The sequence below is a fragment of the Gossypium arboreum genome, chromosome 13 (assembly GCF_025698485.1).
Source record: "Gossypium arboreum isolate Shixiya-1 chromosome 13, ASM2569848v2, whole genome shotgun sequence".
Lineage (NCBI taxonomy): Eukaryota > Viridiplantae > Streptophyta > Magnoliopsida > Malvales > Malvaceae > Gossypium > Gossypium arboreum.
In genome coordinates this window covers 27,745,308-27,817,396 of record NC_069082.1, presented here as the reverse complement: position 1 = coordinate 27,817,396, position 72,089 = coordinate 27,745,308, and the positions used below count along the sequence as shown (strand labels likewise).

At 35.9% G+C, this 72,089-nt stretch overlaps 1 non-coding gene across 1 annotated transcript; it reads right to left on the bottom strand.

Annotated features, from left to right (window-relative positions):
• Window positions 1-33,437: 33,437 nt before the first annotated feature.
• LOC128287377 (small nucleolar RNA R71) lies at window positions 33,438-33,544 on the bottom strand. Its single transcript, XR_008278077.1, has one exon. It is a non-coding gene; the product is annotated as a small nucleolar RNA R71 (small nucleolar RNA).
• Window positions 33,545-72,089: the final 38,545 nt, after the last annotated feature.

The following is a 72,089-nucleotide window of genomic DNA, read 5'->3' as shown; positions in this document are numbered from 1 at the left end:
AAGCAATGCACTAACAACCATTAATAACATTATCGCAAGAGGAAACAAAATGGAACGAGGCTAATTACTCCATTCAAACCGTACTATACCATAGTTCCTTAGACCTTTCGATTCAATCATACATCTACATGACCTTTCACTCATTCCGCGATAATTCTTATGTACGTGACTTCAATTTACATTGTCACATAGGTTCAAACTTACCAAGCTCAACTCCAAATATAAACATAGCGCCTATTAGCCATGAACTCAAGGTACTTACCCGACCCACTGTTCGTGGTCAACTCAATAATGTCGCACACTCAGTGTCAATAGTGATTCAAAAGCATATAGTGAGTCCGCACACTCAGTGCTATATAATCAACTCGCACACTTAGTGCTATATGATCAAACTCGCACACTTAGTGCTGTACAAATTTTAAACCCGCACACTTAGTGCCATTCTCATGATCACAAATGTTTATACCCGCACACTTAGTGCCGAAATCAACAACTCAATACTTCTCACCTCTTTTCTTTTCATTCAATACTTTCATCACCACATACATACATGTATATAAATTTATCATTCCTTTCGGCATAATTACATAGACATTATGTCTATTTAAATCAATACAAAATATATGCTTAGTGACCTACCTTGTGTTGGGTAAAACAGTCCAAGTCGGCTACTCGATGACCTTCGTCTTTCCCTTGCTTGATTCTCCTTCTTTAACTCCTTGAGCTTAATCAATAAATCAACTAGTTTAACCATCTTGCTAAACATTCATAATTCAATTACACATGCATATGTATGTTTGTATATTCGGCAACCATCCTCACTTATTACCCATTTAGTCAATTATCTAAGCCAAGATAAGGCTTCAATACGGTTGCCTCTAACCGAATACATGCACACCAATCTACTTCATTTGGCTGAATATGCATGTCTATGTTGAGGCCAATTTTACACTTAATACCACACAAAAAAACAGCATACATTTTACTAACTAACGCATTACATATTGTAGCTCAATACACATCTCTTGTAACACCCCAAAACCCGAGACCATCGCCGGTGTCGGACCCGAGGGTTAACAAACCAAGTTCACATGTTTTTGCCCACCAATTTGACATTTCCAGTCAGGCTGGAAAACTGCGTCACTGTCGCCTTAAAAATCATATCTCGAGTTTCAAAACTCGGAATCTGGTTTCGTAAATTTTCCCTGAATTTAGACTCATATATCCATCCATGGATTTATTTCTAGGATTTTTGGTCGGGCCAATTGGTACAGTTTATTAGTTAAAGTTACCCCTGTTACAGGGATCGACTGCTCCGACCTTCGCGCGGTATAACTTGAATATCTCTCTGTACAGGGCTTTAATTCTGGTGTCGTTTGTTTCTAATGAAACTAGACTCAAAATGGAATCTGTACATATAAGATATATCTCCTAATTCTTTTTTGATAATTTATAGTGAATTTTTAAAGTTGCGACAGGGAACCCAGAAACCATTCTGGCCCTGTCTCACAATAGCTTTAATATCTCTTAACCTGTAACTCCTATGACCCTTTCATTTCTTCCATATGAAAATAGACTCATCAAGGTTCATTTACATAGCTTATTCACTATCTAATTCCATTCCTATGAATTTTGGTGATTTTTCACATTCACGCCACTGCAGCTGGCAGCATCTGTTTTAAGATAGGACTCACCTATTTGGTGGTCTCCATGATTCAACTAGCCTTACCATACATAGGTTCATATATGATCATTTTAACCGTGCCAATGGCTGATCATATGACCAACATTCTCATTTCCAAGCCATAGCCACATCATGACACAAAATATATACATACAACCCACAATTAGTCTAAGTTCATACTTCCCTTTTCGAGCCATTTTCGCACGGCCGTACATACTTACATTACAACATATTTAACAAACAAGGGGTAGTCCTATACATGCCATCTCAAGTTCAAACAAAAATTTATACCAAAATGGAGGCTTGATAGTGTGGATGACTTCGACTTCAACGATCCCAAATCCGATTGCCTCGAGCGAAATCTAGAAAACTAAGAGCCAAAGCAACGGGGTAAGCATTTTTATGCTTAGTAAGTCTCAAGGAATATAATGAACTATAATTTACAGCAATACATTCACATAGCCAAATGCATCATTTCATTAATACACATTCTTACTTCATACTTCATCATTATATAAGTTCGCAAAGCATCAATCAATTCAATAAGTACGAAATATAACACTTAATTATTCTTGTGACTCGGTTTCGTGGTCCCGAAACCACTCTCCGACTAGGGTCACATTCGGGGTGTCACAACTACCCTTGTTCATCTAGATTTAGTATGAACAACAACTATCACCATTATTAGTCACCATAGCCGAAAACCTCACCCTCATGGCCGAATGTACCAAACATTTCCTAACTAAACTTTCACAAATTTTTAACCTCATATCGATCTCAACTTGTTCAATACAACATGAAACAATCCCTTCTCCTAACCTCTTGATACACGGCTTGATGTTCAAACCCCCATGAAAGTTTGATTTTCATGACATTACCAAAATGCATTATGACAATTAGCTCAACAAACTCAAGAAGTTAAAGCCAACATCTCAAAGCTTACCTCCAACTAGAAGAAGGGTTGCCGAATTTGCTTAATGAAAAGCTCTCCAATTCTTTCCTTTGGTTCACGGCAAGAAGAACAAAGCATAACCAAATTCCTCTTTTTTTTCTTTCTTTGGTTAGTCACGGTAATGGGGCATCCACACACTTTTTTTTTTCTTTCTTTTTTTTTTTCAACATTTTCTTTAATGCTAGCACATTATTTTATTGCTTCATACATCACTCACTAACCAAACATGTTGGGAGCATGTTTCCTTTGCCCATCAACACCCACCTTGGTCGGCCACTATAGCAATAATTGGGCAATTTGACATGCAAGGACAACATTTCCTAGTATGCATCAATAGGCCACTTCAACATTTGCCTATCACATTTCTAAGTTTTCTCACACAAGTCCTATTTAGCAAAATTCACTTAAAATTTTCAAAATTCAAACACGAAATTTCCACACATGCCTATATACACATATAATAAACACAGAATCCAATATTTAATTGTTTTTATGACTCGGTTTGTGGTCCCGAAACCACTTCCCGACTAGGGTCAATTTGGGGCTGTCACAGTATCTACTTTTGACTGTGTATCTAAATCTATATGCTTGTATGCTTGATTCTGTGGGTTACACATGGAGTTTAGATAAACTCACATCTGTTGTCTATTTTGTTCAGGTAATCCACAGACCTAGGCGGATCGATGCGGTGGAGACTCAGCGGTGACAACACGACTGTAATCTAGTTAAAGTATTAATTTATGGTTTAATTATGATTTTGGTTTTATTCTAAAAGTTGTAATAATTCTGGGACTCTCTGGACTTTTTGGATTTTATAACTACTGGATTCGGTTTTATATGTTGTTAAACTGCATGCTTAAACAAAACATTTTCCTTTAAAGATGACAATCTATACACAAACAAAGGTTTTTTCTAATTATAATTATTTAAGACTTCCGCTATAATAAGTTTTAGCAAATGGGCTATTTAAACAGTGTTTTCAATTAAAATATGAATGCTCAGACGAGACAACTCCATTTTCAAAACCCTACCTTGTGACACTTTCAGATTCGGTCAAAACCCCTACTTATTTGTGTTTTTATAAAAGAATCATGATTAAAGTTTGTTATGATTATTATTGAATCTCCTGAAGAGGTCAAAATATATTTTCCCCAAATTTCCCACACTCATGACTTTTAAAAGAATGGTAATAAAAGTCCTTAGCAAATACATTCAAATAGTCATTTGAAAAACTAGTATTCAAGATTAAATACGTAGAATATGAGAAAATATGTGATGTTTTCATGAGGGGGAGTAAATACGTATTGCACTCTTTTTCCTTTAATCGAGGTTTTGTCCCATTGGGTTTTCCTAGTAAGGTTTTTAATGAGGCAACACACTATGCGTATTATAGACTATGTACTCTTTTCCTTCATTAAGTTTTTATCCCACAAGATTTTTCCTATTAAGGTTTTAACAAGGCACAATATCTATCAATGGACATCCAAGGGGGAGTCTTATGAATATCTTATTAAGTGGATGTCCATCATGATTAAGATAAAGTTTTAATACACTTTAAATTCTAATAGTTACTAGAATTAGATCTCTACTTCTTTTATACTTCTTATGTCTATAAATAGAGACTCTAATGAAACATTGTAATCACCCATTTTGATCAATAAAGTACATTCTCTATTACTTTCGTATTTTCTTTATTTTTATTCTCTCCATCTCTCTTTATTTTATAACATCTTTCAATTTTAAGCAATTTGTTTGATCTATATTAAATCAAATTTGAAAAAAATTATTTTAAATCAGATTAATTATATATAAAACATATATTTATTATAATTTAATTATAAATTATATAAAATATTAATAAAAATAATTTTTAAATAATGAATAAACTCTGAATTGATTAAAATTAAAATAATAGGAAGATAGGGATGGAGATGGAGATGGGGTTTAATGATACTAATTTTATTTTTCTTTTTAGGCTTTAATTTTGAATCAATTTAGAGTTTATATCGTTATTTAAAAATTATTTTATACTAATATTTTATAATTAAATTTACATAAAATATTTTGATATAAATTTAATGTAAAAACTTGTTCAAATTGATTTAATATAAACTGAACATTTTATATCTTTCATATTTAAAAATTATTTATTATTTATTAATTTTAAAGATTTGTTAAAATTTCACAAATTTTATTTTTATTGAAAATATGGAAAAAAAGTTTTGAATTTTAACACATTTTTTGTAATTGTTTATGTACTTTTAAAATAAGAACCAAATTGACAAGAAAATGTAAATGTTGAGGACTAAAAGAGTTATTTTACCTTTTCTATAACAACGACATAACCTATTATAAAGGCAAAATGTAGGTAGGGACTAAAATTTTTAAATAAAAAAGTATAAAAACTTGATGTCTCAATATTAATGTATGGACATTAAAGTTTAAATCTTGGAAGAGTATAAGGACCTTTATAATATTTAAACCAAGAAAAAGAAAAGTAAGGAAAATTCAAAAGAAATGGAAGCTATGTCTCAGTCTCTAACACTCTTAACGTATTCAAATTTTAACACCCTATTACCTGACCCGATCGTTGGGTCCGAGCTACGAGGTGTCACACTCGTTGTTGGAGCAACTACAATCATTTACAATAGAATTATACTGCTAGATAATTAAATTCAACAAAAATATGCATTCAAATCAATATACAATCATTTTCAAGTCTTACAAGAGCTTACGAAAGTTTAAAGCTAACCCGAGATAGAAATATGACCAATTTGTAAAAAATTCAAAATACTGGGATTAATGTCATGACATCAATCCTTTCACATCGTGAGGACGCCAAACAATTTTTCACATCACGTCTTGACGTCGCGACGTCACTCACTATTTTGACCTCGTTGAGGCCACGGGGTTCCTCGTCTGTTCGTGAAATTATATGTCATTTCTCGTCGCGACGTCATTTGAATGTCATATTATAATTCTGCAATTTCAAGTGTTCACCAACCTGCAACTTTACCATTCATTTACTAAACAATTCAGCCAACATGAAAGCTATCACATACAAGATTTAAGCAACAATTCATTATACGATTACACCATGTACAACCATTTACTAATGTCATAACACCTATAAGTTAATTAGCTAATATAATTCACCTAAGTTCTAAACATGCATACCCAATTTACCATATCATTTACATTACAACACCTAACTACATGTCAACCATTTATTTAATTCATACTACATTACATCCAATGGACAATTCCACATTTCAAAAATTCATGTCATAAGTTCACATAAGTATAGTATTAAGTAAACTGGGTACATGTCACGCTATCAACAAAACAACAATATATGATCTCTACTAAGTTAGGGATTGTTTCTGGATGCTAAATCTACTGCTCGAACTCTTGGAAATCACATATACTTACGCATGGAGAAAACATACCATACACTGAGCAAATATGCTTAGTGGTAAATCTATGATTCAAAACAATTATAATAAGCTTATGCAAATGTACCCAATCAATAGTTAACTTAATCTCATATCATTTTATACCAAATGCTTTCCATTTCATATATTCATATTTATGCCAATCTTACAAACTACTATACTATACTACCACTTCTACTTCACTTGTTTAATTCATCATTTAAGTACCTCAATATTTCCATTTATGCTAATAAGGTTACCATTTCTCATTAAACAGTATACATATGATAACATAATATCAATATAGATTTAAGAATAAACTACACTCATGGTCACTCTGAAATAGGATTTTTCCTATTTTGGCTTTTTATATAAATAATATAAAAAATTAATTAATTACTAAAATAGGTTGGGAGACAAATTATTAATGAAAATGGATTGTTTGCTACAATGCCCATCAGTGTCGCTTGACACATTGGTGGCACCACCCTCCCTTGTCAGTCAATCATTGTGTAATTATGTGAAAATAAGGGTATACATGATGAAAAAATAAATAAATAATTTTTAATGGTGTTGCCAGTCTGTTAGGCGGCATGAATAATTTTTTTTAAAAAATCGGTGTAAAAAAACGTTGAAAAAGAAAAAAAACTTAAAAAAGTAAATAGGGTGGTCACGAGCTCCCCCCCCTTTATTTTCATATTCAGTTTTCTTTTTTTTTTTTCCTTCCCCTTATAAAACCCATTCCCCCCCTCCCTCGGCTGAGGTTGAAAGAAAAAAATGTTGTTTTATTTTTATAGTGTTGGTGTTATAAGAGAATGGTGATTTGTGTTGGTGTTTTAGGGGAGAAAATTTGATAGTTTTAAGGTATGTTTTATTGTTTTTATAATAATTTGTATATTATGTTAATGCTTAAAATTTTAATTATTGTTAATACTTAGATTTAATATTTAAGATTATATTTTTATTTGTAAAGATTATATTTGTGTTTAAGGTGTAGGGATGGATTAATATAGTTTTAATGTTTTTTTCTAGTTTGTACTAATACTTTTTAGATTTAATGTTTAAGATAATAAAAATAACATAAAAATTAAATTATTACGAAAATGGGATGGGAGAAAATTGAATTACGAGAATGGGTTGTCTGCTACAGTTTGTATGGGTTGTTTGTTATAGTTCGTTGTGTCTATATTTATATATATTTTAATAAAGATATTTAAATTTAAGTTGAAAAAGTACGGGTTAAGGCAAATTATTTAAATTTTTTTTTGTTTAGTCAATGATTAAAATTTTTATTGTTTATGCAGATATAGAAATGAATTCTTTTATCAGAGAAACCGATCACATAACAATGATGATTAATGTTTCAATAAAAAAAATTGTTATTTGTTATTCACAGATATATTTATAAAGTTGCACGCCATTTCTTATTTAATTGTCATATTTAACTCATGCTATAATTTAATATGGACAGGGTGAGTATCCAGTGTTGAGAGGTGTCAATGGTCCGAGCTATCGGCTAGACGGACATATTTTGCCATACTTGGATGCCATCAGATTTGGAGAAGCATCATTGATTCGGTTATTTGAGTTGAGGGTCGACTTAATATCTGCCTTGGTTGAGCAGTGGCACTCGAAGAAGCATTTAACGCTCAGGTTTGTGTAAGTGTACACAGTCGTTATCAAGTAATAAGTAAGTATGGAGTTATCGTTTCTATAGGAATTTTATTTGTGGTAAGTCACTTAATTTGTAAAATTATATTAACAATTTGATAAATAAAAACAATATAATTAAGAAGTGATGAAAAATTAAGTGCATGACACAAAATGTAATGATCCCTAATGCAAATTATCCTAAGTATGCAACTATATGAATGAAATAGATTTTAGCAGAATTAACACAATAAACAACAATTATAACATAAATAAGTTGGGACAATTACTTTAATTAAACTCAAATTATTATCAACATGCTTATCAATATTTGGAAAAACATTCCAAGGCAGTTTGATCTTCCATGAATTTGGAAACCATATTAGGTCCTTTTGAAATCCTTTACTTAGTAAATACACATTTTTCTGATCCTTATTTACCAAGGGTTTCTTAGTATTCATATGAGATAACAGGGACGTGTTAGGTTTGAAACAGTTTAATCACACAAATCTAAAAACTATGCAGATAACAGAGCCTAGTTAGGATTGTTATGTAACCTGCAACTCAATCGGGTTAAGATCTAAATTGAGCGTGCACATTTCAATTATGTGTCCATTGGCCATCGTCTGGTTAGGATCGCTCAATTAATTCAGGTGCATTTCAATCACGTATGAATGAAATACAGACTTGATTTTAATTGAAAAACATGATATATTGAGGCACAAATATTATAAGCATGAATCAAATAGTTATTATTTAATCAAAGAAATCATCCTAGATTAAATAAAATTAAGCTATCATTATTGTGAATAAGAACAAAGGACACATAGCAAACATCTTTAAATTAAATTAAAGAAAAGAAAGATTAAACCCAATACATAGTGGCTGTCACCCAAGACTCTGACTGACGAAGCTCCTTCGTTCCTTTGCTGATGGCTCTCCAACGTGGCCGACCAAGGGCTCTTTAAGAGTCTAATTTGCTAAAAATCCTTATGCAAATATGATGATAGGCGTGAGGGGAAAAAAAGCTAAGAGAGTTGAGAGAGGAGAGAATGATGAATGAGTGAGGGATGATTGGAAAATTGAGAAATGGGTTCTTATTTATAGGTGAGGCAAGGGAGCTAGTTCGCTAAAAATAGGAGTGTCCATCATTTGAAAATTCATCCAAGGGTGGCCAACCATGATTTGTGGAAGTGTGGCTGATTTTTGCTTGATTTAAGTGCCACAACATCATCAGGATCAGGACTCGGTCAATTGCAACTCTCTAGGTAGATCTTCGATTTCTTCAACTCTTCAAGGACCTTGTGTAATTAAACCAAAATTTGATTTATGAACATCCACATGCAACCGAATTTTGGGTTGACTTGGTCCTCTATTTAGATGGTTTTGTAATCAAAATAAAGCTCTCAGAGCTGTCCAAAAATAGTAGATAATTTAGAGGACCAAAGAATATAATTTAACCACTTTAATTAATCAATTTACTTAATTAATTAAAACCCAATTTATTAATGAAATATATTAAAAATTATTAAATATAACTTTATATTTTATTATTTAATTTAATCATGCATAGCCCACTTTATAGTTTGAAAATATAATAAGCTCAAATTAATATAAAAGAAGTCATTTTACGCATGACAACTATATAATAAAACATAAAATCATATTTTAATAATTTCTATGTCCCAATTTCATATTTTCATATATTTCATTAACTTATTAAACAATTACTTGGTTTTAACAACAAATTTAAGTAAAAAGGAGATGAATTACATAGGAAAAATCCTATATGTTTTTCATTTTACAATGCACACATTTCATTTTCCATGTGGGGAGTGTATTATCGCTCTGGAAAATGTTGCATTGCAACTCTGTAACACCCCAAACCCGGCCTAGACGTTATGGCCAAATTCGGGAGTGCTACAAAGAAGGGTTTTGAAACTATTTTTATTTTGACAAAAACCTTATAAAGTTACTTGTTATAAAGTGTCCAAATTTTAAAAAACATATTCATTTACTTGTTTATTACAGAAACTGTCGTGATTTTATTCATTCGCCAAAACATAATTTGCAGCGAAAATCTTAAAAGTCATTATATTTTAGAAACCCAATTCATGTTTCCATAAAAACCTTTGTTTGCAAAAAAAAACGTTGTTTTCGTAAATTGTTTCAACAACAATGCAAGATAGAAAAAAATTAAACTATAACCAATAGTTAAAACCATACATTCTATAAAGTCCCAAAAATTACAAACTCTCAAATAAATCCATGATTTTAAAAATATTGAAAACTCAAAGGTAGTTTTATCTACTGGTCACCGCTGAGCCTCCGTCGCACTGACCTTCCTAAGCCCCAGGGTACCTGTATAGAATAGACAAACAGATGTAAGTTCTCATAAACTCAGTGTGTAACCCAACAGAGATAGACATACAAATGCACACAGTATTCTTACATGCAAGATAGATACAAATACAGACCTAAGTCCTTAGCAGATACAAATATCAGAATCAGATAACCCAGATAGATATACAGAATCCTACCTCCATCCTCTACACACCATCTCCATCTATCCCATCACACCATGTGGGGTTAAAAACGCCCATCTATCTTTACACATCATATAATGCCGATGGGACATAAAACAGATAATATGCAATCAAGCTGCCAGAATATAGGTGAAAGGTCGCCATACAGACCATTTGCTCTACATACACAAATCCCACCCGAAACATAGATACAGAATACAGATATAGAAATAAAAGATTTAGCATGCTTAACCTGCTCGTATACGGATAAAATACATACTTAAACAGTGCAGTCAGACATACCTATTAGTTTCTTAGTCAGATTAGACTATCAAATCACATGAAAAAGGGTTTAATTAGCCCTTACCAACCTTACGGTAGGCCCACAGAGGCTCAAAACAACCTGTGCGATCCAAGGGAAAATTTTAGAATTTTAGGCCAACATGCCCGTGTGGCTTACCCGTGTAGGCCTACACGCCCGTGTGGCTCACATGCCCAAATTGGCCTCGCCCGTGTGGCTTACATGGCCTCGCCCAAAATTCAAATGCCCATGTGGTATGCCCGTGTGCGCCCACACCCCCAATCTAGCCTAGTTCGCGTGGCCCACACAGCCACACAATCACCGTCACACGGCCATGTCTCGCACACGGCCAACCACACGGCCGACTACACACTCGTGTGGTGTCTAAAGACCCAATTATTGGCTTTCGTTGAACCTTGTACACACTGGTTTAGATTTCATGTGAACCCACTCCCAAGACCACCAGAACCTAAAAACAACATTCCAACTACTGATTAACGGACAATTTGTGAAATCCACAACGAAAAATTGAATCATACAAACGAACTTACCGACAATAAGAACCACTACTCTCACGATTTAGGCCGTTGAAGAGCTAATCACAGGTTCTCTGACAACCCCTATGCAAAACGTTCTCAAAGAATTACTTTCCTGCTACTTTACCCCATTATTGAAATTGCAACAAAAAGAATAATCCCAATTAGTTTACAAAAATTGAAACCTACAATCAAACAAAACCCCACTTACTAGAATCGTACGATTAACATTGAAATTTTGAAATACAAAGATACGACAATAGATTATAGATAGAATTGCAGGAAAAAGAAAAAAAGAAGAATGTGGCAGAGAAAAGAGAAAACTAACGTCAAACTTTTGGGAAGAGAGAAAAATTTAAGAATAAATTAAAATAAAATAAAAAATAATCAATTTGATTTTGATTAACATCTCCACTCCCCACTAACAACCACATCCCATAATATCCTCCCCACTAACCACATCCAACTACTTCAAACTCCCAACTCTACCAAACCTCTAACAGATATTTGGAACAAAAATTAACACACACACTTGCATAGGGATTCGAACACATGACCTCTAACAAGGTAACTCCTTACCACTCGAACCAATAGGCTCATTCTGATATGAGTTTACAAATAATATAACATAAGCCTACTCAGCAAGGATAAGGCTGGGATAAAAAATAACAGAATTTGCCAAAAGTGGGGCTTGAACCCAACACCTCTCACACACACCTAGAACACTTAACCACTGAAGTAGATACACATTTATGTCAGGATTTACAGAAACAAAAATAAATTATTCAGGGCATTACAACTCTACCCCCTAAAATAAATTTTGGCCTTGAAATTTACCTGATCTGAACAAATGAGTATACTGTTGACACATCGAGTCCTCAGCTTTCCATGTAGCCTCCTCAGTGCCATGATTCTGCCCCAAAACCTTTACTAATGGTATGCACTTTCTCCTTAAAACCTTAATATCTCGATCTAAAATCTGAATTGACTCTTCCTCTAAAGTCAAGTCTGGTCTAACCTCGATCTCCTCAACAGAGACAACGTGAGATCGATCAAAGTGATACTACCTTAACATCGAGATGTGAAACACATCATGGATACTGTCTAACTCTAGAGGTAGCTCTAACTGGTAAGCAACCAGTCCCACACGCTTCAGAATCTGATATGACCCAATGGACCTAGGACTCAACTTGCCCTTATGACCGAACCTCAGAACTTTCTTTCATGGAAATACCTTAAGAAATATGAAGTCACCCACAGAGGACTCGATATCCCTACTTTTCAGATCCGCATAAGACTTCTATCTACCAGAAGCTACCTTAAAATGATCTTGTATCAATCTGACTTTATCTTTAGTCTCGGAAACCAACTTAGGACCCAAAACCCATCCTTCACCAAGCTCAATCCAACATAGCAGAATACAACACTTACGACTATACAAAGCCTTGTAAGGTGCCATCTGGATGCTAAACTGGAAACTATTATTGTAGGCAAACTAAACTAATGGCAAAAATTCTCCCAACTACCTCAGAAATCAATCACACAGCTCTGAAGCATATCCTCCAGTATCTGAATCACCCTCTCATATTTACCATTGGTCTGAGGATGAAACACAGTACTGAAGTCCAATCTCGAACCCAAAGCTTCATGCAATTTCTTTCATAACTGAGAAGTGAAGCAAGGATCCCTATTAGAGATTATCAAAACCAAAACCCTGTACAATCTTACAATCTTAGAAATGTAGAGTTTTTCTAACTTTTGCAGTGAATAGTTCGTCCGAACTGGAACAAAATTGGTGGACTTGGTCAATCAATCCACGATGACCGATACAGAAACCCACTAACAAAGTCCATCATCACACAGTCCCATAAGGGAATTTTAACGGGTTGAAGAAAACCCGAATGTACCTGGTGCTCAGCCTTAACTTGCTGGCATATTAGACAACGAGAAACAAAATTAGTTACCTCACGTTTTAAACCCAACCACAAGTGCAGTTCACGGAGATCCCGATACATCTTATTACCATTGGGATGCACAGCATAAGGGCTACTATGCGCTTCATTTAAAATCAACTGAATCAAAATCATTCGGTACACAAACCTATCCTCGAAAACACAGAACTCCATCCTTATTTAGTCCAAAATCAGAAGTACTGTCACTTTCAACCTAATAAAACTACAGAACCAAAGACTCATCCCCGAACTACTTTTATCGAATCTGCCAATCCAAGTCGATTTAACGTGCAACTCGGCTAACAAACCCCTATCATCAAACAAACTGAGACGATCGAACATCACCTTCAAATCAGTTATCTCTCTACAACTGGGAGCATCAGCCACCACATTGGCCTTACCGGGATGATATTCTATCGTACAGTCATAATCTTTGAGCAGCTCAATCCATCGACGCTGCCTAAGATTCAACTTCTTTTAAGTAAGGGGGTACTTGAGGCTCCTGTGATCAGCGTAAATGATACACCTCTCACCATATAGATAGTGCCTCTAGATCTTTAACATAAACACCACGATAGGTAACTCGAGATCATGCGTTAGATAACTCCTCTCGTGCGACTTAAGCTATTGGGACGCATAAGCCACAACCTTACCATCTTGCATCAATACACATCCCAAATCAACATGTGACGCATCACTATACACCACAAACTCCTTACCAGATTCAGGCTATATTAGAACAAGAGCCTGAGTCAGAACAAACTTGAGCTTCTCAAAGTTCAATTTGTTACGCATCGGTCCAAACGCAGGGAACATTCTTGCGTAAAAGCTTAGTTAGAGGAGCTGCAATTAGTGAGTACCCCTGGAAACACAAAAATTTACACACTTTTTCATACCCTTTTTAACTTAAATTCATACGAATTTGATTAAATTCTTGTCGAAAAATAATCAACTTTTATAAAATAATTAAAGTGCACTTAAAGAACATGTTGAATTTTGGTTAATTTCATAATTATTTTTGATAAATTTTGGTTATTTTCGACAGATTTGCACAAAAGGTGAAAAATGGCTCAGCAGACACTACTAGCAGTTTGAAGTATCAAGGCGAACTAAATTTCAGCCTAAGACGGTCCAAAATTATATGTATTTATACATAATATAATTAATTTTAAATTATATCCATTTAATTTGGGTTAATAAATTATGATAAATGAATTATGAAAAAGTGGTCTGATTGAACCGAATCGAGTAAATCGAACCGGTTAAGAAAAGAACAGTCCAAAACCGTCAAAGTGCTGACCTAATCCAGCTCATTAGCTGATTATTTAAGATACAAAGAAGCCCTTGAATACTTGTTCAAATTGCAATTAGACCCCTCCATAATTAGTGGCTTTGTAGATTTGCCCCAAGCCATATTTAGCAAAGTTAAATCCATCAAGTTTTCCACATAAGAGGCTGGCGAAGGGGTGGCTCTTTGGCTGCTATTTTTAGAAAATTTCAGCTACTATATTTGTAATAGCCCAAAATTGGGTCTAGTTGGAACAAAGGTTTCAAGACCACAAAATCCGAGATAGAAATAATTATTTTGTAACATCCTGATTTTCGAGTTTTCCGCGATTCTTGATATTTTAAGTAAATTTCTAAAATTTGGTAGGTGATGATGGAATTCATAATTTGGGTGTGTAAATGGGCTTATGGAAGGCCCATGAGTTGGCCAAAACCGGTGGAATTTTTAAATTTTGGACTTAGGAGTTAGGGTTACGGCTAGGTGCCCTTATATTAAGTTGTGGGTAAAGTGTATCACAAAAGATCCTCGGCAAAGTGGCTAAGTGACGCCACTAGGGAGCTTTAAAGGTGGCGTGTAAGTGTTGGGGAAGACACAGGATCAATTCCTGTGTTGATAAATAGGAGTATTTATTTTTGTGCGGGAAGGGTAAGTGTTGGAACTGAGTGGATTACGTAAGGGAGAGTTGGATCAAGTCAAATGCATAAATTAAGGAGGGATAAGGAAGAGATTTTAGGGATGTGATATGGAGATAGAGTTGGCGAATAAGGGAGTTTGGAGAGGGATTTTCGGCAGAGGGTATTAGGTTAGTAATTTCGGCATTAGGGTCTTAGTTGTACCGATTTTGTTCTTTGGTGTGTAGCATTTTCTCTCTTTCTTTTCAGCCGAATCTACCTCCCTTCTACTCAATTTTCTTCCTTTTCTTTCTTTCAAATCGGCCCACTATTTCCTTTCATTCACCATTGTTTTCCCTTATCTCTATTTTTGCCGAAGTGCCGCAAAAAGCCGAATCAGTGAAGATAGGGGGTGCCGATTCTTTGTGACCAGCAACCATTTTCTTCCTTCTCAATAGTTGGCGTTCGATTCCCTTACCTTTTAGGCATTCGGATTTAAGAGGAGAAAGACTGTGGTAAGTGTTCAAACTCTAAACGATTCCTAGTGTAGCTTTGGCCAAAAGCCGAAACTCCAAGTTTTGGGAAATGGCCGAATATGCACATAGACTCTATGGGGTCTTCTTTTAATATTTTTGGTTTATTTATTGAAGGAGCAGCAAGGTGTAGTGTCGATTTGGAGTAGCTTGGATTGCCGGAGTAGCTAGGCCTAGTCATCAATCGCGACAAAGGTAAGGTGCCTAAGGCCATTATGGATGGTGGTAGAATGTGTAAGTGTTAATATTGGAAAGTTCTTAATTTGGTTCAATTATTGCGAGCTGATCTATTTAACAATTGATTATAGGAGAAATCGTGTAGGAGATCTCGTCAAGGAATATCGCAAATCGGTGTGTAACAAACCCTTTTCATAGCTTAAAGCGATAAAATGAAAAGCGAAATGTCAAATCACGGCATTTCGAGGACTTCATGAGCAAGCGAACGCTCACTAGTTAGTTAGAATCAATGAGGCGGTGATCGAGAACGATGGAAGCGGTAAGAATGTGATTTTGGCGTTCTTGGTAAGTTGGGCCTCGAGGGGAAGTGGGGCCCATTGGGCTTTCGGGCCCATTTGGGTAAAATTGGTAGAAAATGGAAATCTATTATATGGCATGATAAGCTGTTAAAACCGTTATGGAATATAGGCTAAATGGGCCTAGATGACGAAATTGGCTAAGTAGGGCCCATTAGGGTTTTAGGCCCAATAACTCGATTTCGCTAAAAATGGGCCGAATCACTGTTGCACCCATGGATTGTTAGTAATCGTTAATGAACATGGAAACCCTAATTTTGGTAAAATTATGAGATTACCCTTATACCATGAAAATGACCGTTTTGCCCCTAGGTAAAATGACCATTATACCCCTAGGGTTTATGTATGATTTTAATACATGGGATTTTGATAAATATGGTATGTATGATATGCACATGAAATGTATGATATGCATATGATATGTATGATATGCACATGAGGTAATCATAAATGCATTGGGTTGGGTTTTATATGGATGGAGGAAGTGAAAAGGGCTTATGCCCCGATTATCAAAAGGGCTTATGCCCTGAGTTATCAAAAGGGCTTATGCCCCATTATAAAAGGGCTTATGCCCCGATTATTGAAAGGGCTTTTGCCCGATTATTAAAAGAGGCTAGGCCTCGGTTATATGATAAAGCAATATCTTTGCCGGTGGAGAGTTTGGCGGGGTGGGTCGAGTTAATCCCACATGGTGTGTTGGTTGGTATGGGTGGAGAGTAGCGGATGGTGGGTTGAGTAGTCTCCCAAATGGGTTGCATTCTTTCATTGAAATTATATGTGACATTGAAATGGGCCTAAGGGCCATACTGATTTCTGATAAAGGCTTGACCCATTAGTAGGAAACTTGAAAAGGCTTCGACCCGATAATATGAAATATGAAAAGGCTTGACCCGATGATATGAAATATGAAATATGAAAAGGGCTACTGACCCGATGCATGATTGAGATTGGATTTGGGCTTAGACCCAACAGTAGTTATTGTTTTGGGCTCGAAAGGGCTTGTTGCACACGAGTTTCCAAACTCACCCCTTTCCTTAACCTTGCGTGAGCCTTGATTTGGGGACTTGGGCGGAGGGATTGAGTGGCCACGGTGATCGTCTTGGGCTTTAAATAAAGTGTTGGTTTCGTTTAATTTCCTTTAACTATTATTTATTTTTGGGTTGTAATAAGGCCAATTTTAACTTTTCTTTTATTTCTTTTCGGATTATTTTAATTTTAATAACTTTAAAATTGGTTAATTATTATTCAAATGGGCTAGACTTAGGGCGTGTTTTCAAAATGATACTTGTTTTCAAATTATCTCAACACCACGATTCATCGGTTAATCAAAGACGTCCACTTAAACAAATTTAAACTCGATATAACAAAGTGTGGCTATGGTTGTGGGCATGTCTAGGATTGGATCCAATTAAAGAGCTTGGTACTTAGCGGCCTTCATGGCTCACCTCCTCTGTCTCGGATACCTACACGGTGCCCGACTTCCATACACTTTGTTAACTCAATAAAATGTATGGTTTTAAAACACTAAAACGGGCGTGGGTTTTCAACTCCAATGTGTACGTCGATTCGGCCATAACGTCTGGGCGGGTTTGGGGTGTTACATTTAGTGGTATCGAGCCTAGGTTGCAACAACTCGGTACGTGGATCGGGTCCAAAAATGTTTTCGAAACTTAGGCCTAAGAAGGGTATTTTTGGAAATGGCTTCGAAAAATTCATTTTAAAGATGTTTTATGGAGAATATATGTTAAAAAGGTACCGTTTTTTCTTTTTTAAATCAAGAAAATAAAGGGAGTTTTCAAAACAAAGTTTTAAATTTCTATTTTCGATAATCAAAACATGGTTTTTAGTTCTAAATGGATTGGAGAAAGAAGTGGCGCTGAATCCCGGCACCAAGTCTGTAAGTATATTTTCCTTACAATATATGATATTGATATGATATTATGAATAGTCTTTGAGACCCTACTATGAGACTTTAGCTAGGGTAGAGCAGTAAACAGTAGGAATGAGGCGTAGCTAGGCTACGATGATCTGAAAAATCCTTGAACTGCTATATCTACATAAGACATTTTCTTAATAAGCAGGGAACGTTATACTAATTTCATAAAATTAGTAAATTAGATAATTCGATATGAGTACTAGAGGAGCTCGTGGGCGAGGCCGCGGGCGTGGTCGCGAAGGGTGCAAGTGAATCTTCATCCTCGGGGCATAGGCCACCGAGGAGCCAGTGTGCCGCAAGCAACGGAGGCTGGGTCTTATGATAGGGCTGCGGGGATGACGCTTTATCCCAAGCCATGTTAAGGGTTTTAGAAAGAGTGGTGGAGCTAATCTTGGGGACGGTGAATAGGGGTCTATATCGGAGCGACTCAAGACCAACGGAGCAGAGGTATTTAGGGTGTATCTGGAGTGGCCCGAATGTGGCGGAATATTGGTGGAGGCAGAGAACGGATCATGGACGACCTAGGCGGCTCGGTGGAGCAAAAGCTGAAAGGAGCGTGTCGTCGCTGCTACGTGGCGAGGCCTACCGATGGTGGATCACCGTAAGGGAGAGTACCCCAATTGAGCAAGTAACACGGAAATTGTTCAAAGCGCCTTTAAAGGGAGGTATGTTGGAGCAAGCTATGTGGATGCTCGTCGAAAGGAATTCTTGAATCGACTCAAGGTGATAAGGCAGTAGCAGTATGAGGCGAATTTTTGAGGTGAGTCGATATGCTAGTGGTATAGTGGCAATGAATATGAGCGAGTGTCCGCCGAGGATGGTCTCCGCGATGAGCTTAGGATATTGATAGCTCCACGGAGGGCGTGGTTTTGCTGCATTGGTAGAAAAGGCTAAGATAGCCGAGGAGGTGAAGCCGAGTGAGCGGCAGAATCGTGAGAAGGATCGACCAGATTCAAGAGGGATTTCGGACCCTCGAGTGCCACGAATCAAGTGTTAAAAGAGCAAGGATGGAGGAACCGGTTCGGCGGTTCGATAAATACTTATAGGCAATGAGGCTTGCGGGGACTGTGGTAGGGTGCATATGGGGAGTCTTTGAAACGAATGGAGCATGTTTTCGATGTGGGTCAAAGGAGCATAAGTTCAGAGAGTGTCCTCGGAGGACAGCTTTCGAGAGCTAGCGGCAGAGCAAAGGGATGTCCAACCACGGCGAGGAGGACCACCACCACAGAGGGTCGGGGGCAAGGTAGAGTTGGCAATGGTAATGGGCGAGGGCGTGGGGCACTGGCGAGAGTCTTGGACATCTTGAAGCTCGACAATCGGCGTTGGTTTATGCTTTGCGACATCGTGAGGAGGGTGGCGCTCGATGTTATAAGCTGATGCGTTCTTCATTCATAGCATGCCTTACCTTTGCTTTGATTGATGTGGGTTCCACCCACTCGTATGTTGCTTGTGATGTATCGGGGCTTTGGATGTGCTTCCGAGAAGACTATGAGTGGGGTATCGATAATAAGTCCATTGGGACATTCGGTTAAGGTAGATAAAATTTTTAGGGCGATCAGTTAGTGACACAAGATAAAATCTTTGAAGGAGATTTGATGGAGCCGCCATTTCGGGATTTTGATCTTATTTTGGGAATGGATTGGTTAGCTAAGCACAAGGCGACGTTGGATTGTGCTGCAAAGAGGATGGTACTAAGCGTCGAAAATGAGGATATAATGGTCATAGGGGAACGAAGGATTATTTATCCAATGTTGTTTGGCGTTAAGAGTGAAGTTGATCCGAAAGGTTGTGAGGCGTGCTTGGCCTTTGTAAGTCAAACGGGACTTGAGGAGATAACGGTGGAGTCGGTTAGGACTATTAAGGAATTTCAGGATGTATTCCCGATGAACTTCCTGGATTACCCCCGAACAGAGAAGTCGAGTTTGGAATCGACTTACTACAGAACGACCCTGTGTCCATTGCGCCTTATCGGATGGCACCAAAGGAGTTGGTAGAATTGAAAGCTCAGATTCAAGAGCTGCTGGATAGAGGGTTTATAAGACCAAGTGTTTCTTCGTGGGGTGCACCGGTACTATTCGTAAAGAAGAAAGATGGGACTATACGAATGTGTATTGACTATCGGCAATTGAATAAGCTGACTATCAAGAACAAGTATCCGTTACCAAGAATCGATGATCTGTTCGACCAATTAAAAGGAGCCTCGGTGTTTTCTAAGATCGACCTTCGGTCGGGATATCATCAATTAAGAGTTAAAGAGGGGGATATTTATAAGACGGCGTTCGGGACTCGATCTGAACATTACGAGTTTACGGTAATGCCATTTGGGTTGACTAATGCACCGCGGCATTCATGGATTTGATGAATCGGGTATTCCAGCCATACTTGGATCGGTTCGTAGTCGTTTTTATTGATGATATCTTGGTGTATTTGAAAACGGAAGAGAAGCATGATGAGCATCTTCGTGTAGTGCTGCAAGTGTTAAGGGAGAAGCAACTTTATGCAAAGTTTAGTAAGTGCGAGTTTTGGCTGAAGGAAGTTACCTTTTTGGGCATGTTGTGTCTGCTGAAGGGATCAAGGTGGACCCTCGAAAGATTGAAGCCATTTTGGAATGGAAGCCACCGAAGTCGGTAACAAAAATTCGAAGTTTTCTGGGGTGGCAGATACTGAAGACAAGATTAAGGTAATCAGGAAGAGGTTAAAAGAAGCGGCGGATCGACAAAAGTCTTATGCCGATCTGAAGCGTAAGGATATTGAATATGCGGTAGGAGACATGGTCTTTTTGAAAGTTTCACCTTGGAAGAAGATCTTGAGATTTGGTAAGAAGGGTAAGTTGAGCCCACGGTTTATTGGGCCTTACCGAATCATTAAGCGGATAGGGCCGGTGGCTTATCAGCTAGAGTTACCTCTAGAACTGGATCGCATTCACGATGTCTTCCATGTGTCCATGCTAAGGCGATATCGTTCTGACCCAACTCATATCGTGCCAGTTGCAGAAATTGAGGTACAGTCGGATTTGAACTTTGAAGAGGAACCTGTGCAAATACTCGATCGTGATGTCAAGGTGTTGAGAAGGAGGTCAGTCCCATTGGTGAAGGTACTTTGGAGGAACCATGGCAAGGAAGAAGCTACTTGGGAGACCGAAGAGGCAATGCGTCAGTAGTACCCTCAACTGTTTGGACCAGGTAAATTTCGAGGCCGAAATTTCTTTAAGGAGGGTAGAGTTGTAACATCCTGATTTTCGGGTTTTCCGCGATTCTTGATATTTTAAGTAAATTTCTAAAATTTGGTAGGTGATGATGGAATTCATAATTTGGGTGTGTAAATGGGCTTATGGAAGGCCCATGAGTTGGCCAAAACCCGGTGGAATTTTTAAATTTTGGACTTAGGAGTTAGGGGTTCTGGCTAGGTGCCCTTATATTAAGTTGTGGGTAAAGTGTATCACAAAAAGATCCTCTGGCAAAGTGGCTAAGTGACGCCACTAGGGAGCTTTAAAGGTGGCGTGTAAGTGTTGGGGGAAGACCTGGGATCAATTCCCTGTGTTGATAAATAGGAGTATTTATTTTTGTGCAGGAAGGGTAAGTGTTGGAACCTGAGTGGATTCTGTAAGGGGAGAGTTGGATCAAGTCAAATGCATAAATTAAGGAGGGATAAGGGAAGAGATTTTAGGGATGTGATATGGAGATAGAGTTGGCCGAATAAGGGAGTTTGGAGAGGGGATTTTCGGCAGAGGGGTATTAGGTTAGTAATTTCGGCATTAGGGTCTTAGTTGTACCGATTTTGTTCTTTGGTGTGTAGCATTTTCTCTCTTTCTTTTCCAGCCGAATCTACCTCCCTTCTACTCAATTTTCTTCCTTTTTCTTTCTTTCAAATCGGCCCACTATTTCCTTTCATTCACCATTGTTTTCCCTTATCTCTATTTTTGCCGAAGTGCCGCAAAAGCGAATCGAGTGAAGATAGGGGGTGCCGATTCTTTGTGACCAGCAACCATTTTCTTCCTTCTCAATAGTTGGCGTTCGATTCCCTTACCTTTTAGGCATCCGGATTTAAGAGGAGAAAGACTGTGGTAAGTGTTCAAACTCTAAACGATTCCTAGTGTAGCTTTGGCCAAAAGCCGAAACTCCAAGTTTTGGGAAATGGCCGAATATGCACATAGACTCTATGGGGTCTTCTTTTAATATTTTTGGTTTATTTATTGAAGGAGCAGCAAGGTGTAGTGTCGATTTGGAGTAGCTTGGATTGCCGGAGTAGCTAGGCCTAGTCATCAATCGCGACAAAGGTAAGGTGCCTAAGGCCATTATGGATGGTGGCCGAATGTGTAAGTGTTAATATTGGAAAGTTCTTAATTTGGTTCAATTATTGCGAGCTGATCTATTTAACAATTGATTATAGGAGAAATCGTGTAGGAGATCTCGTCAAGGAATATCGCAAATCAGGTGTGTAACGAACCCTTTTTCATAGCTTAAAGCGATAAAATGCCGAAAAGCCGAAATGCCGAAATCCTGGCATTTCGAGGACTTGTGAGCAAGCGAACGCTCACTAGTTAGTTAGAATCGATGAGACGGTGATCGAGAACGATGGAAACGGTAAGAATGTGATTTTTGGCGTTCTTGGTAAGTTGGGCCTCGAGGGGCCGAAGTGGGGCCCATTGGGCTTTCGGGCCCATTTGGGTAAAAATTGGTAGAAAATGGAAATCTATTATATGGCATGATAAGCCTGTTAAAACCGTTATGGAATATAGGCTAAATGGGCCTAGATGACGAAATTGGCTAAGTAGGGCCCATTAGGGTTTTAGGCCCAATAACTCGATTTCGCTAAAAATGGGCCGAATCACTTGTTTGCACCCATGGATTGTTAGTAATCGTTAATGAACATGGAAACCCTAATTTTGGTAAAATTATGAGATTACCCTTATACCATGAAAATGACCGTTTTGCCCTAGGTAAAATGACCATTATACCCCTAGGGTTTATGTCCGATTTTAATACATGGGATTTTGATAAATATGGTATGTATGATATGCACATGAAATGTATGATATGCACATGATATGTATGATATGCACATGAGGTAATCATAAATGCATTGGGTTGGGTTTATATGGATGGAGGAAGTGAAAAGGGCTTATGCCCTGATTATCAAAAGGGCTTATGCCCCGATTATCAAAAGGGCTTATGCCCCGATTATAAAAGGGCTTATGCCCCGATTATTGAAAGGGCTTTTGCCCGATTATTAAAAGAGGCTAGGCCTCGGTTATATGATAATGACTATCTTTGCCGGTGGAGAGTTTGGCGGGGTGGGTCGAGTTAATCCCACATGGTGTGTTGGTTGGTACGGTGGAGAGTAGCGGATGGTGGGTTGAGTAGTCTCCCCAAATGGGTTGCATTCTTTCATTGAAATTATATGTGACATTGAAATGGGCCTAAGGGCCATACTGCTTTCTGATAAAGGCTTGACCCGATGGTAGGAAACTTGAAAAGGCTTGCCCATAATATGAAATATGAAAAGGCTTGCCCAAGATTATGAAATATGAAATATGAAAAGGGCTACTGACCCGATGCATGATTGAGATTGGATTTGGGCTTAGACCCAACAGTCGTTATTGTTTTGGGCTCTGAAAGGGGCTTGTTGCACACTGAGTTTCCAAACTCACCCCTTTCCTTAACCTTGCGGTGAGCCTTGATTTGGGGACTTGGGCGGAGGGGATTGAGTGGCCACGGTGATCGTCTTGGGCTTTAAATAAAGTGTTGGTTTCGTTTAATTTCCTTTAACTATTATTTATTTTGGGTTGTAATAAGGCCAATTTTAACTTTTCTTTTATTTCTTTTCGGATTATTTTAATTTTAATAACTTTAAAATTGGTTAATTATTATTCAAATGGGCTAGACTTAGGATGTGTTTTCAAAATGATACTTGTTTTCAAATTATCTCAACACCACGATTCATCGGTTAATCAAAGACGTCCACTTAAACAAATTTAAACTCGATATAACAAAGTGTGGCTATGGTTGTGGGCATGTCTAGGATTGGATCCAATTAAAGAGCTTGGTACTTAAGCGACCTTCATGGCTCACCTCCTCTGTCTCGGATACCTACACGTGCCCGGCTTCCATACACTTTGTTAACTCAATAAAATGTATGGTTTTAAAACACTAAAACGGAACGTGGGTTTTCAACTCCAATGTGGCACGTCAGATTCGGCCATAACGTCTGGGCCGGGTTTGGGGTGTTACATATTTTATGATTATTTTGAGGTCTATGATATGATTGCATGATTGTGTGAAAATTTCGTGAAGAAATTCTATGCATAAAGTGCTCAATTTGAAGTTAAGGACTAAATTGAATAAGTTGCAAAACTTGCATTCTAGAAGTTTCTAGTATGAAATTGCTTTGAAATATTAATTAGGAGGTCTTAAATAGCAATTTTACCAATTTCTAAGTGATGGAAAAAAATTGGACATGGATGGAATTTTTGAAAGTTTAGTAAGGAAGGGCATTTTGGTCGTTTGGTAATTAAAAGAAATAAAAAGGGAAAATAAAGCCAAAATTGACTCATCTTTTTTATGAAGTCCGAAATTAGCATGGGGGAAGCCATGGCTAGGTTTTCAAGCTTTCCAAGCTCAACAGTAAGTCCGTTCTAACCCCGTTTTTCAAGTTCTTTACGGTTTTGGAATCCCGGTAATTTGATTAAGCTTATTCTAGCAATAATTTAAGCTAGGGTTCATATTTGGAAAAATACCCATAGGTGAAATGTGTTTATTTTGCTGTTTTATGATAGAATATGACATTTTAAATTATGTTAGACAACTTGTGCTACTCGATTTTGAGTGAAAACGAGTAAAAGGGCTTAATCGGTAAAAATACCTAATAGTCATAAGTATATGTTAGAGTGAGAATTTGATGTTACCATAGAAAGGAAAAAGTGATCAGAATGTCATAAAACATAAGAATAAGGGATGAATTTTAATTCCCGAGCCTAGGGGTAAAAGTGTAAATATGTAAAAGTTTAGGGGCAAAATTGTAATTTTTCCAAAGTTTGAGTTAAGGACTGTTTTGAATAGTACATTAATTAAATAAGTAAAATATGATGTTTTAGATCTCGGAAAATGAGATTTGAACCTAGAATGAGAGAAAAATCGAAAGTTGGGAAAGTTGGTAAAATGGCTATTTTAGTATCGAGGTAAGTTCATATGTATAATAAGCATTAATTTATGCATGTTTCAATGTAAAATTGATATATTTACTATGATTTCTGAGGTGTTGAAAGTATGTAAGTTGGTGTGATAATAATACAACAATAATGTTGTAATTTATATTTGAAAGTTAAATTTAGTGAATTAATTGAATTATGTTAAATTAAATGTTTATGGTGCCCGGTTTATGAATTGATTTAAAAATATGTGAAGTGCATTGAATTATCATACATAAATGTGATTTCTATGATTATGGACATTATGGGAAATTGTAAGTTCATATGATTTTAATAAGGCAATGTGTAATTTAATGTTATTGCCTTGATATTAAATGAGATGTAAGTTTATATGTAAGTAATACAACAATATTACTTGTATTATGATATTTTATAATAATATTGGAAATATGTTTGTGGATAATTACTTGATTGGTGAAATTGTTGGAAAAGAGAGAAATCCGGTTGAACCTTGAAAAGATTGGATGATCTGATATAGTATGTAGCTAGGTCACATGTACGGTCTTGAGTGCACATCATGTGTACAAGAGAGCTACAAGACATTATGATGTAGCTAGGTCGCATGGGTGATACTATGTGTACACCATGTAGACAAGAGAGCTACAGGATATATGTAGCTAGGTCGCATGCGTGGTTCGGTGAAGGACACCATGTAGACAAGAGAGCTACGAGATAAATGGCTAGGTCACATGGGTGGTACTGAGTGTTCACCATGTGTACAAGAGAGCCGAACTATATGATGGGTGGAGCTATGTGCTGAAACCACCAAGTATCGAGGATTGATCCGAAGTGTTCAACAGGAGACTCTCTATGTATTGCTTTGTGAGTTTTGTGATGAATAAGTGCAGGAACTTGGTTATGTGAATGATGTGTACATTAAGTGACCGGGATGTGGTAAGGTTATAAACAAGTAAATTATACATGAGGATGATTTTATGGTGACCTTGTAATCATGGGCCTATACTTTTGATGTATGAAATGTGGTGAAAATGATTTGTGATATGTATGTTAAAATGAGGTTAATACAAAGAAAGTGTGAAAGAGTGAACTAGCAATAAAACTGTTTTAGACAGTAGCAGTGACGTGATTTTGAAAAATCACCAAAAATAGTAGAAATTGAATCAGAGACTTAATAAGATATAAAATTAAATCTTAATGAGTCTATTTTCATATAAAAGAAACATAACAAGAAAAGAAGTTATATATTTTGAGATATTTATGTTTTTGTGAGACTGGTTCAGAATGATTACGTGATCCCCTATTCTGACTTTGGAAAATCACAAAAATTTGGATAAAAATAATTAGAGGCTTAAACTTATATTTTTAAAATCCCTAATGAGTCTATTTTCAAGATAAATCAACAAGAACATTATCCAAGTTCTGTACTGTGAGATAATTAATTTTTAGTGAAGAGAAGTCAGAACTATCAGAATGTGAAACAGGGGAAATTTTAATGAATAAAATGTACTAATTTGCTAAACCAAAAATTATGAAAATTTTATGGTGGAAAGATATGTGAGTCTAGTTTCAGGATAAATTTACGGATCTTAATTTGGAGCTCCGTAGCTCGAATTATAAATAAGTAGATGACTATGACTCGTGTGGACAGTTTGATGTGAGCATTTATTTGTAAATTGTGAAATCGTACTTACAAGAATGCTATATACATTAAGGATGTGGAATGGAGAGGAGGAGGAGGAAAATAAATATATGTGGAATATATGGAAACTATGGTATATGAAATATTGATATAATGAAATAAATGATATGTGCTTATAAGAAAATAGAAAGAGAATGATATGTATCATGACATGTATATATATATGACTAGTCTCAATGTAATGCTTGTTGGGTATGGAGTTGAATTGAAATGTTTCAGCAAACATGTTATTTTATGATCTGAATTGTAGTATTTTATAAAGATATGATCTAGTTTTAAATATGAATGCTTGATGATTAAGCTGAAGATATTTGGTAAGATGATAATCTTGGTATAAATGTATAAGTGGTACTATAATAAACAAGGTAAAATGAGTATGAGATACACATGTATGATGACATACAAATGCTACGTTTGTGGTTTAATTGAGAATATTTAATCATTAAATGAATACCATGTTATATGCTTTGATTTTGTATAAGTGTGTAAGAGATTAAGGTTGACCAAAGCTTGGAAAATAGCCTAGGTATATTCCACACAGGCAGAAACATGACCATGTGTCTCAGTCGTGTATGGAACACGACTTTGGGACACGGGCGTGTGGAGCCTTGAAGCATGAAATTTCCAAGATTTTTGTAAGTTCTCGGTTTAGTCCCGAACCCTTTCTAAAGTACGTTTTGGGCTTCGTAGACTCAAATAAGGGACTATGTGTAAGTGAATGAATGTTTTGAAATATGAATGAAATTTTATGGCCCGTATTTTAGTTTAATGTTTGTATGTGTGACAGCCCTAATTTGGCCCTAGTCGGCAAGTGGTTTTGGGATCACAAAACCGAGTCACAGAAATAATTAAATGTTATACTCTGTGTTTATTATATGTGAAAGTGCATGTGTGAAAATTTAATGCTTTGATTTTGTCATTTGAGAGTAAAATTATGAAATAGGACCTATGTGAAAATTTCTGAAAATGCTATAGGCCAAATTGGAGTGGGCAAATAATTTGTAGTGTAAAATGGGAGGATTTGCATGTCAGACCCCCCATTTTATGTGTAGTGGCCGGCCATGATGTTGGTAGGAAGCAACATGTGCATTAGATAATAATAATTTAAGACATGAAGTTATGGTACTAATTGATATGTGTCATTTTATGTCATAAAATAAAGACTAAAAATAACAAAATGATGGAAGGGAAAAGTTTGTCCATCCTTGTTCATGGTAGCCAAAAATAGAAGAGAAAGGAGAGGAAAAGAGCTCTTGAATGTTCAGTCACTTGGGGAAGAAAATCCAAGGTGAGTTCATGGTGCTTTACTTCTATTTTGATGTTCATGGGTTTTTCTTGTTTCTACCTTAACCCATGAAGCATATTTTTTATTTTTGGTTGTGTTGTGAGCATTCGGTCATGAATGGAAATGAGAGAAATGGTTTTTGTTTCATGTTCTTTTGATAAAAAATGGAGAATAGATGAAGTTAAGCCAAGCAAATGAGCATGCATGTGCCTTAGATGCTAAGAGGGGAAAATCGGATAACATGTTGTGTGTATTATGGCCGAATGTGAACTTGGATAATATTGAGTAATGTTGTGCTTTAAAATGATGAAAGGAAGATTATGATTAAGTGAAGTTATAGGTATGTGATGATTGATTTGTGATATGCATGTTTAAATAACATGCATGCAAGGTATGTGTGAAAGAGTGAATTGGTAATAAATCTGCTTGGGACAGTAGCAGTAACGTGATTTTGGAAAATCACCATAAATTGTGGAAGATGATTTAGAAGCTGAATAAATTATGTAATTAAATCTTAATGAGTCTAGTTTCTTATAAAAGAAACTGTGTAAGCAAAAGAATTTCTGATGATGAGATATTTGAAGTGATGTGGACAGGGTCAGAATGACTTCTAGATCCTCTGTTCTGTTTTTATAAAATCATTATAAATTGTACAAAACTGGTTATAAGATGAAATTTATATGCTTAGACTCCTTAATGAGTCTAGTTTCAAATGAAATAAATGAGAACATATTTTGAATTCTGTACAATGAGAAATTTGATTCGTAGTGAAGAGTGGTCAGATTAGTCAAGCAGTGAAATAAGGGAAGCTTTAAGAAAAATATTGTATTGATTACCCAAACCAAAAATCTTGAAAATTTTATGGATAAAATATATATGGGTCTATTTTCAGATAAAATTAACGGCACTTGATTTGGAGTTTCGTAGCTCCAGTTATAAATGATTTAGTGACTGTTGCTCAGGAAGACAACTTGCAGTGAAATTATGATTATGTGGTAAACATTGACAAAAATTTGTTAATGAGTTGCTTATTCATTTCTTATAAGCTTACTATGACCAGTAGGTGTGAAAGTTGAATATATATATATATATATATATATATATTATATTTTGAAAGTGATGCTTGAATAGTCGAATAATGACTAGTTTAAAATCTTTAAATTTTAAGCTCAAGAGCATAGAGGGGCAAATTCGGATAAGAGAAGAGAAAGTAATCGAATAGCCGTTGTAATCGTTCGGCAACATTCGAGGTAAGTTCTTAAGTGTTTAAGCTTGATTCCTTTTTATATGCCCAAGAGTTAAATTAATATGGTAAAGGAATGTAAATTTTATTTAGTTAATGTGCGAATATGTAATGATTTAAGGCTATAAGCCGATTATGGCTATTATGCTTAAGTTGAATTGGATTTGGAAATTTGATGCACTAAATGAGTGTTACAATGAATAAACTATGCCGTATATGTGCTGGTGGAGATATCACAATTTGTGATTATTAAATACTTAAAGGAAACCATGATGTGTATAAAATTATTATTATTTAGTCCTTTGTGGTAGCCGAATATGGCTTGGCACTAAAGTGATTAAATGTGAACTTCGATGAGGTAAACCATTAAAAATGTGGTGCTATAAGACTATGGGCTAATACGATATGTGGATTCATTTCGTAAAGTAAATTATTCAGGTATGCGATATGTACTTAGGCATGTTAAATCGATTGGAATTGAATCATGAATGTGAATTGAGAAGCATAGGTAAAAATGCCTATGACATATATGTGAGTAAGGGTAAAACCATCGTAAATTATCGATAAGGATGGGCTATGTGCGGAACCATCTTATAATTGCTAATTTGAAAGGTTGTGTGCAAATCAGTGAGCAATATGTATATATTAGATGAATCGTGACCTTTTGGTTCTACTTGAACTAAGTTGCGCGATAAATAATTTATGCATATGACTTATAGTCGAATGGTCACTATGGGTTAAGTTTGAATGGTGAAATGGAAATGTGATATGTTGAATGAGATGTGTTAATATATGATTAAATATGCAAGATATTTGATGTGTATCAGGGCTTAAAGACCCGCAGCTTCGTCTTTGGTAAAATATCCGGTTAAATCCATGAGCTTCGTCTTTGGTATTATATCGGGGATAAATCCCGCAGGCCTAGTGCTGGTATTATATTTGGGCCTTCGTGCCTAGCAGGTTTTGTGCCGGTGATGTGTATTCGGGCCTTCGTGCCTAGCAGGCTTCGTACCGGTGATGTATATTCGGGCCTTCGTGCCTAGCAGGCTTCGTGTCGGTGATGTGTATTCGGGCCTTCGTGCCTAGCAAGCTTCGTGCCTAGCAGGCGTAATGCCGTTGAAATGATATGTTATGTGAATTCGGTGTTCCTTGTAAGATAAGGTTTTAGCCGAATGTTAAAGATGAAATGATAGTGTATTGTATCATGCTTATGTGGCCTAATGGCAAGTATAACATGTTGGTAAATATGCAATGTGCTTTTATAATCGAATGATAAGTTTGAAATGAATGTGAGTGAAATGTTATGCATAAGCTATCAAATGTTAAGTGTGAAAATGAGATGAAAGAAAAGTGTTTGAGACGTATAATTATATACGCTCGAATGATGTTAGTACTCAATTGATATGAATATGTTATATGGAACTTGTTGATTTGATTATTCAGGCCTTTGAGCTTAGCAGACTATAATGTCGGTAAGATACTATTCGGGCTTTCGAGCCTAGCAGGCTATAAAGCCGGTGAAATGATATCGGGCCTCGAGCCTAGTAGGTGAAATGCCGGTGATTTGAGAAAAGCCTATGACTAAGGTACCTCGCGCTAGATTGTCAAATGAATACATTTAATACGTAAAGTGGGCAGTCGCAGATGTACTCGAGATGTGAGTTTGATTTGAAGGAATCATAAGTGAGTAATGTGATACGACGTGAATAAATGTTAAAACTATACCTATGATCATGATACACCGGTCGGGTGTGAAAGTATGTGAGGTATTTGATTTAAATATGTTATATGAATTGATTAAGTGTGATAAGAATGCTGAACGTGCATTATGTGCTTGTGTATATTCGCCGGATGGCAATATCCTAGAATTTGGCCTCTTAAGAAATTAAATAATCAAGTATAATTGTGTTTATTTGTTTGCATTGCTTAAGACTTACTAAGCTTATGAAAGCTTACTCGTTGTTACATTTCTCTATTTTATAGATTGTTGACTTGATTACCCTTTCGGGTTGGAGTTCGCCGGAGATATTATCACACTGTCGAGCTCACGTTATCGGTGTAAGTAAATCCTAGTATCACTCCGTTATTACATTTCTCTATTTTAATGTTTTGGACCTCGTAAGCTCATATATGGGATAGATTGCATGTGAAAAGAAAATTTTTAAATTGATTGAAATTTTTCAGTACGGTTTTTGTGTGATTGACTGGGTTTAAGTCGGGTAACATCTCGAACCCTGTTTCGGTGAGGGATACGGGCGAGGGGTGTTATAGTATGTTTTTCCGGTAATGCCTCATACCTTATCCCGGTCTCGGGTACGAGTAAGGGGTGTTACAATATTCGTCTATAAAAACCCCCCTTCGCTGATCATTCAACACATCCCTCATTCACATCTCTTCTCTCACAATTATTCTCTCCTCTTTCACTTTTTCTTTCATTTTTCCCATTCAAAGTTCCTTTCTCTTTTGTCGATTTCTCCCCTTGAGAAAGGGTTCTTCTTTAGCCATTTTGGAGCAGCAATTGAGTTTTCATAGTATCCTTGATCAGTGAGGACAACAAAGAAGGAAGAACGGAGCAACCTAGTCAAGCCACAGAAAAACACCGAATTTTATTCTTGTTCCCTATCTCTTTAAATTTTGTTGTTTTTGTGATGAACATATCTATGAATACTTATGTTATTGGAATGGTTAATTTAATCAGCTTAGCTTGAATTTAATTCGTGTTGGGTTGATTGCATTTCGTCTTTTTAAATTATTAAAATTGTGTTTATGCTATTATAGGCATCGGTAAAATGCTTGATTAAGTAAAATCATGCCTAAGTTATTCTTGCATTATAATTGTGAGGGAACTGATGAATTAATTATTTAAATGGACTGAAATTGTAATTAATTGACACAATACTTAATCAATGCATGTTTATTCTTCTAAGGTAGCTGAAGATTAAATTAGCATTGTATCTGGTGATACACTTGCCTTACATAACTTGCAAGATTTGTGATTAAACTATTTCAAGGTAAGGATACCTTGTTACCTCACATAGTATTTTTTGTTCTTATTAGATTTAATTAATCGATTGAATTGACATAGGGAATGTTAATAGATGAATGGATTTGTGTAGGTGAATATGTTCATAAGTTAGCAAATGACCAAGTTGCCTTGAATTTAAAGAACTGTAATTAATCCAACACAATTATGTCATCTTGATTAAATCACATTTTGAAATCATGCATTAGACCTTTTATTTTTATTTAGGTTAAAATCTATGTTTTCTTGATCACCCTTTTCAAAACAAAATATTTTTTTCACCAAAGTGTTTTAAATTGCAATCATAAATAATTCTTTTCACAGTCCCTATGGGTACAATTACTTGACATTTACTTGTCACTTTATTACTTGTTGCGATTGTGTACACTTGCACATTCCCGTCGTTCCAAGTTTTTGGTGCCATTGTTGGGGACTGTGTTTTAAAGTCATTATTTGTGAATTTGTTAGTTTTGCATTTTGGTTTAATTTTCTGTTTAAATTTTAACTTAATTAATTTTTATGTGATTATTTCAGGTGTTTATGAGTATTAACTGAATCATCGATTTAATCATGTAGACCCTGAGATTGAACGAACTTTTTGAGAGTAAAGAAGACAACCAAATCAGAGAAAGACCAAAGAGATGAACTTCGAAAATTCGATTCAAGGAAATGGAGCAAACTCTGCTCAAAATCCTATCCTTATTGCTGATGATAGGGATAGAGCTTTACGAAAGTATGCCATGCCAGTGTTTCATGATCTTAATCTAAGTATTAGGAGACCCGAAATTGAGGAACAACAGTTCGAGCTGAAGCCAATCATGTCCCAGATGCTTCAAACTATGGGCCAATTCAATGGAATGCCTACCAAAGATCCTCACTTACACTTAAGGCTGTTTATGGAGGTGAGCAATTCTTTCAAGTTAGCCAGAGTACCCGAAGATGCATTACGATTAAAGTTGCTCCCGTATTCGCTGAAGGACAGAGCTCGAGCCTGGCTGGACTCATTGCCACCAAATTCAATTTCTACATGGCAAGAGTTAGCAGAAAGATTCCTTATGAAGTATTTACCGCCTAGCAAGAATGCTAAGTTGAGGAACGAGATCACTACTTTCCAACAAATGGATGATAAGTCCTTGTATGAGGCATGGGAAAGGTATAAAGAATTATTACAGAAGTACCCTCATCACGAAATCCCACATTGCATCAAACTTGGGACATTTTATGATGGGCACAATGCTCACACGAGGATGGTAGTGGTCACTTCTGCTAGCGATGCTCTTATTTCTAAGTCTTATAATAAGTCTTATGAAATCATTGAAAGGATTGCCAGTAACAATTATCAATGGCCAACCAATCGAGCAGCTTCAAGAAGACGAGTTGCTGGAATACATGAAGTAGACTCTCTTACTTCACTCGCATCTCAGGTATCATCAATATCCTCAATGTTAAAAAATCTTACTACTAATGGGTCTAATAGTTTTGCAGCACAGCCACCAAATCAATTTGAAAATGTAGCCTGTGTCTATTTTAGGGAAGGATATTTGTTTGAAGAATGTCCATCGAACCCAGAATCTGTGTATTACATGGGTAACCAGAACCAAAATCGAGGAAAGAAAGGACTGCAATCCAATTTTTATAGCCCATCGTGGTGAAATCACCCCAAATTTTCCTGGAATAACCAAGGGACTAGAACTAGTAACACTTACGCCCAACCTAAATCAACCCTACCGCCTAGTTTTCCCCAACAAGTTTAGAAACCAGCTCAAGCTGAATCATCCAATAGCTTAAAGAATTTATTGAAGGCATACATGGTGAAAAATGATGCCACTCTAAGGAATTTGGAGAATCAAGTGGGCCAGCTTGCTACTGAACTCAAGAACTGACCATAAGGTGCTTTACGTAGTGATACGAAGCATCTAAGGAATCTGAGGAAGGAGCACTGTAAAGCGTTGACATTGAGGAGTGGAAAGACAGTAGAGCCCAACAGCATCGAAGCTGAAAAGGAGCAAGCTGACGCTCAAGATTTAGAGGAAGTTCAACCGAGTGTTGAAATTCTAGTTTCACAAGAACCAGAATCTACAAAACCCGGCAAGGTAATTTTAGAACCAGCTAATTCTAATCAACTAACAACCACAGAAGACGAATCAACCAGTTCTAATAAAGAAACCACCACCACCCTACCCTTAAAGACTTCAAAAGCAGAAGCAGGAGATTCAATTCAAGAAGTTCCTAGAAGTACTCAACCAACTTCATATCAACATCCCATTAGTTGAAGCACTTGGGCAAATGCCGAACTATGTCAAATTCATGAAAGACATCCTGTTTAAAAAACTAAGACTTGGAGAGTTTAAGACGATGGCTCTGACGAAGGAATGCAGTGCATATATTCACGATAAGCTACCCCCAAAGTTGAAGGATCCTGGATGTCTTACCATCCCTTGCAACATTAGAGCAACATATTGTAGTAAGGCATTATGTGACTTAGGTGCGAGTATTAACTTGATGCCTATGACAATATTTAAGAAGTTAAGGATAGGTGATGTTAGACCCACTACGATTACACTTCAATTAGCGGATCGATCCTTAGCACATCCAAAAGGAAAGATTGAGGATGTATTGGTACATGTAGATAAATTTATCTTCCCTGCTGATTTTGACATTTTAGAGTTTTAAGCAGACAAAGAAGTGTCAATTATCTTAAGAAGACTGTTCTTAGCAATCGGAAGGACCCTTATTGATGTGCAGAAGGGCGAGCTTACTATGCATGTTCAGGATGATCAGGTAACATTTAACATTTTTAAGTCTATGCGATTGCCTGACACAATTGATGATTGTTCTGAAGTATTCAATTTAAAGGATTTAATAGTAGAGAAGGAGCTCAACTATTTGATCCTATTTGAGGATCCACTAGAACAAATTTTGTCATCAAACCCTTCGAATGATGAAGAGGAGGATGAATACTTAGGTTTGCTGGAAGCTAATCAAAAGGGATTTAATCTGCAATCCCGTTTTGAATCTTTGCAATTAGAGAAAATGGATTATACCTAACCAAAAGCGTCAATCGATGAGCCACCTAAATTAAAACTCAAGGTACTACCTTCATATTTAAAATATGTTTATTTAGGTAACTCTTCTACTCTGTCTGTGATTGTTTCAGCAGAATTAACTACTGAGCAAGAAAAAAAAACTCATCCTGTTGTTGAAATAATGCAAGAATGCTATCGGATGGACCTAGCCGATATCTGTGGTATTAGTCCATCTGTATGCATGCACAAGATTATCTTTGAAGATGGCGAAAAAGGGATGATTGATGGACAACAGAGACTGAACCCCATCATGAAGGACGTAGTCAAGAAAGAAATCATCAAGTGGTTAGATGCAGGTATAATGTACCTCATCTCAGATAGCTCATGGGTAAGTCCAGTCCAATGCGTGCCAAAGAAAACAGGTATTATAGTAATCGAAAATGAGAATAACGAGTTGATTCCAACTAGAACGGTTACGGGATAGAGAATTTGCATCAATTACCGAAAGCTGAACAAGGTGACTAGGAAATATCTCTTTTCTTTGTCGTTTTTGGACCAAATGCTGGATAGAATCACAGGGCGAGACTATTACTATTTTATCGATGGATGCTCGGGGTATAATCAGATTACAGTAGCATTGAAAGATCAGCACAAAACAACATTCACCTGCCCGTACGGTACATTTGCATTTAGACGCATGCCATTTGGTTTATGTAATGCACCTGCTACATTTAAAAAATGTATGATGTCTATTTTTACTGACATGGTTGAGAAGTATTTGGAAGTTTTTATGGATGATTTTTTAGTATTCAGAAATACTTGTGATGATTTCCTAGTTAATCTAGCTAAGGTACTAAGGCGATGCGGAGAAACAAACTTAGTACTCAACTGGGAAAAGTGTCATTTCATGGTACAAGAAGGTATTGTTCTAGGGCATTGGATAATAGGACATGGAATAGAGGTTGATAAAGCGAAGGTAGATGTTATTGAGAAACTCTAACCTCCAACAACTGTAAAGGGTGTTAGGAGCTTTTTGGGCCACATCGGTTTCTATCGAAGATTCATCAAGGGCTTCTCCAAAATTGCTAAACCCTTATGCAAATTATTGGAGAAGGACATGGCGTTCAAATTTAATGAAGAGTGCTTAAGAGCTTTCAACGATTTGAAGAGTTGATTAGTTTCGGCACCCATAATCATCACACTAGACTACGTTTGCCATTTGAGTTGATGTGTGATGCAAGTGACTTTGCAAGAGGAGTTGTTATGGGCCAACAAAGGAACAAAGTTTTTCATCCCATCCACTACGCAAGTCCAACTCTAACAAGAGCTCAACTAAATTATACTGTAACAGAGAAAGTGTTACTTGCTATTGTGTTTGCTTTTGAAAAGTTTCGATCTTATCTTGTAGGTACCAAAGTGACTGTCTATACAGACCACTCGGTGATTAAGTATTTACTTACCAAGAAAGACGCTAAATTGAGACTGATTCGATGGGTACTTCTACTTCAAAAATTTGATCTAGAAATTCAAGATCGAAAGGGAGTGGAAAACCAAGTAGCAGACCACTTGTCTAGATTGGAGCCGCAAAAAGGGAACTCTCTTCTTATACTAATTAGAGAGACGTTTCCAGATAAACACATACTGAAGGTAAATCATGTCCATAATAACCTTTGGTTTGCTGATAGTGCTAACTTTTTAGCTTGTGGTTTGATGCCGATTGTTAAGACGTATCATCAAAAAAAAGGTTTCTTCACGATGTGAAGTACTATTTCTGGGAAGAGCCGTACTTGTTTAAGAAGTGTGCAGATCAAATGATCAGGAGATGCATGGAAGAAGATGAAGTACATAAAATTCTTTATCATTGTCACTCAGCTCTGAATGGAGGACACTTCGGAGGTACACGTACTACAGCCAAGGTATTGCAAGTCAGATTCTTTTGGCCTCCACCATTCAAAGACACATACGCTTACATAAAGAGTTGTGATCGATGTCAAAGGGTCGAAACTGTCACCTAGAGAAATGAGATGCCTCGAATAAACATCATTAAGGTAGAATTATTCGATGTTTGGGGTATTGATTTTGTCGATCCTTTCCCTCCGTCTTTTGGTCACAAGTACATCTTGGTAGCTGTAGACTATGTGTCTAAGTGGATTGAGGCTGAAGCATATCCGAAAAATGATGCTATGGTTGTGATGAGGTTTTTACAGAAACATTGTTCCCAAGGTTTGGAACCCAAAGAGCCATCATCAGTGATGAAAGGTCTCATTTTGTGAACAAGTGGTTGAAATGGTTATTACATAAACATGGAATGAAACACAAGGTCGCTACAGCTTACCATCCGTAGACGAATGGGCAAGCTGAACTGGCAAACAAGGAGATCAAAGGCATACTTGAGAAGGTATTTTACCTGAACCGACGAGATTGGTCCAAAAGACTGGATGATGCTTTATGGGCTTACAGAACAGCATACAAGACACCTTTAGGGATGTCACCCTATAGGTTAGTCTTTGGTAAAGCCTGTCACCTGCCCTTGGAGTTAGAGCCCAAAGCTTACTGGGCCCTTCGACAACTCGGATCTTAATCTTGCTAAAGAGAAATGAAAGCTCCAACTCAATGGGCTAGAGGAATTCCAAATGTTCTCATACGAAAATGCCAAATTACTCAAGAAAAGACTTAAGAAATGGCATAACAAGCACATTCAAGTTCGAGAATTTGAAGTAGGTTAGCAAATCTTGCTATTTAATTCCAGATTAAGGTTCTTTCTAGGTAAACTAAAATCACGTTAGTCTGGTCCATTTACAATTCATTGCATCTATCCATATGAAGTTGTTGAACTCTAAGGTAAGGGAGGTAATTTTCAAGTTAATGCTCAGCGTCTGAAACATTACTGGGGAGATAAAATTGAATGGAATCAAAATTTGTTCATTTTATCAGATGTTAAAATTTTCTTATTTTCCTTTTTAATAAATGATTTAGGGTATATTTTCGGCATTAGTATGTTTAAATAAATTCTGTTTAGGAGATTGGAACTTAAGTAGGACCGCTTGTGACCCCTCCAATCTTTCCTAGGAATTGATTTTAACATAATTTTATGAGAAATTATTCCCTAAATAGGAAATTAAATTTTTGGTTTTTCGAATAAAAGGGTCAATTTTGATCCAAGTTTTAAATTGCAACTCAATTTCAAATTTTCATTAAGTCTATGGACTTAATTGAATTATTTTTTAAAATTTGGTTGCTCTTTTCGTAAATAATAAAAATTAGATGCCTCTTTTTAATATTTTCAAAAGGCTTCTAGAATAAATATTTTTAATTTAATAAAAATATGATAATTATTAATATATAATTATATCCATTATAATATATATTAATTATTATTAGCTTTATATAGAGTTAGGATTAGTTTTAATTTAATTATATTTTATTTGATAATTTTTATCTTAATAAATTAATAGGAAATAATAATCTAATATGCATTATATTAATTATTATTTGTTATTTACTTACAGTTCCAGGTTCTAAGTGGATTGTGTCAAAGCAAGGAATCCACACTTGTCAAAGAGAATATTTGGCACCACTCGCAAAGGTATGGCTCTATTTCATTCGTTTTAGCCTTATGTCTAGCTCATATGGGACTACAATTTCATTAGAGCGAATGGTCTTATTATACTCGATTTTAACTGGAAAGACCATTGATGTGGGAAAAATCATCTTGAGAGAAATGCGAAATTTTGTCGTTAAACGTTCTAGCCCAGTCTACTTTCCCTTTACGATAACAATTTTGTGCTTGAAAGCTAAAATCCTTGCAAACGTAAAGAAGGCTATAGCAAGGGCACAATCATAGATTGGGACCTCTACCAAATAGCTAGAGAATCTATTCCACAGCAACGAGTGGAAGAAAGTGAGGACCCCAAAGAAGAAGAAGAAGATCCCACAATGCAATCAGCTGAAGTCCCAGATAACAAGGAACCAACAAAACCAGAAGCTGAACCTGATGTCGAATCAATGTTCAGGGCTCAATCACCTCGCCTAGATCTTCGAGATGAGCTATCAAAACTGATGGACATAATGCAACATATGCAATGATAGCAACAAGCTTACTGGAGATACTCAAAAATAATGGATGACTCGATGAGAAGTGCTCTTAAGAAAATTTACAATGACCCATTTATTTTTGTGCCTGAATTTCCAGATTTTATATTTGAACCATGAAGTCCATTATCAAAGAAGGAGCAAAGCGATTCATGCAAAGGCAATAATGATGGAGCAAAAGATGAGTCGAATTCGGAAGGATATGCAAATAAATAAAAAGAGAAGATCTAGACTTTATTTTATTTTTGTTTTTAGGTTATTTTAGGATTAAGTTACTTAGGAATTTTTATTCTTGCCTAATAAAATAAGAGAGGAAAATCATTAATAAAATTTGAGCAAGTCGTAAAGTATAAAGTGTGGCAATAGATATATACATGTCTAGGATTGGATTTAGAGAGAGCATGGTACTCAAGCAGTCAAATTGACTCACCTCCTCTTTTCTAGAATTCTACCTGATGTATAATATCTATTCACTTTAAACAATGAGGACATTATTCATTTTAAGTAGGGGGACCTAAAAATTGAATTATTTCCACTCAGAATAAATTTTTCTTTTAATTATGATTAGGATGTATTTTGTTCAATAATTTGAAATTTTGTTAAGTATGCTAAACTTCAGTATAAATAAAGTTCTATTATTTCAATAAAATTATGTTAGCTTAATAATGATATGAATTTATTTTTAATAAAGCATGCAATTCGTACCATAAATTTTTAGTTCCTTACGAAAGTTAGGCGTGCATGAAAGTTTAAGTCTTTAGAATTGACTTAGTAGTTTCTTGAGGCAAAATCCTAGGAAGCATGGAGCGTTGAAAATGATTTAGGCAACTTTTGTTTGGACCGTTTGAGCCTTTCAAGCCAACCATGATGAAATTTTTATCCTTTGAAACCCAACTTTGAGACTACATGGCCTAATTTTATTTGAACCCTTGCAAATTTAGCCATCACTTCTCTCTTAACTATCTTAAAATTGTCCCAAACACTAGATTCAATACTATTCAAAGTATTCTTTAAAATAAGTATGGGGGAGTTGAAAAGAAATATCAAATACTCCAAAATTGTAGTACATTTAGTAAAATGCTCATGTTAAAAAAAAAAAAAAGAAGAGAGCATGAGTTCTTAAAATAAGATGTGCAAAAGAGCATGTGAAAGCAAATAAAGTTGATGTATTGAAGGTAATTATTTTGAAGGTCTGATGCAAGCTAAGTCTAGGGTTTTTAGCCTAAAAATTATCTATCTTCTACCTACCCCTAAGCCCAGCAACGTTACAACCTTATTAAAGACCTATTGATTCAAAGTTCCAATGCTACCTACATTAGTGAAGAGAAATTGCTATGTACAACATATGAAGACATAAGTTAAACTTAATGATTGCAGCTTAATCTTGAATAAGGGAATAAAATTACATTGGTAAGGTTTAACATGACTTTATTAGGAAGCATTTAGTTTAACTTTTGCTATCATAATAGTTGTTGAGATTAAGTTGAATAATATGTATACTAAGTAGCATAACTATCAAATTTCTTGTCTTTGAGCATAAGTATATTAAATTCATAATTTTACGAAAAATGTTGTTCTGAAGGAACTTTTCAAAGGTGTTTTCGAGAAATTCTTTTCAAAATTCGTGCATTACTCTGGACGAGCAATGAATTAAGTTTGGAGGTGTGGATACACAAAAATTTACATACTTTTTCATACCCTTTTTAACTTAAATTCATGCGAATTCAGTTAAATTTTTGTAAAAAATAATTAATTTTTATAAAATAATTAAAGTGCACTTAAAATATGAACATGTTTAATTTTATTTAATTTCATAATTATTTTTTGATAAACTTTAGTTATTTTCGACAGATTTGCACAAAGGGCGAAAAATGGCTCAGCAAACACTGCTAGAAGCACAAAACCGAGAAGCAATAAACCGAGAAGCAATTTGAAGTATCGAGGCGAACTAAATTTCAGCCTAAAACGGTCCAAAATTATATGTGTTATTCATAATATAATTAATTTTAATTTATATCCAATTTAATTTGGGTTAATAAATTATTATTAATTAATTATGAAAGTGGTCTGATTGAACCGAACCGAGTAAACCGAACAACCCAAAACCATCCAAGTGCTGACCCAATTCAGCTCATTAGCTAATTATTTAAGCTGCAAAGAAGCCCTTGAAGACTTGTTCAAATTGCAATTAGACCCCTCCACAATTAGCGGCTTTGTAGATTGCCCCAAGCCATATTTAGCAAAGTTAAACCCATCAACTTTGCTACATAAAAGGCCGGCCAAGGGTGGCCCTTTGGCTACTATTTGTAGCAAATTTCAGCTGCCACATTCAGCTATGAAAACCCCCCTTCGCTAATCATTCAACACATCCCTCATTCACATCTCTTCTCTCACAATTCTTCTCTCCTCTTTTAGTTTTTCTCTCATTTTTCCCATTCAAAATTCCTTGCTCTTTTGCCAATTTCTCCCCTTGAGAAAGGGTTCTTCTTCAGCCATTTTGGAGCAGCAATTGGGTGTTCATAGCAGCCTTGATCAGCAAGGACAAAAAGAAGGAAGAACAGAGCAACCTAGTCAAGCCACGGAAAAACACCAGATTTTATTCTTGTTCCCTATCTCTTTAAATTTTGTTGTTTTTGTGATGAACATATCTATGAATACTTATGTTGTTGGAATGGTTAATTTAATCATCTTAGCTTGAATTTAAATCGTGTTGGATTGATTGCATTTCGTCCTCTTAAATTGTTAAAATTGTGTTTATGCTGTTATAGGCATCGGTAAAATGCTTGATTAAGTAAAATCATGCCTAAGTTATTCTTGCATTATAATTCTGAGGGAACTAATGAATTAATTATTTAAATGGATTGAAATTGTAATTAAATGACACAATACTTAATCAGTGCATGTTTATTCTTCTAAGATAGCTGAAGGTTAAATTAGCATTGTATCTGGCGATACACTTGCCTTGCATAACTTGCAAGATTATTGTGATTAAATTGTTTCAAGGTAAGGATACCTTGTTACCTCACATAGTCTTTTATGTTCTTATTAGATTTAATTAATCGTTTGAATTGACATAGGAGTATGCAAGAGATTAGTTCAATTTAATAAGTATGTATGTGCAATAACCTGTTTGCTTATTAAAATATGTTTAATCAATTGAATTGACATAGGGATATGTTAATAGATGAATGGATTTGTGTAGGTGAGTATGTTCATAAGTTAGCAAATTACCGAGTTGCCGTGAATTTATTCGTAACAACATAAACTTGAGTTTAATAAATCTAAGTTAAAGAAATGTAATTAATCCAACACAATTATGTCATCTTGATTAAATCACATTTTGAAGTCGGGCATCAGAACTTTTATTTTTATTTAGGTTAAAATCTATTTTTTCCTAATCACCTTTTTCAAAACAAAATATTTTTTTCACCAAAGTGTTTTAAATTGCATTCTTAAATAATTCTTTTCACAGTCCCTGTGGGTACGATAACTCCACATTTACTTGTCACTTTATTACTTGTTGAGATTGTGTACACTTGCACATTTCCGTCGTTCCAACCCCTCAACAAACCTCCGATAGTAACTCGCAAGATCCAGAAAACTACAGACCTCAAAAATGTTCTTAGCTATTTCCAATCAACCAGGGCCTCAATCTTCTTAGGATCAACCACATGCTCCACAAAAGTTACTTTTTGTAACTAGAATTCACATTTGCTCAACTTAGCGTAGAGCTACTACTCTCGGAGTATCTGAAACACTACTCTAAGATGCTCATCATGCTCATCCTCAATCTTAGAGTACACCAGATACAGCTGAAAAATTCGGTTCATCAGATCCATGAGTGCAGCCGGAGCATTAGTCAAGCGAAAGGGCATAACTAGGAATCGTTGTGCCCATAACGGGTCCTAAAAGCTGTCTTATGAATATCAGCTTCCTTAACCCTAAGTTGATGATACCCAAAATAAAGATTTATTTTCAAGAATACTGAAGCCCCTCAGAACTGATCAAACAGATTATTGATCCTCAGAAGTAGGTATTTATTCTTTACAGTAAACTTATTCAGTTGTCGATAGTCAATGTACACCCTAACGAAACCATCCTTTTTCTTTACAAAATAGAACCGGTGTCCCCACAGAGACGCACTAGGACGGATGAAACCATGATCCAGAAGCTCTTGAAGTTGAGCCTTAACCTCTGTAAGCTCTTTCGATGGTATACGGTATGGAGAGATGAACACTGGAGCTATACTTGGTAAAAGCTCAATGTCGAACTCAACTTTCTAATTTGGAGGTAAACCCAGTAACTCCTCAGGAAAAAATCCAAAAATGCCCTCACTGTTTTGATATCCCTAGCCGAAGAGTCTTCAGAAACTGAAACACTGACATAAGCCAAATATGCCTCACACCCTTTCCGAACTAATTTCTCGGCCACTAAAGCAGACATCACATTAGCCAAGTAATCTCGACACTCGTCAATCACAAAAATTTTCTTATCAGCTTCAATTCTCAAAACGACCCCCTTGGTCTCGTAATCCAGACTAACTAGGTGCTCTACTAACCAGTCCATACCCAGAATTAAGTCAAACTCCCCAAAAGGTAGGTCCATTAGATTTGCTGGAAACACAACCCTTTGTACTTCTAACTAAACATTCCTATAAAGTCTATTTACCCAAATAGATTTTCCCAACGGACTTAGTACAGTAATCTCACCAGAAGTACACTCAACAATAATCCCCAAGTTTTGGGAAATAGTACTAGCTACATAGAAGTGTATAGAACCTATGTCTATCAAAGAAGTATAGAGATGATCAAAAATAAATAACGTACTTGTGATCACATAAAGGCATCTTTGTCCTCTCAGCGTCGAGCAGCATAAACTAGTATAGGCTACCTCACCTTAGTCTGATTAGCACCTTTGTCCGGTGTTCTTTATCCTTGTCCCATGCCATTACCACCTCTAGCCGGTCCACGGCCCCTAGGTGGCTGTACTGCACTCTAAAGCTGAACAAAACCTAGTCCCGAAGCTTGCATCTGATTAGTACGATGTGGACACTCTCTAATCCGATGCTTTGATGACCCACATCACAGACAAGCCCCCAATCTTGTCCAACACTCGCCCGAATAGCGCCTACCACAGTCACTACAAGGCTGAATCCTAGTAGGGGCAACAGGAACTCCCACTCTAACAGGCCCATCAGGTCTAGTCCGTTTCTTAGGCCTCTGAACAAAACTAGAGGGCTCTGAATCCCTCTTATTCTTGCCTCTCTCTCAGTCTCTGTTCTAGCACTCCACGCGCTTAACCTCTTCGACGATCTTCGCCTTATCTACCAAAATAGTAAACCCTCACTTCCTCTACAAAGCAATCAATACCCTCAGACTATCCTTCAAGTCATCCTCGAAATAGACACATTTCTCATACTCAGATGCCAATATGCCTCAAGCGTAGTAGTTCAATCTAAAAAATTTGGCCTTATACTCGATCAAAGACTTATCACATTGCCTGAGATTCATGAACTCATGCTTACGAGCATCAATATAGCTCATGTCTACATATTTCTACTAGAAGACAGTATTAAAGTAGTCCCAGTTCAGAAGATCTGGTTGAGTACCCTCCTCAATCGATAACCACCACTGATATGCCTCATCGTGAAGTAAAGAAACTGCACCTTTCAATTTCTTCTTAAGAGTGTAGTCGATATCATTCATTATCCTCTTAGTGGCCTTCAACTAATACTCGGCCACAGTAGGGGCCACTCAAGTGATGCCCCTAAATAGCTTAGCTCCATTAGACCGGAGTCGTTCAATTACGACCCAAGGCCCCTAGATCTAGAATGCGGTCTAGCGACCCTCTCTAAAACTATCAACATAGCTTGGAACAGTGCGTCATCCCCAGCCTCGCGGCTTTGAGACCCAGTCTCAGTAACAAGTGAAACTGACATCTCACTCGTATTGAGATTCAACATACTGCCCAAAGAAGAAGACTCAGCTCAAGCCCCCTACGACTCGCGCTGTGCCCACAAAAACCTTGACCACATGTTCCTCTTGTGCTCATCGTAATTTGAATTTTATATACATTTTTAAAATTTTATGGATCAGTTTCAGTGTTTATTAGTAGATGTTTTATGCCTCAGATATCTGAAATTCAAAAATGTTTCAGAAGTTTAGCCTTTAACTAACTCAGTACAGTTTCAGAGATTTCTAACTACAGTGTTTTCTATGTCCAAATGTACTTACAAGATCGGCGCTAGAGACTTGGTGTACCACATACTTACTTAAAAAGAAACAAATTTTTGTTTGCAAACTAGTCCTTTTTCAAACCCAATTTCGGAACCCAAAATTCACATCTTAAGTTTTGTAACCTGGCTCTGATACCACTAAATATAACACCCCAAAATTGGCCTAGATATTATGGTCAAATTCGGGATTGTTATGAAGAAGGGTTTTGAAATTGTTTTTATTTCGACAAAAACTTAATAAAGTTACTTGTTATAAAGTGTCCAAAATTTACAAAACATATTCATTTATTTGTTTATTATCGAAACCATTGTAAGTTTGTTTGTAACACCCTAACTCGTGTTCAACGCCAAAATAGGGTTACGAAGCATTACTTGACTTATTATAAAAACAAACATACATTTTTCATATCCAAATAAAAATAATTCACATTCAACCATATTGTCCGTAATACGAGCCCTCGAGGCCCAAATCATGCATTAGAAGTGGTTTGGGACTAAACCAATAACTTAGGAAAAATTTTAGAAAACATAGAAAATTTTCAAAGTATAAAGGACACATGCCCATGTGGCCCGGCCGTGTGTCTCACATGGCCAAAGACATGCCCATGTCATAGGCCGTGTGGACATTCGAAATGGAATCACATGGCCGTGTGCCAGCCCATGTCTGACCCCGTGTAACTTCCTGACTTGGGTCACACGGCCAACCACACGCCCGTGTGACTAGCCCGTGTACCCTTCGAAATGGCCTCACACGCCCGTGTGCCAGGTCGTCTGCTAGGCCGTGCCAAAACTGTAAGGTATACTAACTTATGCCACAGGCCAAGTCACACGCCCGTGTGCTAAGCCATGTGGAGCTATTGACTTGGTTTCTAATGTGGAGCTATTGACTTGGTTTCTAATTAAACATTAGGGGACACACGGCCGTGTCACCTGACCATGTGTCACACAAGGCTGAGACACACACCCATGTCTCTACCCGTGTAGACAAAAATAGGCTATTTACCAAGCCATTTTTCTCACCCAAATTTGCATCAACCTAAACATGTCAAATGGCATATAACATAGCATCAATAGGCATTCAAACAAATCTCAACCAAGCCTAAATCATGCCATTTCAATATCAACAACACAAAGCATAAGCATCACAATTAGCCATTCCATGTCATACCTATTTCATATCCAAAATCATCTAAATGATCAAACTTACTTAGTAGACTTTGCGCCTAAACCAACATGTATATCATATCTCAAAATTCAACCATTTGGTACTCAAAATACCAATTCACAACAAGCATTCACATAGAAATTTTAAACCACATAACAAAAGGTCATTTGCACATATATATACATAACCAAATATACCAAAATTAAGCCAAATCATATGGCTAAACACCTAACCAAACATTCATCATTTACAACCCAAATCAATTGGCTAAATCCATTACCAACATATATGCCAAATTAACCACAATACCTATACATGCCATGTAACCAAATACATAAGTTCAAATGTACCAAAGCGACGGCTGGATAGTGTGATGAGATCTCCGACGACTCTCAATTCAAGTAGGCTTCGAAATCACTATAAAACACAGAAAAGTAAACAGAGTAAGCTATAAAGCATGATAAGCTCATATGCTTAATAAGTAAAACTTACCATTCAACTACAATTCAAGTACTTAAACATTACATAATGCAATTCAATTTAAATCCAAAAACTTAACACATATTCAATCCAAAGGTTAGACATGAATTTCATCAATTTCTTCGATTCAATGATTGCATAGTTTACGTACGTACCTGTACTAATTCGTATCAATTTCATACACTTCCAATTCATCAATATACCCATTGAACCATTTGGAATAATATCAGATACTCGAGAATCTCACACCCTAAGTGCCAATACATGGCCAAAGCCATCTCAATCTCATATCTCATATAATGCTCACTCTCGAGCTATCAACAGGTCTGCTCACACAAGTTGACGGTCAAAATGTAGTTACACGGTGCTGCTCACACAAGCTGACGAGGATCCGCAACACATGCCAGATAACTCAACCACTAGTAGAACATACGAACCAGCACCCAAACACAATAACCCTTAATGACATGTCATTTGTATCCTATCTATTCCTAAGGTTCAACTGGATTTCACAATGCCGAATCTTTGTCAAACATTTTCGTAAGGTCATGTTCATCAACAATACAATTATAAAGCATTTAAAAAACAATTACATTAATGCTTATTAACATACGAACTTACCTTGAATTTATACGAAGAGAAACGAGCTATTAATCCACTATTTTGTTTTTTCCTCGATCTAATTCTGAACTTCGCTTTTCTTGATCTATATATAATAAATTTAACTTATTTAATTATCAGTATATTCAATTTAATCCAAATTTCATATTTTGGTAATTTTACACTTTTGCCCCTAAACTTTAGACTTCTTTACAATTTAGTCCTTAGCTCATAAAAATGTAAAATTATGCAATTGAGTCCACACCCATGCAAGCCGAATTTCTTATAGACCCATAGTAGCCCAAAATTTTCATTATTTCAGACATTTCACCATGAATTTTATAAATTTAACAAATAAATCTCTGATTTGCAATTTCAATCAAAATCACTTAACAAATGTTGTTTATCTAACAGCAAGTATTCATTTACTATCATCAAACATCAAAATAAACACATATTCATCAATGGTAAAACCCTAAACCTTTAACAGTTTTGCAAATTAGTCCCTTGGCTATCTAGATTAAGTTACAACGATCTCAAAAACATAAAAACCAATAAAAAAACCAAGCAAAAATGCACTTACATGCAAAGATGAATCCTAGCCGAAATTTTAAGCTTCATTCATGCTATTTTCTTAGTTGATTTTCAGTGGAAGATGGAACAACAAAGATGATGACTTTGTTTTTAATTATTTTACTTAATTTATTTTATTAAATTACATTTTTAACCTTAACATTAACCATTAAAATCACTTAATTAATGTCCATATTTGTCCACTCATATTAACAATGGTATAATTACCACATAAGGACCTCCACTTTAAAGTTCTATTGCTATTAGACACCTTTAGGTATTAGAACACAACTTTTACACTTTACTCAATTTAGTCTTTTTATCGAATTGAGCATTCAAATGATAAAATTTCTTAACGAAATTTTTACACAATCATACTATCATGCTGTAGACCTTAAAATAATAATAAAATAAATATTTTGACCTCAGATTTTTTATCCCAAAACCACTATTTTGATTTGACTAAAAATGGGCTGTTACATTATTCATTTGCCAAAACATAATTTGCAGCGAAAATCTTAAAAGTCGTTATATTTTAAAAACCCAGTTCGTGTTTCCAGAAAAAAATTTATTTGCGAAAAATCGTCATTTTCATAAATCGTTTCAACAACAATGCAGGATAAAAAACAATCAAACCAAAACCAACAGCTAAAACCATACATTATAGAGAGTCCCAAAAATTACAAACTCTCAAATAAATTCAAAATTTTAAAAATACCAAAAAATCAAAGGCAGTTTTATCTAGTGGCCACTGCTGAGCCTCCGTCACACCGACCCACCTAAGTGTAAGGGTTACCTATACAGAACAAACAAACAGATGTGATTTTTCATGAACTCAGTGTGTAACCTAACAGAGATAGACATACAAATGTACACAGTATTCTTATATGCAGGAAAGATACAAATATGGACTTAAGTTCTTAGTAGATGCAGATATCAGAATTAGATAATCCAGACAGATATACAAAATCCTACCTCCATCCTCTATACACAATCTCCGTCCATCCCATCACACCATGTGGAGTTAAAAACACCCACCTATCCCTACATACCATATAGTGTCGATGTGAAACAAAACAGATAATATGCAATCATGCAGCTAGAATATAGGCGAAAGGTCGCCGTATAGATCACTTTCTCTGCATATACAAATCCCACCCCAAACGCAGATACAAAATACATATATAGAAATAATAGATTTAACATGTTTAACATGCTCATATACGAATCATATACATACTTATAAAGTGGAGTTAGACATACATATTAGTTTCCTACTCAAATCAGACTATCAGATTACTAGAACACATGAAAAAGGGTTTGGTTAGCCCTTACCGACCTTACGATAGGCCCAAAGATGTTCGGAACGAACCGTGCGACCCTAGGGAAAATTTTAGAATTTTTTGCCTACATGCTCGTGTGGCTCACACTCCCAAATTAGCCTTCCCCGTGTGGCCAACACGGCCTGGTTCAAAATCCATGCACTCATGTGGTATGCCCTTGTGCGCCCACACTCCCAATATGGCCTAGCCCATGTGCCCCACACGACCACACAATCGTCGCCGCACGGCCGTGTCTCGCACACGACCTCACTTTGACAGTCACACGACCATTTTTCGCACACGGCCAGCCACACGCCCGTGTGGTTGTAACACTTGTTACCCATATTCAACGCTGAAATATGGTTACAAAGCATTACCGAACTTACAACACATTTGAACATACATTTTAAAAACAAAATATCAATTCAAATACAATTCAAACATAACCAATTATAATGTCCCTTAAACGAGCCTACGAGGCCCTAAACATGCTCTAGGAGTGGTTCGGGACTAAATTGGTAGCTCAAGAAATTTTTACGAAACTTAGAAATTTTTCTTCAAAATAGGGGACACACGCCCTTGTGGCCAAACCGTGTGTCTTACACGGCTACCAGACACGCCTGTGTCACAAGCCATGTGGGCATTCAAAATGGGAGCACATGGCTGTGTCCCAGCCCGTGTTCGACCTTGTGTAACTCTTTGACTTGGGTCACACAGCCAACACACACGCCCGTGTGACCTAAGAATGGCCATACATGCCCGTGGGCCAGGCCATGTGCTAGGCCTTGCCAAAACCTGTAGGGTATACTAACTTATGCCACACGGCCAAGTCACACGCCCGTGTCTGAGGCTGTGTCGAGCATACTGACTTGGTTTCTAAAACCATACCAGGGGACGCACGACCATGTAACATGACCATGTGTCATACACGGCTGAGAGACACCCTCGTGCCTCTGCCCGTGTGGACAAAAATAAGCTATTTACTAAGCCATTTTGCCACCCAAAATTAGGCACACCTACACAACTCATATGGCACATAACATAGGCATATAATTCAATTCCAAATCAAGCATCATTTATACCAATTCCAACACCAACCAATACAAAACATAAATACCACATATTGCCATCTAAATTCATTCCAATCCTTGTCTTCTCAAATCATCAAAATGACCGTTAACAAATATACATTATTTGGCATAATTTCACAAGCATATCAATAACCACAAATAATACATTTGACACTCATAACACATTTTACCATCAATCATCACACAACCAGCCACCAACTCAATTCACAAGACATAATCATATATATATGTATGTACATGATTTTAAACATACCAAACATACCAAAATAAGCCATCACTCATAGCTATATATACATACCAAATCATAAACATTCACAATGCCAATTAATATGGCCACAATCATTAACAAGTCATAACCAAAATGACCAAAGTCCCTATACATGCCATGTACTTAAAATACCAAGTTCATAGGTACCGAGTGATAGGTGGATAGTGTGAAGCGATCTCTGACAATCCCTGAATCTGAGCTAGCTTGACAACACTATAAAACATAGAAAAATAAATGATGTAAGCTATAAAGCTTAGTAAGCTCGTATGAAATAAACTAGATAAAATCATATACACATATTTCAACAAGTGATTATAAATTCATGAATTTACATCAACTAACAACCCTTTCAATTTCTAAATTAGAAAACTATATACTTTCTTCACTATTTCTTCGATTCAAAGCTAATATGATTTATGCACATACCTGTACCATCTCGTACCAACCTCATACACATTCTCGTCTTTCTTTTACCCTTTGAACCATTTGGAATAGAAATTAGATAATCAAGGGTCTCGTACACAAAATACCTATAACATGGCCCGAAACCAAATCAAGGTAACTTATATCCGAAATACTGATATCATGGCCCAAAGCCAAATTAGCCAATATTAATGGCTCGAAGCCAAATCGGTATAACTCACACCTGAAGGGCTATATCATGGCCCGAAGCCAACTCAATGTATCCCCTAATGACATGTCAGTAGTATCCTAAACTATTCCTAAGGTTTAACCGGGATTTCAAATGTCGAATTATCATCGAGTCATTATCGAACTTATCCGAAGTCTCGTATTCACAACATATACAATATCAAAGCATTTAATATATGTTTATAATGAAATTTATTACGTACGAACTTACCTCGGATGTGAAAACGATGAAGTAATTTGATTAGTCAATAACTTTAGTTTTCCCCCAATTTAGATCCGAATTCCACTTTTCTTGATCTAATTATATTCAAAATTAACTTATTTAATAATCTCTCTATTCAATTTAATCCAAAACAAACATTTAAGCACATTTACACATTTGCCCTTAATGTTTCACCACTTTTACAATTTAGTCCTTATTTCATAAAAACACAAATTAATGAAATTCAAAGCTAACCCATGCTAGCCGATTTACACATTAGTCCCTAGCAGCTCATATTTTCCATTTATTTCTCATTTTAACCACAAAGTTTCAACATTTCACAATTTAATACCTAATTTGCATTTTCACTAAAAATCACTTTATCAAAACTTGTATAACTCACAACCGACATTCATAATCTATCAAGAAACTTCAAAATACATGTTTATTCATCAATGAAACATTCAAAATCTTTAAAAATTTTACGAAATAGCCCCTGGGCTAGCTAGACCTAGCTGCATCGATCTCAAAAACATAGAAATTATTAAAAACGGGATAAAAACGGACTTACAATTGAGCATCAAGATAACCAAACCCTAGAAAGCTCCCTTGGTTCTTTATTTTCTTGAATTTTTGGTGGAATGAAGAAAAGGTGATGAATTATGATTTCTTTTATTTTAACTTAAGTTATTTTACAAATTACCATATTAACCTTGGCTTAAAACATTAAATATCACTTAATATAAGCCCATAATTGTCCATTCATAATTAAAATGGTATAATTACCACTTAAGGACCTTAACTTTAAGGTTCTATAGCTATTAGCCGCCTTTAGCTATTAGAACTCAAGTTTTATGCTTTACACGATTTAGTCCTTTTACCGAATTAAGTATTCAAACGATAAAATTAATTCACGAAACTTTCAAATATGCATGCTATCATGCTGTAAACACTTAAAATAATAATAAAATAATTTTTCAAGCTCAAATTTGTGGTTTCAAAACCACTGTTCTGATTTAGCTAAAAATGGGCTATTACAACTCTCCTCCCTTAGGGATTTGCGTCCCCGAAAATCTTACCAGTGAAAAGTTTAGGGTACTATTTTCTCAAAGCTTCCTTGGGCTTCCATGTAGCCTCTTCGACACCGTGTCATTTCCAAAGTACTTTCACGAAAGCAATGCTTTTATTTCTCAATTATTTAACCTCTAGTGTTAGAATTTTGATCGATTATTCGTTGTACGTCATGTCAGGTTGAATTTCAATCTCTATTGGAGAAATTATATGTGATGGATCCAATCTATATCGATGCAACATTGACACATGAAACACATTGTGGATTTTCTCTAATTGAGTCAGTAACGTTAGCCGATATGCCACTGGCCCTTCTCGTTGAATAATCTTATTCGGCCCGATGAATCGCAGACTCAATTTGCTTTTGCGACTGAAACGAAGTATTTTCTTCCACGGAGATATGTTCAAGAACACTTTGTCACCAATCTAAAATTTGATGTCTTTTCCTTTCAAATCCGCATACGATTTCTGACGATCTGAAGCTGCTTTCAAACAGTCACGAATTACTTTCACTTCTTCTTTGGTTTCTCTAATCAAATCAACTCCGTGAATCTGTTTCTCGCTAAACTCAGTCTAGTGCAATGGAGTTTGGCATTTGCAACCATACAATACTTCATACGGCACCATCTTTATGCTCGATTGAAAACTGTTATTATATGCAAATTCAACCAGCGGCAAATATTTCTCCCAGTTGCCTTCGAATTCTAAAACACAACATCGAAGCATATCTTCGAGAACTTGAATTACTCTTTCTGATTGACCATCGGTTTGCGGATGAAAAGTTGTATTAAAATTCAACTTCGTACCCAGAGCTTCTTGCAATTTCTTCCAAAATCGCGATGTAAACCTTGGATCTCCATTTGAAATAATCAAAATTGGCACCCCGTGCAATTTAACGATCTCAGCAATGTACAATTTAGCTAATCTATCGAGTGAATAGTTTGTACGTACTGGTATAAAATGTGCTGATTTTGTTAATCAATCCACGACAATAAAAACAACATCTTTCTTTTTAGGAGTCAGGGGTAATCTCGATACGAAATCCATCGTAATTCTGTCCCATTTCCACTCTGGTATCATCACAGGCTGAAGCAAACTTGAAGGTAGTTGGTGTTCAACTTTAATTTACTGACACACTAAACATATCGCTACAAATTCAGAAATGTCACGTTTCATACCTAACCACCAAAACCATTGTTTCAAATCATTGTACATTTTAGTACTTCCGAGGTGAACAGATAGGCATCCACTGTGCGCTTCATGCAAAATTTTTTGAATAAGCTCGAAATTTCTCGATACACAGATTCTGTTTTGGAATATTAAACAATCATCAGCTTTGATCTGATAATCAGAATTACTAGTCGATTCACGTTGCATTCTTTTAGCTTGTAGCTCGGTATCACACTTTTGAGCTTCACAAATTTGTTGAAAAAAATCGGTTTAGCTTTCAACTCTGCGAAAATAAAACCACCATCAGACATAGTCAATCTCGTATTCATCGCTCTCAAAGCAAATAGAGATTTTCTACTTAAAGCATCTGCGACATATTTTCTTTTCTCGGATGATAATCAATTACTAACTCATAGTTTTTTAATAGCTCGAGCCATCTCCGTTGCTGCAAATTCAAATCTTTCTGAATCATAATATACTTTAAGCTTTTATGATCGGTAAAGATGTGACATTTTTCACCGTACAAATGGTGTCGCCAAATTTTAAATGCAAATACAATAGCGGCCAACTCTAAATCATGCGTTGGATAATTCTTTTAGTGCGGTTTCAACTGTCTGAAAGCATAAGCTATCACTTTTCCCTCTTGCATCAATATGCAACCTAAACAGTTCAATGATGCGTCACTATAAATCATAAATTCTTTACCCGATTCAGGTTGAATCAACACTGGTGCCTCAGTTAATAATTTTTTCAATTGATCGAAACTCTGACGACATTTCTTGGACCATTCAAACTTTACATCTTTCTGTAACAATCTAGTCATCGGTGTAGCAATCATCGAGTACCCTATTACAAAACATCAATAGTAATCAGCCAAGCCCAGAAAGCTTTTGACCTCGGATACATTTCTAGGTGGTTTCCAATCAACAATTGTCGAAATCTTACTTGGATCAACTCTTATACCTTTCGCTGAAATAATGTGCCTCAAAAATTTGACTTCTCTGAGCCAAAACTCATACTTACTGAATTTAGCATATAGTTGCTTATCTCTCAAGGTTTGCAACACAATCTTCAAATGTTTAGCATGCTCAGACTCATCTCTCAAGAATAGATCAGAATGTCGTCAATGAACACAACAACAAATCTGTCTAAATACGGCCTAAAAATCTAATTCATCAAATCCATAAATATGGCAGGAGCATTAGTTAGTCAGTCCAAAAGGCATAACAAGGAATTCATAATGTCCGTACCTTATTCTGAACACAGTTTTCTGCACATCTGAGTCTTTAACTCATAACTGATAATAGCCAAATCTCAAATCAATCTTTGAAAACACTGTTGCACCTTTCAACTTATTAAACAAATTGTCTATTCTAGGCAATGAATACGTATTCTTTATCATAACCTTGACGAGCTGACGATAGTCTATACACATTCTCATTGAGCCGTCTTTCTTCTTAACAAACAATACTGGCGCACCGCAGGGCAAAAAACTAGATCATGGAAAACCTCTATCCGTTAACTCTTGCGACTGAGCTTTCAGCTCTTTTAACTTGGTCGAAGCCATTCTATACGGAGCTATAGATATCTATGAAGTTCCCAGTATTAACTCAATAGCACACTCAACCTCTCTGATCAGTGGCAACCCAAGCAATTCTTCTAGAAATACATCTGAATATTAACAAACTACAGGCATTGATTCAATCTTCTTTTCAGACACTTTGGTACCTAAAACATATGCTAGGTACGCATCACAACCTTTTCTCAGATATCTCTAAGTTGACATCGACGAAATCATTATGGGCAATCCACCCGACTCATCAGATTCAATCTGAAGAATTTCATTATTCTGACATTTCAATTCTATAATCTTTCATCTGCAGTTCACAACGGCATTATGCAGAGTCAACCAATCCATACCCAGAATCACATCGAACTCATCAAATGGTAAAAGTATCAAATCAGCCAGAAAACAGTAACCCTGAGTCATTAAAGGACAGTTCTTGCAAACTTTGTCAACTAGAACATACTTGCTTAAGAGATTCGATACTTTAATCATAAACTCAGTAGTTTTAACAGGCAATTTCTTACTAAACCTTAAATTCTCACAAACATACGAATGTGTTGATCCAGGATCAATTAAAGCAATTACATTAATGTCATAAAGAGAAAATGTACCGGTAATAACATCTGGGGACGACGCCTCTTCGCGAGAGCAAATAGCATAGGCTCAGCAGGTGCTCTGGCCTCGAATCTCACAGCTGAGTCATTTGTCGCTCCTTTTCCACTAGACACATTTCCCACATTCCTCGGTGGTCTCCCTCTCATAGTAATGTTGCTCGGTCTTGAATTCTTAAATTTTTCTTTCTCAGATAACTCTGGGCAATCTCGAATAAAGTGATCTGGCAAGCCACATTTGAAACAAGCTTTATTACTGTTATTCTAGCATTCTCCAAAATGTTTCCTCCCACACTGTTCGCACTCGAGTTTGTTATTTCTCACACTACCAACGCTCGAGACAGAAGTTGCTTGAGCTTTAGGACTCACATATTGATTTTCACGATCTCTATTCTGGTAATCCCCTGATGCATTCGATCGAATATACGAATCTCAGGATTTCTTTGATGAAGAATGATAAGATTTATTCATCGGTCTTTTCCCCAAATATCTAATCTCTGAATCAGCTTTCTTCTTTTCTCAGCTAAAGTCTTTGGCTTTACAAGCCCAGTCAACTAACAATTTTTTTCAAATCTAGAATTTTGACCAGAAGTTTAATGTCTTAGTTCAACCCGTCAACAAACCGCTTGCACATAATCTCTTTGATAGAAACATACTCTCGAGCATATTTACTCAACCGCACAAATTCTCTCTCGTACTCAATTACGATCATACGACCTTGTTTCAATTCTAAAAACTCTTTATGCTTTTGATCCAAAAACCGTTGGCTTATATATTTCTTCTGAAACTCGGTCTGAAAGAAGTTCTAGGTGACTCTCTCTCTCTCGACACTACTGATACCAACGTATCCCACCATTGATACGCAGTGTCCCTCAAAAGTGATATAGCACATTTTAAACATTCAGTCGGTGTACAAGAAAGCTCATCAAATTCTCTGATAGTGTTTTGAAGCCAAATCTCGGCTCTCTTAGAATCATCGTTAACATTAGCTCTGAACTCTTTAGCCCCGTGTTTACGGATCTTATCAGCTGGAGACTTGTTCAATCTTAAAAGTTCGACACCTTGAGGAGCTATGAGAACTGGTTGGGCATTAGGAGGGGGTAGAGGTTGTTGAACAGCCAGACTTGTTCGGATATACTGCGTGAACCATTCATTCATCATTAGGAAGAAGGCTTCTTTAGCCTTTCCTCCCTGGCTACCCGATACGGGTCTAGATTCAGAAGGCGCTGTCCTTTGAATAGGAGCTAGCGCATTACTTTCAACCTTATCAACTATAGCTCGATTGGGATCCATTACTATATGAAAACACATTTTTAAAATGTCAGGAGAGTCATCACACTATCATAGTTTATATATGGCATGTATAGCTAGACTCTCACATACAATACATTAGTCCTCAAATCGACTAAACCGCAGCTCTGATACCAATAAATGTAACACCTTTCACCCGTATTCAACGCCAAAATAAGGTTACGGAGCATTACCGGACTTACAACACATTTGAACATACATTTCAAAAACAAAATATCAATTCAGATACAATTCAATCGTAACCAATTATAATGTCGTTTAAACGAGCCTACGAGGCCCTAAACATGCTCTGGGAGTGGTTCGGGACTAAACTGATAGCTTGAGAAATTTTTACGAAACTTAGAAAATTTTCATCAAAATAGGGGACGCACGCCCATGTGGCCCAACTGTGTGTCTCACACGGCCACCAGACACGCCCGTGGCACAAGTCGTCTGGACATTTGAAATGGGAGCACATGGTTGTGTACCAGCCCGTGTCTGATCTCGTGTAACTCTCTGACTTGGGTCACACGACCAACACAAATGCCTGTATGGCTAGCCCGTGTGCCCTAAGAATGTCCATACACGTCCGTATGCCAGGCCATGTGCTAGGCCATGCCAAACCTATAGGGTATACTGACTTATGCCACACGACCAAGTCACACGCCCGTGTCTAAAACCACACTAGGGGACACACAGCCGTGTAACATGACCGTGTGTCACACATGGCTGAGACACACACCTGTGTCTCTGCCCGTGTGGACAAAAATAGGCTATTTACCAAGCCATTTTGCCACCTAAAATTAGGCACACCTACACAACTCATATGGCACATAACATAGGCATATAATTCAATTCAAAATCAAGCATGATTTATACCAATTCCAACACCAACCAATACAAAACATAAATACCACATATTTCCATCTAAACTCATACCAATCCTTGTCTTCTCAAATCATCAAAATGACCATTAACAAATATGCATTATTTGGCCTAATTTCACAAGCATATCAATAACCACAAATCGTCCATTTGACACTCATGACACATTTTACCATCAATCATCACGCAACCATCAACCAACTCAAGTCATAAAACATAATCATATATATATATATATATATACACGATTTTAAACAGACCAAATATACCAAAATAAGCCATCACTCATAGCTATATATACATACCAAATCATAAACATTTACAATGCCAATTCATATAGCCAAAATCATTAACAAGTCATAACCAAAATGACCAAAGTCTCTATACATACCATATACTTAAAATACCAAGTTCATAGGAACCGAGTGATAGGTGGATAGTGTGAAGCGATCTCCGACAATCCCTGAATCTGAGCTAGCTTGATAACGCTATAAAACATAGAAAAATAAACGATGTAAGCTATAAAGCTTAGTAAGCTCGTATGAAATAAACTAGATAAAATCATATACATATATTTCAACAAGTGATTATAAATTTATGAATTCACATCAACTAACAACTCTTTCAATTGCTAAATCACAAAACTATATAATTTCTTCACCATTTCTTTGATTCAAAGCTAATATGATTTATGCACATGCCTCTACCATCTCGTACCAATCTCATACACGTTCTCGTCTTTCTTTTACCCGTTGAACCATTCGGAATAGATTTGATAATCAAGGGTCTTGTACAAAAAATACATATACCATGGCCCAAATTTAAGGTTCTATAGCTATTAGGTACCTTTAGCTATTAGAACTCAAGTTTTACGCTTTACGCGATTTAGTCCATTTTTTCCGAATTAAGCATTCAAACGATTAAATTAATTCACGAAACTTTCACATATACATGCTATCATGCTGTAAACACTTAAAATAATAATAAAATAATTTTTTGATCTTAGATTTGTTGTTTTGAAACAAATGTTCTGATTTACCTAAAAATAGATTGTTATAGTTGTTTCGACAGACCTAATTTTTGGCTTTCATCGAACCTCGTTTTCTCGAGTTTTTGGTACACACCTGGTTCAGATTTGATGCAAACCCACTCTCGAGACCACCAGAACCTAAAAACAGCATTCCAATGATTGATTAACAAACAATTTACAAAATCCAAAATGAAAAATCGAATCGCACAAACAAACTTACCGCCGATAAGAACCACTACCCTCACAGTTTAAGCCATTGAAGCTGTAACACCCCTTACCCGTATTTGACGCTGAAACAGGGTACAAGGCTTTACTAGACATAAACTCATACAATCATACAAAATTGGGCCATAAAATTTCACCAAAATTTAAAACTTTTCATTCACATGCATATCGTCCTTTATATGGGCCTTCGAGGCTCAAACATACATTGGGTGTGGTTTGAGACTAAACTAAGAACTCTCGAAACTTATACAATACTTAAAAAATTTTCCTATTTTGGAGGGTCACATGCCCATGTGGGTAGGTTGTGTGGTCTCACACGCCCGCATGGCTTGGGGCACGTCCGTGTCCTCAGCCGGTGTAACTCTCTGTTTATGATGTCATAAACTAAATTGAGGTCACACGGCCAAGTCACACGCCCGTGTGCTTAGGCCGTGGCCTCCACATGGCTGAGACATACAGCCGTGTCTCTGCTATGTGTTTACTGCTGAGCATTCTGTTTTACCAAATTAGGGTACAGGGGACACACGGCCAAAAAACATGCCCATGGAGGCAAACCGTGTGTCACACACAATCTAGACACATGCCCGTGTGCCTACCCATGTAGACAATTATGAGGCTATTTTCCAAGCCAGTTGTCACCCTTATTTACATATACATATACATGACTTCAAAGGCATTTGGCATGGCATAAGTGAGCACTTAAACAAACAGAAACAAGACATGACCGTGATCAGTTCATCTTTACTTATACATGCATAAGACTTCATACTTTGTCAAGCCTAACTTACCAATTCTCATTTAAGCCATGTTTATCACCATACTAAACAAATCCAAATTAAATTATCAAGCATTCATAACCACAGCACATCACCATTGCATAGGCATATGTATAATTAAATAAATAGGCTTACAACCCAATAATCAATATGAGCCACATCTGATGGCCTTATTCCAAATAAATCAAATATCAATATCAGCCAATACAAGCTAATTTACATGGCTTCACATTACATCAAACCCTTAACCATTACAAGCCACTACCTTTGGCTAAATTGTAATGACACATTCACAATTGACTAAGTCCCTATACATGCCATAAATGTAAGAGGTTTGTATTCATATTTACCCACGATGATAGCTTGATAGTGTGATGACATCTCCGGCGGTCTCCAACTTGAGCTAGCTAATTTAACCTATAAGACATGGGAAAGGAGGGGGGTAAGCTATATAATATAGCTTAGTAAGTTCATATGCAAATAATAACAGCTATTAACATTTATTTACTTTATCCATCCATAGGAGTACTATAATTTCAATTAGCATTAGATTTTAAGATTTCTACTTATTTATTCATAGTGATTACTCCTTTAATTTATAAACATCATTTACATGCCTTGGCATTAGCCTAGCCACTATAGTTTTCCTATTATAACATATCACATTAACTAACAAGTTATTTCCATCCTCTTAATCACATGCACATTATTTGTGAGTAATCATAATTTCAACACATAATTCAATCACCTTTCACTTATCTAAGCTTGTATCATACTATATTCTCATAGTCTTTATTCGGCAATTATGCCTATCTTTTTTTTCCTCATATCCAATGAAACACAATTTTAATAAATGAACCATAATATATCACAATCAATTAGGCTCCTAAGCCTATCACATGATCATTATAAAATCTTATCATGCATCCATCGTCATAAATGTAGACCATTTGTCACAAGGTTATCAATGTTTCACAAGCATAACTTGTTCATGTACATTCTCACCAAGAATTCATCATAATCAAATTCACTGCCATTGTCTTGTACAAAATCACACACCGATGCCATATCCGAGATGTCTTATACGGAATCTCAGTAGCTCTAATATCATGACATTTGTATTCTACCCTTGAGGTTAAATCGAGATTTCTCATTTCTCGAAACCTCGTCAAAATCACCATTAATCCATTTCATAAAAACAAATGTAGACAATTCATGCAATAATGAAATATTAAATACATAACATAAGGTTGCATTATTTACGTATGAACTTACCTCGACACCAAAATGGCAAAAAGAACCTAACCGTCAATTTCTCGTTTTTCCCCCGTTCTAGGTCTGAATCTCATTTTATTTGATCTATAATATCACATTTAGTCTATTTATTAGTCACATTAGTCAATGCGATCCAAAAATCATACTATGGAAAAATTACATTTTTGCTCTTAAACTTTGTCATATTTACACTTTTGCCCTTAGGCTCGTAAAATGATTTTTATTCAATTTCTTTGCACTTTAAGCCTAAAAAAATCATTTTCGTAACTATAGTAGCGTACAATTTCCACTAAATCACACTTTTATGATAAATTTTATAACTTTTACCAATTAGTAATTTTTAGCATTTTCATTGAAAACTACTTAGTAAAAGTCGTTTAACACACAACAAACATTCATATTCCTCCCTTAAACATGAAAATACACGCATGTAGCACATGGTTAAATTTTTAAACATCAACCCTAGCTCAAATAAATGGTTGAAATAGATAGATCCTGTTTCGGGGATTGAAAAAATGTAAAAATCATTAAAAACGGGGCTAGAACGGACTTACAATCGAGCTTCGAAGCTTGAAAAACGCTATCCATGGTTTCTCCATGTAATTTTTGGCCAAGGGGTTTAAGATGGACAAAAATTGGCTTTTAATTTTGTTTTTAATTCATTCTAATAACTAAATAACCAAAATGCCCTTAATGAAAAACTTTGGAAACATGCCTAACCATGTCCATTTTTCTCCATCAACTTAACCAATGGTGTAATTATCATCTAAGGACCTCCAATTTAAAATTTCATAACAATTGGACACCTTTAGCATGTAGAACTCAACTTTTTCACTTTTTACGATTTAGTCCTTTTGACTAAATTGAGCGACCAAACGTCAAAATTTTCAACGAAATTTTCATGAAATCAGTTCGTGAAATTGTACACCATAAAAATATAATAAAATTAAATTTTCTTACATCAAATTTGTGATCCCAAAATTACTGTTTCGACTAGACCCTAAATCGAGATGTTATAGAAGTGCTAATCATAGGTTCCTCGACAACTCCTGCGAAAAACGTTCTTAAAGAATTACTTTCCTCCTACTTTACCCCATTATTGAAATTCCAATGAAAAGAATAATCCCAATCAGTTTACAGAAACCGAAACCTACAGTCAAACAAAACCCCACTTACTAGAATCGCACGATGAACACCGAAATTTTGAAATACAATGATATGACAGCAGATTATAGACAGAATTGCAAGAAAAAGAAGAGAAAGAAGAATGTGGCAGAGGAAAGATCAAACTTTTTGGAAGATAGAAAAAAATTTGAAAAAAAATTGAAAAAAATAAAAGAAAATAAAAAGACAATTAATTTGATTTTGATTAACATCTCTATTCCCTACTAACAACCACGTCCCATAATATCCTCCCCCCAACCACATCCAACTACTTCAAACTCTTAACTCCACTGAACCTCTAACAGATATCCGGAACAAAAATTAACACACATTGTAACACCCCTAACACGTAACCAACGTCAGATTAAGGTTACGAGGCATTACCAGACAGAGAAAACATTTCGAACCAATTCAGAATCACAGGTATTATTTAACATCATTTCATAAGAAATCATCTCTAAATATGGTCTACGAGACCTAAAACATATGTTTAAGAACGGTTAGAGCTAAACTGAACACATTCATAAAATTTAGAATATAGAAAATTTTTCCAATTCCATTGAGGTCACATGCCCGTGCGTCTAAGCCGTGTGCCTCACACGGGCATCAGACACACCCATGTGAACCAGCCGTGCCAAATCAGGGTAACCATACTGACTTTCACCCACGGCCATTAGGCACTCCCGTGTGCTATGGCCATGTAATACTTAGCTAGCTACTGACTTTAGCCCACGGCCATATCACACGCCCGTGTCCCCTGACCGTGTGGCTCCAAGCAGGCTTGATTTAAGCCAATTTGCCACCCCTTTAAGAGGTCATCCTTACAAGCCATATTAAACAACATTCATACAAAAATTTTCAACCAATTACATGCTCAAAACATGCTTCATTATAACAAAAACATATTAGCTCATAAAACACTACAACCATACATCATTTTGCACCATCAACCAAATACTAAAACTATATACAACATTTCATTTGCTAGCCAACTCTCATGGCATAATATGTATACATTAAAACTTAATACATAGACTTTCTAGCCTATACATGCCATACTTTAAAATATGTACACTTTCAAAAGTACCAAAATGAGTTTGATAGTGTGGTGATGATCCTCGACTATCCCCGAGCCTTCAGTAGCTACAATAACTGTAAAACATATAGTAATCAATAGAGTAAGCTACAAAGAGCTTAGTAAGCCAAATACAATTGGTCTAACTACTAAAACATATAAGTACAATTTAACCATAAAGATTCATAACCATTTTATAGAATAATTCATACTTAATCATGCACCTTTGTTTACATATATGTCATGCTTCATTTCCAATTCTATACATATTTCACAGAGACAAAGCTTTTCATATTCGGAAATTTAGTACGATACAAACGTACCTGCATAGGTTATACATTTCATATACTCATATTTCGTACACTATCATCAGACGGTTTAGAAACGATACAGATGCTCATAATCAAGTACAATGCCGACGTCCCGGACGTAGTCTTACATGTAATTCAATATCGATGCCTCTATCCCAGACAGGGTCTTACACGAAATCAGATATGATGCCAATATCCCAGACATGGTCTTATAGGTAAATCTCAATCGAGGCCTGTGTCCCAGACACGGTCTTACATGATATCTCAGACAGATGTCAACTTTTCTTAGAAGCATACAGAGCTTTTCAGATATTAACATATTATCATACTTTACTCCAAAGATATTCATCAAGCACTCAAGGCCATCCAATACAAATTACAGTTTATATGTGCAGAATTTATTTCAATTAACACGTAATTGTAATTTGACTTACCTAAGACGGATTTCGAATAAAACGAGTCGACTATTCAACTATTTTGGACTTCCTCCGATCTAAGTTCGATTTTCTTTGTTCTTGATCTAATACAATACAATACAAATTCAACCATTCAATCATTCATTTCATTCAATATAATCCATATACACATATTTAGGGCACTTTACATTTTAGCACTTACATTTTCACACTTTGACAATTTAGTCCATTTTTCACAAAATCACCAATATGCAAAATTTTCTTGTACACAAGCTTAGCCAAATTTTCATGACTCTCATTCAAGTCCATACATTTCCTTTATTTCACATTTTAGTCCTTTAAAATAGTATTTTTACAAATTAGCTCAAATATCTCTTTTTCATCAAAATTCAAGAACAAAGTATGATAATCTCACATATATCTTTCATAATCCATATAAAAACATCACAAAGTTCATATAATCATCAATGGCACATTTCATAATCTTCAACAAAAACAGAAATTCAGACATGGGTTTTGAAGAACACGAAGCAACGATCACAGAAACGTAGAAATTATCAAAAACAAATGAAAATTCATACCTTAATTAAGGATTAAGTTAGCCGAATATCAAAACCCTATTTTTTTCTCTTTTTCTTGCTTCATTCGGCCATGAGAATGATAAAAATGGCCATTATTTTATGTTATATTTTATTTAACACATATTATAATACTTTTTCCCATTTTTCCCTTATTATTAACACATAAAAATCTACCTACTAATGTCCATCATTGTCCACCATTAATACAAATGGTAAATTTGACATGCAAGGACCCTTATTTTAAAAGCCAAGCCAATTAAGTGCTTTAACATTTAGCACCGAACTTTTACACTTTACGCGATTTAATCTTTTTTTCATAATTAAGCACAGAAACAGCCAAATTAAATTACAGAAATTTCACAGATGTAAATTCACATATCACAGACACAGAAAATAATATTTAAATATTTTTTTGGACTCGGATTTGTGGTCTCGAAACCACTATTCCGACTAGGGTCAAAACCGGACTGTTACACACACACTCGCGTAGGGATTTGAGCACAAGACTTCTAGCAAGCTAACTCTATACCACTCAAACCAGCAGACTCATTCTGATATGCATTTACAAACTGTGACAACCCTAAATTGACCCTAGTCGGAAAGTGGTTTCGGGACCACGAAACCGAGTCTTATAAATAATTAATTGTTATATTCTATGTTTATGATGTTAGTAAATGCATGTATGAAAGTTTCATGCATTAATTTGATCATTTCTATGTGAATTTATTAAAATGGACTTATATGAAACATTGTAGAAATGTGATAGGTTAATCTATAAGGACCTATTAAAGCATGTAGTGAAAATAATGGTTTTGCATGTCAAATACTCCTTTTCTTATGCATAGTGGCCGGCCATGATGGAGCATATATTACAATATGTGGTAAATTTCCATGAAGTGGTCATTATTTTATGTGAAAGAAAGGAAATAATAAAAGAAATAGAAAAGAAAAAAAAAGGGGGTGATAGAAACAAAGCTTCATTCCTTTGTTTCTTCTTGACCGAAATGAAAAGTGGATGAAGGGGGGGAGTATTTGGCCATCCTAGGGTGATAATGAGGTAAGTAGTCTAGACTAGTTCTTGAAATTTTAGTTGATCTTGGGTGAGATATCAAGCTATTTTTGTAGCCCATGTGGAAATTTTGATATTGGAATGAGTAAGGTTTTCGCTATGGTGATTGATAAGGGTGATAGTTGTTGTTTCATACTAAATCTAGATGAACAAGGGTAGTTGCTTACATCTTAATAATTATGAGTTCCTTTCTTGAATCTACCTTAAACCCATGAAGCATTCGCCATGGTTGATAGTGAAGGGGTTGATTTATTTTCTTTATGTTAAATGAATAAGTGTGGATGGGTGAAGCTTGAATTAGTTAAATGTTCAAATAGGTTGTTTGGATGCTAATGCCGTATATGAGGATGTTGAACTTGATTAAACAATATTCGCTAGCATGATAAGTATGAAATGTTAAGTAGATGATATAATTGAAGGGTGAAGTGGCTAATAGGGACTTTTAATGAAATTATGCCAAGGCCGAATGTATCATGAAATAAATAAAATGCTAAATTGTGCTTATATGTGTATTCGCCAAGGAAGTGTGATATGAAGCTTTGATAGGCTTGAAAGATGAATGACCGAATGAGCTATAGGTCATGTATGGGTTAATTTTATGCATATGTGTGTGTGGCATTAGTAGTTAATGGCATTCGGCATTGTTTAACTAAAATTAGAAATGAATCTTAAAAGTTAAATAGGTTGCCCTAGTGGCGAATGTGTTAAAAGCTAGTGTATGGACAAATGATACTGAATGAATTGGTTTCAAAATGTATATGGTTGCCGTATGTGTGTGTTTGATTGAGAAGTAAATTTGTTTGATTTAGCTCAAGAGCTTAAAGGGTCAAAGTTGGACAAGGGAAAGAAAAGTAATTGAATAGCCGTTGAAGACGTTCGACAACATCCGAGGTAAGTCATTAAGCATGTATTCGGTATTGATTTAAATGGTCATAATATCCATGCAAATTGTGTTTAATGAGATGGTGTGTATATAAAATGTGTGTGTATGGAATGATGACATTGCTGAATGTATAAAAGTAGTAACTTGCGTAGAGCGTTTGGTCTCGGCACTAAGTGTGCGGGCAATAAATGGGCACGGTGACAAGATTGGCACTAAGTGTGCGGGCTTGGAAGGTATGGCACTAAGTGTGCGAACTTAAATTATATGGCACTAAGTGTGCGAACTTAAATTATATGGCACTAAGTGTGCAAACTTAAATTATATGGCACTATGTGTGCGAGCTTAAATCGCATGGCACTAAGTGTGCGAGATCGTTTATTAAGCACTACGTGTGCGAATTTAATATGTATGTTCTATCGATTGAATATTTATATGGAGGTGTGATTTTATCGAGTTGAGTTTGGACAGCGGAAAGAGTAAGCACATTGAGTTCATGGCTAATAGATGCTATGTTCATGCTCGGGGTTGAGTTGGTAAGTTTTAAATCTATGTGATGATTTCAATTGCATGATTGTTGCGGAAATAAAATGATGTATGGAAATTGCTTCAAATATCCTATTAAATGGTATATGAAATATAAATGTATGACTTGGTATGAGATTGATCCGAAAGGTCTAAGGAACTATGGTATAGTTCGGTATGGCTGGAACACTTGGCCTTGTTTCATTATTTCATTTTATGATAATTTTAGTAATGGATGGTCGTGGAATGCTTATGACTTACTGAGTTATAAACTCACTCGGTGTTTTCTTGTCACCCATTTTAGGTCCCTTGGATTCGTCTCGTTTGCGTGCTCGGAACCGTCGTTGAAGTCATCACACCGGCTGGAAATCTTTTGGTATTGTCTTCGTAGTTGAACTAGGAGAACGTTTGGCATGTATAGGCTATTTTGTTTTGTTGAATTTTGGGTTGTAAACTTTAAGCCATGTGAAATGGCCTATGTGGTCGTTTGAGTGGGATGCTAGAACCTATAGCCACGGGTCTTAGAAACCTTAATTTTGATAAGGTGGCCATAGTTGTGCCATGTATGATGAATGATTAGTAAGGCCAAGGAAAGATTCATGAAATTGGCATAGTCTCTGCCGTAACTGTTGCGGACAGCAGCAGTGATATGAGATCGAAAAATCACCAAAATAGTAGAAGTGGAATTAATTGCTAAGAAAATTATGTACTCGAAGCTTGATGGGTCTATTTTCATATGGATGAAACAAAACGACCATATGAGCTGTATTTTGAGAGATATTCAAGATTTTGTGAGACAGGGCCAGAACAGTTTCTGGATCCTCTGTTTCGACTTTGAAAATTTACCATAAATTATCCAGAAACAATTAGAAGTCATGCCTTATATGAATAGATTCCCCTTTGAGTCTAGTTTCATTAGAAACAAACGGCATGAGCATTAGAGCTCTGTACGAGATGATATCCAGGTCGTAATGCGCAAAGGTCAGTATAGTCGAACCCTGAAACAGGGGTGACTTTAACTAATAAACTGTACCAATTTGCCCGACCAAAAATTCTAGAAATAAATCCATGGATGGATATATGAGTCTAAATTCGGGGAAAATTTACGGATTTGGTTTTCAAGTTCTGGAACTCAAGATATGATTTTTAAGGTGGCAGTGACGCAGTTAACTAGCCTGCCTGGAACAGAAAAAGGAAAAAAAAAAAATTCCAAGAGAGGAATAAGTAAAGTAAGCCCGGTAACACCTTGTGATCAAATCCGGTGACGGTCACGGGTTTGGGGTGTTACATTTAATTGGTATCAGAGCTATGGTTTAGTCGATTCTAGGACTACCATAGCGCGTGTGAGTCTTGTGACAACCCGAATTAGGGCCTAATCGGAATAGTGGTTTCGTGACCACAAATCCGAGATAGAAATAATTGTTTTATAATTATTTTGGGGTTTATGATATGATTGCATGATTGTGTGAAAATTTCGTGATGAAATTCTATGCCTAAAGTGCTTAAATTGAAAGTAGGGATTAAATCGAATAAGTTGCAAAATTTGCATCCCGAAGTTTTAGTATGAAATTGTTTTGGAATATTAATTAGGAGGTCTTAAATAGCAATTTGACCAATTTTAAGTTCATGGACAAAATTAGGACATGGAAGGAATTTTTGAAAGTTTAGTAAGGAGGAGCATTTTGGTCATTTGGATATTAAATGAAATAAAATGGGAAAAATAACACAAAATTGATCATCATCCTCCTTAGTTGCTGCCGAATTCTCCCTCTCTCCATAGCTAGGGTTTCTTCAATTTTCAAGCTCCATAGTAAGTGATTCCAAGCCCGTTTTAATGTTCTTTACGTTTTGGAATCTCGAAGCTCGATTAAGCTTATGCTAGTAATAATTTAACCTAGGGTTCACATTTGGAAAAATACCCATAGGTGAAATTTGTGTATTTTGATGTTTTATGATAGAATATGAGGTTTTAAATTATGTTAAATAACTTGTGCTACTCGGTTTTAAGTGAAAAGCGAGTAAAAGCAGCATAATCGGTAAAAATACCTATTGTTCATAACTATATGATAGAGTGAGAATTTGATGTTGTTGTAGAAGAGAAAATGTTCAGCATATCATAAAATATAAGAATAAGGGCTGAAATTAAATTCCGAGCCTAGGGGCAAAATTGTAATTTTGAAAAGTTAGGGGCAAAAATGTAATATTTCCATGATGTGATTTTTGGATTGAAATAAATAGTATGAGTATTAAATGAGCTAAATGTGTTATTATAGATCAAGAAAGACGCGAATTGATCTCGAGCAGGGAAGGAAAAAGTTTTGGACTAAATTGCAAAATTTCCACATTTTGCACCAAGGTAAGTTTGTATGTAAATATTACAATAATTTCATGTACATTCTTATATTTCAGCCTATTATATAAATATACTAGCTGATGTTAAAATATAAATCGACTATTGGAAGAATGGAAATAAATATAGAGAGAGATCCTGGTTGAACATTGGAGAGATCGAATGAAATAGAGGGCGTAGCTAGGTCACATGTATGATGCTGAGTGCACATCATGTGTACAAGAAAGCTACGAGACACCCTGTAGTAGCTAGGTCACATGTGTGATACGAGATGTATCCCATGTAGACAAGAGAGCTACGTGAAAGATAAATGTAGCTAGGTCGCATGCGTGATTCCAAGTGAAGGACACCATGTAGACAAGAGAGCTACGTGAAAGATAAATGTAGCTAGGTCGCATGCGTGATTCCAAGTGAAGGACACCATGTAGACAAGAGAGCTACGAGACAAATCGGTTGGGTCGCATGAGTGGTACTAAGTGTTCACCATGTGTACAAGAGAGCCGAACTAAGCGAAGTATGATGGTGGGGTTGTGTCTTTGAAACCATTAAATATCGAGGATTGATCCGAATTGTTCAACGGGATGGTTTTGTGGTGATATTGTGGTTTGGACCTACACTTATGGTGAATGAAATGTGGTGAAAATGATTTGTGGTATATACATATATAAGATAAAATGAGGTTAGCATAAAGAATGTGTGAAAGAGTGAAATTAGCATTAAAACTGTTTTTAGATGGTAGCAGTGACGTGATTTTGAAAAATCACCAAAAATAGGAGGAATATAATTAGAGGTTGAATGAGATGTGAAATTAAAGTTTAATGAGTCTACTTTCATATAAAAGAAACAGAGCAAGCAAAGGAATTCTATATTTTGAGATATTTACAATTGTATGTGACTTGCTCAGGATGAATACGTGATCCCTTGTTCCAACTTTTAAAAATCATTAAAAATTGTACAAAGCAAATTAAGAAATATAGTTTACATGCCTAAATTCCTTATTGAGACTAGTTTTAAATGAAACAGACTTCAGGGTTGTTTGAATTGTGTACTGAGAGAAATTCAATTTGTAGTGAACAGAGGTCAGATCAGTTGAGCTGTGTAACAGGGGAAATTTTAACTAATAAACTGTACTAATCGGCTGAACCAAAAATTATAGAAAAAAATTAGCAAAAATCTTTATGAGTCTAGATTCAGGGAAATTTTATGGATTTGAATTTCGAGTTTTTTAACTCGAGTTATGATTTATTTAGTGAATATGACGCAGCAGAGACAGCTTAATCAAAGTGGAATGAATAGTGAAGTTAAAGTAGATATTCTTGAATTGTTGTGTAAACATGTTAGATTTTTTTTTTAATTAGTATTTACATACTTACTTACTAAGCTATAAGCTTACTTTGTTTCTCTCTTTTGTCTTATAGTGTTCTTGACTTGCTCGAAGTTAAGGATCGTGAAGATCTACCCGCACTATCATACTTTAGGGTATTTGAACTAAACGTTTTGAATTATGGCATGTATAGTAGGCTTAATTATTTTGTTACGTGTCATATTTGTCTAGGTTTAAAATATTAGTTCTGATTCGACCAGCTAATTTGTACAAGCCATTAAAGTTGGCTAATATTGTTCAAGACATATATTATACGATGCACTATCAAATTGGATGACATATTTATATTTCGGTTATGTTTAATGGTATGTGTTATGTTCGGTAATACCTTGTATCTGTTCCTGCGACGATAACGGTAAGGGTGTTACATTTAGTGG